Raw genomic sequence first — 72,089 nt, forward strand, 5'->3', positions numbered from 1 at the left:
AAAACAGAGTGTTTTTCTTGCATGGCACACTAGGGTTCAATTAAACTTCCTAAACGGAGTGGAATCACGTTGAGATTCAAGTTCTAGCAGCAAGTGTTCATTCAGGATAAGAACACCACAATTGAGCTATTCTAACCATATACAGTGCACATAGAATTCGCGTCTGTTCCCAGCCAGTACAGTGTATTGGACTGAAGAGAAGCTCCTGTTTTACTCAGTTTCCTATACTGAGTTGAACTAGATATGCCCCGTTTGTGTAGGAAGGACAGTTCTTTTGTGCTGAGCTAGCTCACTGTACGGGACCTATAGGAAACACAGTAGAGTGCAAGAATGCTGTTTTCTCTAAAACAGAGTGTTTTTCTTGCATGGCACACTAGGGTTCAATTAAACTTCCTAAACGGAATGGTATCACGTTGAGATTCAAGTTCTAGCAGCAAGTGTTCATTCAGGATAAGAACAGCACACTTGTGCTATTCTAACCATATACAGTGCAAATAGCATTCGCTTCTGTTCCCAGCCACTACAGTGTATTGGACTGAAGAGAAGCTCCTGTTTTACTCAGTTTCCAATACTGAGTTGAACTAGATATGTCCCGTTTGTGTAGGAAGCACAGTTCTTTTGTTCTGAGCTAGCTCACTGTACGGGCCCTATAGGAAACACAGTAGAGTGCAAGAATGCTGTTTTCTCTAAAACAGAGTGTTTTTCTTGCATGGCACATTAGGGTTCAATTAAACTTCCTAAACGGAGTGGAATGACGTTGAGATTCAAGTTCTAGCAGCAAGTGTTCATTCAGGCCAAGAACAGCACACTTATGCTATTCTGGCCATATAGAGTGCAAATAGCATTCACGTCTGTTCCCAGCCAGTACAGTGTATTGGACTAAAGAGAAGGTCCTGTTTTACTCAGTTTCCAATTCTGAGTTGAACTAGATATGCCCCGTTTGTGTAGGAAGCACAGTTCTTTTGTGCTGAGCTAGCTCACTGTACGGGCCCTATAGGAAACACAGTAGAGTGCAAGAATGCTGTTTTCTCTAAAACAGAGTGTTTTTCTTCCATGGCACACTAGGGTTCAATTAAACTTCCTTAAAGGAGTGGTATCACGTTGAGATTCAAGTTCTTGCAGCAAGTGTACATTCAGGCTAAGAGCAGCACACTTGTGCTATTCTAACCATATACAGTGCAAATAGAATTCGCGTCTGTTCCCAGCCAGTACAGTGTATTGGAATGAAGAGAAGCTCCTGTTTTACTCAGTTTCCAATACTGAGTTGAACTAGATATGCCCCGTTTGTGTAGGAAGCACAGTTCTTTTGTTCTTAGCTAGCTCACTGTACGGGCCCAATAGGAAACACAGTAGAGTGCAAGAATGCTGTTTTCTCTAAAACAGAGTGTTTTTCTTCCATGGCACACTAGGGTTCAATTATACTTCCTAAACGGAGTGGAATGACGTTGAGATTCAAGTTCTAGCAGCAAGTGTTCATTCAGGCTAAGAACAGCACACTTGTGCTATTCTGGCCATATACAGTGCAAATAACATTCGGGTCTGTTTCCAGCCAGTACAGTGTATTGGACTGAAGAGAAGCTCCTGTTTTACTCAGTTTCCAATACTGAATTTAACTAGATATGCCCTGTTTGTGTAGGAAGCACAGTTCTTTTGTTCTGAGCTAGCTCACTGTACGGGCCCAAAGGGAACACAGTAGAGTGCAAGAATGCTGTTTTCTCTAAAACAGAGTGTTTTTCTTGCATGGCACACAGGGTTCAAATAAACTTCCTAAACGGAATGGTATCACGTTGAGATTCAAGTTCTAGCAGCAAGTGTTCATTCAGGCTAAGAACAGCACCCTTGTGCTATTCTGGCCATATACAGTGCAAATAACATTCGCGTCTGTTCCCAGCCAGTACAGTGTATTGGACTGAAGAGAAGCTCCTGTTTTACTCAGTTTCCAATACTGAGTTGAACTAGATATGCCCCGTTTGTGTAGGAAGCACAGTTCTTTTGTTCTGAGCTAGCTCACTCTACGGGCCCTATAGGAAACACAGTAGAGTGCAAGAATGCTGTTTTCTCTAAAACAGAGTGTTTTTCTTGCATGGCACACTAGGGTTCCATTAAACTTCCTAAACGGAATGGTATCACTTTGAGATTCAAGTTCTAGCCTCAAGTGTTCATTCAGGCTAAGAACAGCACCTTTGTGCTATTCTGGCCATATAGAGTGCAAATAGCATTCCCGTCTCTTCCCAGCCAGTACAGTGTATTGTACTGAAGAGAAGCTCCTGTTTTACTCAGTTTCCTATACTGAGTTGAACTAGATATGCCCCGTTTGTGTAGGAACCACAGTTCTTTTGTTCTGAGCTATCTCACTGTACGGGCCCTATAGGAAACACAGTAGAGTGCAAGAATGCTGTTTTCTCTAAAACAGAGTGTTTTTCTTGCATGGCACACTAGGGTTCAATTAAACTTCCTTAAAGGAGTGGTATCACGTTGAGATTCAAGTTCTTGCAGCAAGTGTACATTCAGGCTAAGAGCAGCACACTTGTGCTTTTCTGGCCATATACAGTGCAAATAGCATTCGCGTCTGTTCCCAGCCAGTACAGTGTATTGGACTGAAGAGAAGCTCCTGTTTTACTCAGTTTCCAATACTGAGTTGAACTAGATATGCCCCGTTTGTGTAGGAAGCACAGTTCTTTTGTTCTGAGCTAGCTCACTCTACGGGCCCTATAGGAAACACAGTAGAGTGCAAGAATGCTGTTTTCTCTAAAACAGAGTGTTTTTCTTCCATGGCACACTAGGGTTCAATTAAACTTCCTAAACGGAGTGGAATCACATTGAGATTCAAGTTCTAGCAGCAAGTGTTCATTCAGGCTAAGAACAGCACACTTGTGCTATTCTGGCCATATACAGTGCAAATAGCATTCACGTCTGTTCCCAGCAAGTACAGTGTATTGGACTGAAGAGAAGCTCCTGTTTTACTCAGTTTCCAATACAGAATTTAACTAGATATGCCCTGTTTGTGTAGGAAGCACAGTTCTTTTGTTCTGAGCTAGCTCACTGTACGGGCTATAGGGAACACAGTAGAGTGCAAGAATGCTGTTTTCTCTAAAACAGAGTGTTTTTCTTGCATGGCACACTAGGGTTCAATTAACTTCTTAAACGGAGTGGAATCGCGTTGAGATTCAAGTTCTAGCAGCAAGTGTTCATTCAGGCTAAGAACAGCACACTTGTGCTATTCTGGCCATATACAGTGCAAATAACTTTCGGGTCTGTTTCCAGCCAGTACAGCGTACTGGACTGAAGAGAAGCTCCTGTTTTACTCAGTTTCCAATACTGAATTTAACTAGATATGCCCTGTTTGTGTAGGAAGCACAGTTCTTTTGTTCTGACTAGCTCACTGTACGGGCCCTATAGGAAACACAGTAGAGTGCAAGAATGCTGTTTTCTTTAAAACAGAGTGTTTTTCTTGCATGGCACACTAGGGTTCAAATAAACTTCCTAAACGGAATGGTATCACGTTGAGATTCAAGTTCTAGCAGCAAGTGTTCATTCAGGCTAAGAACAGCACCCTTGTGCTATTCTGGCCATATACAGTGCAAATAACATTCGCGTCTGTTCCCAGCCAGTACAGTGTATTGGACTGAAGAGAAGCTCCTGTTTTACTCAGTTTCCAATACTGAGTTGAACTAGATATGCCCCGTTTGTGTAGGAAGCACAGTTCTTTTGTTCTGAGCTAGCTCACTCTACGGGCCCTATAGGAAACAGAGTAGAGTGCAAGAATTCTGTTTTCTCTAAAACAGAGTGTTTTTCTTGCATGGCACACTAGGGTTCAATTAAACTTCCTAAACGGAATGGTATCACGTTGAGATTCAAGTTCTAGCAGCAAGTGTTCATTCAGGCTAAGAACAGCACCCTTGTGCTATTCTGGCCATAATGAGTGCATATAGCATTCGCGTTTGTTCCGAGCCAGTACAGTGTATTGTACTGAAGAGAAGCTCCTGTTTTACTCAGTTTCCAATACTGAGTTGAACTAGATATGCCCCGTTTGTGTAGGAAGCACAGTTCTTTTGTTCTGAGCTAGCTCACTGTACGGGCCCTATAGGAAACACAGTAGAGTGCAAGAATGCTGTTTTCTCTAAAACAGAGTGTTTTTCTTGCATGGCACAGTAGGGTTCAATTAAACTTCCTAAACGGAGTGGAATCACGTTGAGATTCAAGTTCTAGCAGCAAGTGTTCATTCAGGATAAGAACAGCACACTTGTGCTATTCTAACCATATACAGTGCAAATAGCATTCGCGTCTGTTCCCAGCCAGTACAGTGTATTGGACTGAAGAGAAGCTCCTGTTTTACTCAGTTTCCAATACTGAGTTGAACTAGATATGCCCCGTTTGTGTAGGAAGCACAGTTCTTTTGTTCTGAGCTAGCTCACTGTACGGGCCCTATAGGAAACACAGTAGAGTGCAAGAATGCTATTTTCTCTAAAACAGAGTGTTTTTCTTCCATGGCACACTAGGGTTCAATTAAACTTCCTAAACGGAGTGGAATCACGTTGAGATTCAAGTTCTTGCAGCAAGTGTTCATTCAGACTAAGAACAGCACACTTGTGCTATTCTCGCCATATACAGTGCAAATAACATTCGGGTCTGTTCCCAGCCAGTACAGTGTATTGGACTGAAGAGAAGCTCCTGTTTTACTCAGTTTCCAATACTGAATTTAACTAGATATGCCCTGTTTGTGTAGGAAGCACAGTTCTTTTGTTCTGACTAGCTCACTGTACGGGCCCTATAGGAAACACAGTAGAGTGCAAGAATGCTGTTTTCTCTAAAACAGAGTGTTTTTCTTGCATGGCACACTAGGGTTCAAATAAACTTCCTAAACGGAATGGTATCACGTTGAGATTCAAGTTCTAGCAGCAAGTGTTCATTCAGGCTAAGAACAGGACCCTTGTGCTATTCTGGCCATATACAGTGCAAATAACATTCGCCTCTGTTCCCAGCCAGTACAGTGTATTGGACTGAAGAGAAGCTCCTGTTTTACTCAGTTTCCAATACTGAGTTGAACTAGATATGCCCCGTTTGTGTAGGAAGCACAGTTCTTTTGTTCTGAGCTAGCTCACTGTACGGGCCCTATAGGAAACACAGTAGAGTGCAAGAATGCTATTTTCTCTAAAACAGAGTGTTTTTCTTCCATGGCACACTAGGGTTCAATTAAACTTCCTAAACGGAGTGGAATCACGTTGAGATTCAAGTTCTTGCAGCAAGTGTTCATTCAGACTAAGAACAGCACACTTGTGCTATTCTGGCCATATACAGTGCAAATAACATTCGGGTCTGTTCCCAGCCAGTACAGTGTATTGGACTGAAGAGAAGCTCCTGTTTTACTCAGTTTCCAATACTGAATTTAACTAGATATGCCCTGTTTGTGTAGGAAGCACAGTTGTTTTGTTCTGACTAGCTCACTGTACGGGCCCTATAGGAAACACAGTAGAGTGCAAGAATGCTGTTTTCTCTAAAACAGAGTGTTTTTCTTGCATGGCACACTAGGGTTCAAATAAACTTCCTAAACGGAATGGTATCACGTTGAGATTCAAGTTCTAGCAGCAAGTGTTCATTCAGGCTAAGAACAGGACCCTTGTGCTATTCTGGCCATATACAGTGCAAATAACATTCGCCTCTGTTCCCAGCCAGTACAGTGTATTGGACTGAAGAGAAGCTCCTGTTTTACTCAGTTTCCAATACTGAGTTGAACTAGATATGCCCCGTTTGTGTAGGAAGCACAGTTCTTTTGTTCTGAGCTAGCTCACTGTACGGGCCCTATAGGAAACACAGTAGAGTGCAAGAATGCTGTTTTCTCTAAAACAGAGTGTTTTTCTTGCATGGCACACTAGGGTTCAATTAAACTTCCTAAACGGAATGGTATCACGTTGAGATTCAAGTTCTAGCAGCAAGTGTTCATTCAGGCTAAGAACAGCACCCTTGTGCTATTCTGGACATATAGAGTGCATATAGCATTCGCGTTTGTTCCGAGCCAGTACAGTGTATTGGACTGAAGAGAAGCTCCTGTTTTATTCAGTTTCCAATACTGAGTTGAACTAGATATGCCCCGTTTGTGTAGGAAGCACAGTTCTTTTGTTCTGAGCTACCTCACTGTACGGGCCCTATAGGAAACACAGTAGAGTGCAAGAATGCTGTTTTCTCTAAAACAGAGTGTTTTTCTTGCATGGCACACTAGGGTTCAATTAAAATTCTTTAAAGGAGTGGTATCACGTTGAGATTCAAGTTCTTGCAGCAAGTGTACATTCAGGGTAAGAGCAGCACACATGTGCTATTCTAACCATATACAGTGCAAATAGAATTCGCGTCTGTTCCCAGCCAGTACAGTGTATTGGACTGAAGAGAAGCTCCTGTTTTACTCAGTTTCCAATACTGAGTTGAACTAGATATGCCCCGTTTGTGTAGGAAGCACAGTTCTTTTGTTCTGAGCTAGCACACTGTAGGGGCCCTATAGGAAACACAGTAGAGTGCAAGAATGCTGTTTTCTCTAAAACAGAGTGTGTTTCTTGCATGGCACACTAGGGTTCAATTAAACTTCCTAAACGGAGTGGTATCACGTTGAGATTCAAGTTCTAGCAGCAAGTGTTCATTCAGGATAAGAACAGCACACTTGTGCTATTCTAACCATATACAGTGCAAATAGCATTCGCGTCTGTTCCTAGCCAGTACAGTGTATTGGACTGAAGAGAAGCTCCTGTTTTACTCAGTGTCCAATACTGAGTTGAACTAGATATGCCCCGTTTGTGTAGGAAGCACAGTTCATTTGTTCTGAGGTAGCTCACTCTACGGGCCCTATAGGAAACACAGTAGAGTGCAAGAATGCTATTTTCTCTAAAACAGAATGTTTTTCTTCCATGGCACACTAGGGTTCAATTAAACTTCCTAGACGGAGTGGAATCACGTTGGGATTCAAGTTCTTGCAGCAAGTGTTCATTCAGACTAAGAACAGCACACTTGTGCTATTCTGGCCATATACAGTGCAAATAACATTCGGGTCTCTTCCCAGCCAGTACAGTGTATTGGAATGAAGAGAAGCTCCTGTTTTACTCAGTTTCCAATACTGAATTTAACTAGATATGCCCTGTTTGTATAGGAAGCACAGTTCATTTGTTCTGAGCTAGCTCACTGTACAGGCCCTATAGGAAAAACAGTAGAGGGCAAGAATGCTGTTTTCTCTAAAACAGTGTTTTTCTTGCATGGCACACAGGGTTCCATTATACTTCCTAAACGGAATGGTATCACTTTGAGATTCAAGTTCTAGCAGCAAGTGTTCATTCAGGCTAAGAACAGCACCCTTGTGCTATTCTGGCCATATAGAGTGCAAATAGCATTCGCGTCTGTTCCCAGCCAGTACAGTGTATTGGACTGAAGAGAAGCTCCTGTTTTACTCTGTTTCTAATACTGAGTTGAACTAGATATGCCCCGTTTGTGTAGGAAGCACAGTTCTTTTTTTCTGAGCTATCTCACTGTACGGGCCCTATAGGAAACACAGTAGAGTGCAAGAATGCTGTTTTCTCTAAAACAGAGTGTTTTTCTTGCATGGCACACTAGGGTTCAATTAAACTTCCTTAAAGGAGTGGTATCACGTTGAGATTCAAGTTCTTGCAGCAAGTGTACATTCAGGCTAAGAGCAGCACACTTGTGCTCTTCTAACCATATACAGTGCAAATAGAATTCGCGTCTGTTCCCAGCTAGTACAGTGTATTGGACTGAAGAGAAGCTCCTGTTTTACTCAGTTTCCAATACTGAGTTGAACTAGATATGCCCCGTTTGTGTAGGAAGCACAGTTCTTTTGTTCTGAGCTTGCTCACTGTACGGGCTCTATAGGAAACACAGTAGAGTGCAAGAATGCTGTTTTCTCTAAAACAGAGTGTTTTTCTTGCATGGTACACTAGGGTTCAATTAAACTTCCTAAACGGAGTGGTATCACGTAGAGATTCAAGTTCTAGCAGCAAGTGTTCATTCAGGATAAGAACAGCACACTTGTGCTATTCTAACCATATACAGTGCAAATATCATTCGCGTCTGTTCCCAGCCAGTACAGTGTATTGGACTGAAGAGAAGCTCCTGTTTTACTCAGTTTCCAATACTGAGTTGAACTAGATATGTCCCGTTTGTGTAGGAAGCACAGTTCTTTTGTTCTGAGCTAGCTCACTGTACGGGCCCTATAGGAAACACAGTAGAGTGCAAGAATGCTGTTTTCTCTAAAACAGAGTGTTTTTCTTGCATGGCACACTAGGGTTCAATTAAACTTCCTAAGCGGAGTGGAATCACGTTGAGATTTAAGTTCTAGCAGCAAGTGTTCATTCAGGCTAAGAACAGCACACTTGTGCTATTCTGGCCATATACAGTGCAAATAACATTCGGGTCTGTTCCCAGGCAGTACAGTGTATTGGACTGAAGAGAAGCTCCTGTTTTACTCAGTTTCCAATACTGAGTGGAACTAGATATGCCCCGTTCATGTAGGAAGCACAGTTCTTTTGTTCTGATGTAGCTCACTCTACGGGCCCTATAAGAAACATAGTAGAGTGCAAGAATGCTGTTTTCTCTAAAACAGAGTGTTTTTCTTGCATGAAACACTAGGGTTCAATTAAACTTCTAAACGGAGTGGAATGAAGTTGAGATTTAAGTTCTAGCAGCAAGTGTTCATTCAGGCTAAGAACAGCACACTTGTGCTATTCTGGCCATATGGAGTGCAAATAGCATTCGCCTCTGTTCCCAGCCAGTACAGTGTATAGGACTAAAGAGAAGCTCCTGTTTTACTCAGTTTCCCATACTGAGTTGAACTATATATGTCTCGTTTGTGTAGGAAGCACAGTTCTTTTGTTCTGAGCTATCTCACTGTACGGGCCCTATAGGAAACACAGTAGAGTGCAAGAATTCTGTTTTCTCTAAAACAGAGTGTTTATCTTGCATGGCACACTAGGGTTCAAATAAACTTCCTAAACGGAATGGTATCACGTTGAGATTCAAGTTCTAGCAGCAAGTGTTCATTCAGGCTAAGAACAGCACACTTGTGCTCTTGTAACCATATACAGTGCAAATAGCATTCGCGTCTGTTCCCAGCCAGTATAGTGTATTGGACTGAAGAGAAGCTCCTGTTTTACTCAGTTTCCAATACTGAGTTGAACTAGATATGCCCCGTTTGTGTAGGAAGCACAGTTCTTTTGTTCTGAGCTTGCTCACTGTACGGGACCTATAGGAAACACAGTAGAGTGCAAGAATGCTGTTTTCTCTAAAACAGAGTGTTTTTCTTGCATGGTACACTAGGGTTCAATTAAACTTCCTAAACGGAGTGGTATCACGTAGAGATTCATGTTCTAGCAGCAAGTGTTCATTCAGGAAAGAACAGCACACTTGTGCTATTCTAACCATATACATTGCAAATAGAATTCGCGTCTGTTCCCAGCCAGTACAGTGTATTGGACTGAAGAGAAGCTCCTGTTTTACTCAGTTTCCAATACTGAGTTGAACTAGATATGCCGCGTTTGTGTAGGAAGCACAGTTCTTTTGTTCTGAGCTTGCTCACTGTACGGGACCTATAGGAAACACAGTAGAGTGCAAGAATGCTGTTTTCTCTAAAACAGAGTGTTTTTCTTGCATGGTACACTAGGGTTCAATTAAACTTCCTAAACGGAGTGGTATCACGTAGAGATTCAAGTTCTAGCAGCAAGTGTTCATTCAGGATAAGAACAGCACACTTGTGCTATTCTAACCACATACAGTGCAGATATCATTCGCGTCTGTTCCCAGCCAGTACAGTGTATTGGACTGAAGAGAAACTCCTGTTTTACTCAGTTTCCAATACTGAGTTGAACTAGATATGTCCCGTTTGTGTAGGAAGCACAGTTCTTTTGTTCTGAGCTAGCTCACTGTACGGGCCCTATAGGAAACACAGTAGAGTGCAAGAATGCTGTTTTCTCTAAAACAGAGTGTTTTTCTTGCATGGCACACTAGGGTTCAATTAAACTTCCTAAACGGAGTGGAATCACGTTGAGATTCAAGTTCTAGCAGCAAGTGTTCATTCAGGCTAAGAACAGCACACTTGTGCTATTCAGGCCATATACAGTGCAAATAACATTCGGGTCTGTTCCCAGCCAGTACAGTGTATTGGACTGAAGAGAAGCTCCTGTTTTACTCAGTTTCCCATACTGAGTTGAACTACATATGTCCCGTTTGTGTAGGAAGCACAGTTCTTTTGTTCTGAGCTATCTCACTGTACGGGCCCTATAGGAAACACAGTAGAGTGCAAGAATTCTGTTTTCTCTAAAACAGAGTGTTTATCTTGCATGGCACACTAGGGTTCAAATAAACTTCCTAAACGGAATGGTATCACGTTGAGATTCAAGTTCTAGCAGCAAGTGTTCATTCAGGCTAAGAACAGCACACTTGTGCTCTTGTAACCATATACAGTGCAAATAGCATTCGCGTCTGTTCCCAGCCAGTACATTGTATTGGACTGAAGAGAAGCTCCTGTTTTACTCAGTTTCCAATACTGAGTTGAACTAGATATGCCCCGTTTGTGTAGGAAGCACAGTTCTTTTGTTCTGAGCTTGCTCACTGTACGGGACCTATAGGAAACACAGTAGAGTGCAAGAATTCTCTTTTCTCTAAAACAGAGTGTTTTTCTTGCATGGTACACTAGGGTTCAATTAAACTTCCTAAACGGAGTGGTATCACGTAGAGATTCATGTTCTAGCAGCAAGTGTTCATTCAGGATAAGAACAGCACACTTGTGCTATTCTAGCCATATACATTGCAAATAGAATTCGCGTCTGTTCCCAGCCAGTACAGTGTATTGGACTGAAGAGAAGCTCCTGTTTTACTCAGTTTCCAATACTGAGTTGAACTAGATATGCCGCGTTTGTGTAGGAAGCACAGTTCTTTTGTTCTGAGCTTGCTCACTGTACGGGACCTATAGGAAACACAGTAGAGTGCAAGAATGCTGTTTTCTCTAAAACAGAGTGTTTTTCTTGCATGGTACACTAGGGTTCAATTAAACTTCCTAAACGGAGTGGTATCACGTAGAGATTCAAGTTCTAGCAGCAAGTGTTCATTCAGGATAAGAACCGCACACTTGTGCTATTCTAACCACATACAGTGCAAATATCATTCGCGTCTGTTCCCAGCCAGTACAGTGTATTGGACTGAAGAGAAACTCCTGTTTTACTCAGTTTCCAATACTGAGTTGAACTAGATATGTCCCGTTTGTGTAGGAAGCACAGTTCTTTTGTTCTGAGCTAGCTCACTGTACGGGCCCTATAGGAAACACAGTAGAGTGCAAGAATTCTGTTTTCTCTAAAACAGAGTGTTTATCTTGCATGGCACACTAGGGTTCAAATAAACTTCCTAAACGGAATGGTATCACGTTGAGATTCAAGTTCTAGCAGCAAGTGTTCATTCAGGCTAAGAACAGCACACTTGTGCTCTTGTAACCATATACAGTGCAAATAGCATTCGCGTCTGTTCCCAGCCAGTACAGTGTATTGGACTGAAGAGAAGCTCCTGTTTTACTCAGTTTCCAATACTGAGTTGAACTAGATATGCCCCGTTTGTGTAGGAAGCAAAGTACTTTTGTTCTGAGCTTGCTCACTGTACGGGACCTATAGGAAACACAGTAGAGTGCAAGAATTCTCTTTTCTCTAAAACAGAGTGTTTTTCTTGCATGAAACACTAGGGTTCAATTAAACTTCCTAAACGGAGTGGAATCACGTTGAGATTCAAGTTCTAGCAGCAAGTGTTCATTCATGCTAAGAACAGCACCCTTGTGCTGTTCTGGCCATATACAGTGCAAATAGCATTCACATCTGTTCCCCGGCAGTACAGTGTATTGGACTAAAGAGAAGGTCCTCTTTTACCCAGTTCCAATACTGAGTTGAACTAGATATTCCCCGTATGTGTAGGAAGCACAGTTCTTTTGTTCTGAGCTAGCTCACTGTACGGGCCCTATAGGAAACACAGTAGAGTGCAAGAATGCTGTTTTCTCTAAAACAGAGTGTTTTTCTTGCATGGCACACTAGGGTTCAATTAAACTTCCTAAACGGAGTGGTATCACGTAGAGATTCAAGTTCTAGCAGCAAGTGTTCATTCAGGATAAGAACAGCACACTTGTGCTATTCTAACCACATACAGTGCAAATATCATTCGCGTCTGTTCCCAGCCAGTACAGTGTATTGGACTGAAGAGAAACTCCTGTTTTACTCAGTTTCCATTACTGAGTTGAACTAGATATGCCCCGTTTGTGTAGGAAGCACAGTTCTTTTGTTCTGAGCTTGTTCACTGTACGGGACCTATAGGAAACACAGTAGAGTGCAAGAATGCTGTTTTCTCTAAAACAGAGTGTTTTTCTTGCATGGTACACTAGGGTTCAATTAAACTTCCTAAACGGAGTGGTATCACATAGAGATTCATGTTCTAGCAGCAAGTGTTCATTCAGGATAAGAACAGCACACTTGTGCTATTCTAACCATATACATTGCAAATAGAATTCGCGTATGTTCCCAGCCAGTACAGTGTATTGGACTGAAGAGAAGCTCCTGTTTTACTCAGTTTCCAATACTGAGTTGAACTAGATATGCCGCGTTTGTGTAGGAAGCACAGTTCTTTTGTTCTGAGCTTGCTCACTGTACGGGACCTATAGGAAACACAGTAGAGTGCAAGAATGCTGTTTTCTCTAAAACAGAGTGTTTTTCTTGCATGGTACACTAGGGTTCAATTAAACTTCCTAAACGGAGTGGTATCACGTAGAGATTCAAGTTCTAGCAGCAAGTGTTCATTCAGGCTAAGAACAGCACACTTGTGCTATTCTAACCACATACAGTGCAAATATCATTCGCGTCTGTTCCCAGCCAGTACAGTGTATTGGACTGAAGAGAAACTCCTGTTTTACTCAGTTTCCAATACTGAGTTGAACTAGATATGTCCCGTTTGTGTAGGAAGCACAGTTCTTTTGTTCTGAGCTAGCTCACTGTACGGGCCCTATAGGAAACACAGTAGAGTGCAAGAATGCTGTTTTCTCTAAAACAGAGTGTTTTTCTTGCATGGCACACTAGGGTTCAATTAAACTTCCTAAACGGAGTGGAATCACGTTGAGATTCAAGTTCTAGCAGCAAGTGTTCATTCAGGCTAAGAACAGCACACTTGTGCTATTCAGGCCATATACAGTGCAAATAACATTCGGGTCTGTTCCCAGCCAGTACAGTGTATTGGACTGAAGAGAAGCTCCTGTTTTACTCAGTTTCCCATACTGAGTTGAACTACATATGTCCCGTTTGTGTAGGAAGCACAGTTCTTTTGTTCTGAGCTATCTCACTGTAAGGGCCCTATAGGAAACACAGTAGAGTGCAAGAATTCTGTTTTCTCTAAAACAGAGTGTTTATCTTGCATGGCACATTAGGGTTCAAATAAACTTCCTAAACGGAATGGTATCACGTTGAGATTCAAGTTCTAGCAGCAAGTGTTCATTCATGCTAAGAACAGCACACTTGTGCTCTTGTAACCATATACAGTGCAAATAGCATTCGCGTCTGTTCCCAGCCAGTACATTGTATTGGACTGAAGAAAGCTCCTGTTTTACTCAGTTTCCAATACGGAGTTGAACTAGATATGCCCCGTTTGTGTAGGAAGCACAGTTCTTTTGTTCTGAGCTTGCTCACTGTACGGGACCTATAGGAAACACAGTAGAGTGCAAGAATTCTCGTTTCTCTAAAACAGAGTGTTTTTCTTGCATGGTACACTAGGGTTCAATTAAACTTCCTAAACGGAGTGGTATCACGTAGAGATTCATGTTCTAGCAGCAAGTGTTCATTCAGGATAAGAACAGCACACTTGTGCTATTCTAACCATATACATTGCAAATAGAATTCGCGTCTGTTCCCAGCCAGTACAGTGTATTGGACTGAAGAGAAGCTCCTGTTTTACTCAGTTTCCAATACTGAGTTGAACTAGATATGCCGCGTTTGTGTAGGAAGCACAGTTCTTTTGTTCTGAGCTTGCTCACTGTACGGGACCTATAGGAAACACAGTAGAGTGCAAGAATGCTGTTTTCTCTAAAACAGAGTGTTTTTCTTGCATGGTACACTAGGGTTCAATTAAACTTCCTAAACGGAGTGGTATCACGTAGAGATTCAAGTTCTAGCAGCAAGTGTTCATTCAGGATAAGAACCGCACACTTGTGCTATTCTAACCACATACAGTGCAAATATCATTCGCGTCTGTTCCCAGCCAGTACAGTGTATTGGACTGAAGAGAAACTCCTGTTTTACTCAGTTTCCAATACTGAGTTGAACTAGATATGTCCCGTTTGTGTAGGAAGCACAGTTCTTTTGTTCTGAGCTAGCTCACTGTACGGGCCCTATAGGAAACACAGTAGAGTGCAAGAATGCTGTTTTCTCTAAAACAGAGTGTTTTTCTTGCATGGCACACTAGGGTTCAATTAAACTTCCTAAACGGAGTGGAATCACGTTGAGATTCAAGTTCTAGCAGCAAGTGTTCATTCAGGCTAAGAACAGCACACTTGTGCTATTCAGGCCATATACAGTGCAAATAACATTCGGGTCTGTTCCCAGCCAGTACAGTGTATTGGACTGAAGAGAAGCTCCTGTTTTACTCAGTTTCCCATACTGAGTTGAACTACATATGTCCCGTTTGTGTAGGAAGCACAGTTCTTTTGTTCTGAGCTATCTCACTGTACGGACCCTATAGGAAACACAGTAGAGTGCAAGAATTCTGTTTTCTCTAAAACAGAGTGTTTATCTTGCATGGCACACTAGGGTTCAAATAAACTTCCTAAACGGAATGGTATCACGTTGAGATTCAAGTTCTAGCAGCAAGTGTTCATTCAGGCTAAGAACAGCACACTTGTGCTCTTGTAACCATATACAGTGCAAATAGCATTCGCGTCTGTTCCCAGCCAGTACAGTGTATTGGACTGAAGAGAAGCTCCTGTTTTACTCAGTTTCCAATACTGAGTTGAACGAGATATGCCCCGTTTGTGTAGGAAGCAAAGTACTTTTGTTCTGAGCTTGCTCACTGTACGGGACCTATAGGAAACACAGTAGAGTGCAAGAATTCTCTTTTCTCTAAAACAGAGTGTTTTTCTTGCATGGTACACTAGGGTTCAATTAAACTTCCTAAACGGAGTGGTATCACGTAGAGATTCATGTTCTAGCAGCAAGTGTTCATTCAGGATAAGAACAGCACACTTGTGCTATTCTAACCATATACATTGCAAATAGAATTCGCGTCTGTTCCCAGCCAGTACAGTGTATTGGACTGAAGAGAAGCTCCTGTTTTACTCAGTTTCCAATACTGAGTTGAACTAGATATGCCGCGTTTGTGTAGGAAGCACAGTTCTTTTGTTCTGAGCTTGCTCACTGTACGGGACCTATAGGAAACACAGTAGAGTGCAAGAATGCTGTTTTCTCTAAAACAGAGTGTTTTTGTTGCATGGTACACTAGGGTTCAATTAAACTTCCTAAATGGAGTGGTAACACGTAGAGATTCAAGTTCTAGCAGCAAGTGTTCATTCAGGCTAAGAACAGCACACTTGTGCTATTCAGGCCATATACAGTGCAAATAACATTCGGGTCTGTTCCCAGCCAGTACAGTGTATTGGACTGAAGAGAAGCTCCTGTTTTACTCAGTTTCCCATACTGAGTTGAACTACATATGTCCCGTTTGTGTAGGAAGCACAGTTCTTTTGTTCTGAGCTATCTCACTGTACGGGCCCTATAGGAAACACAGTAGAGTGCAAGAATTCTGTTTTCTCTAAAACAGAGTGTTTATCTTGCATGGCACACTAGGGTTCAAATAAACTTCCTAAACGGAATGGTATCACGTTGAGATTCAAGTTCTAGCAGCAAGTGTTCATTCAGGCTAAGAACAGCACACTTGTGCTCTTGTAACCATATACAGTGCAAATAGCATTCGCGTCTGTTCCCAGCCAGTACATTGTATTGGACTGAAGAGAAGCTCCTGTTTTACTCAGTTTCCAATACTGAGTTGAACTAGATATGCCCCGTTTGTGTAGGAAGCACAGTTCTTTTGTTCTGAGCTTGCTCACTGTACGGGACCTATAGGAAACACAGTAGAGTGCAAGAATTCTCTTTTCTCTAAAACAGAGTGTTTTTCTTGCATGGTACACTAGGGTTCAATTAAACTTCCTAAACGGAGTGGTATCACGTAGAGATTCATGTTCTAGCAGCAAGTGTTCATTCAGGATAAGAACAGCACACTTGTGCTATTCTAACCATATACATTGCAAATAGAATTCGCGTCTGTTCCCAGCCAGTACAGTGTATTGGACTGAAGAGAAGCTCCTGTTTTACTCAGTTTCCAATACTGAGTTGAACTAGATATGCCGCGTTTGTGTAGGAAGCACAGTTCTTTTGTTCTGAGCTTGCTCACTGTACGGGACCTATAGGAAACACAGTAGAGTGCAAGAATGCTGTTTTCTCTAAAACAGAGTGTTTTTCTTGCATGGTACACTAGGGTTCAATTAAACTTCCTAAACGGAGTGGTATCACGTAGAGATTCAAGTTCTAGCAGCAAGTGTTCATTCAGGATAAGAACCGCACACTTGTGCTATTCTAACCACATACAGTGCAAATATCATTCGCGTCTGTTCCCAGCCAGTACAGTGTATTGGACTGAAGAGAAACTCCTGTTTTACTCAGTTTCCAATACTGAGTTGAACTAGATATGTCCCGTTTGTGTAAGAAGCACAGTTCTTTTGTTCTGAGCTAGCTCACTGTACGGGCCCTATAGGAAACACAGTAGAGTGCAAGAATGCTGTTTTCTCTAAAACAGAGTGTTTTTCTTGCATGGCACACTAGGGTTCAATTAAACTTCCTAAACGGAGTGGAATCACGTTGAGATTCAAGTTCTAGCAGCAAGTGTTCATTCAGGCTAAGAACAGCACACTTGTGCTATTCAGGCCATATACAGTGCAAATAACATTCGGGTCTGTTCCCAGCCAGTACAGTGTATTGGACTGAAGAGAAGCTCCTGTTTTACTCAGTATCCCATACTGAGTTGAACTACATATGTCCCGTTTGTGTAGGAAGCACAGTTCTTTTGTTCTGAGCTATCTCACTTTACGGGCCCTATAGGAAACACAGTAGAGTGCAAGAATGCTGTTTTCTCTAAAACAGAGTGTTTTTCTTGCATGGTACACTAGGGTTCAATTAAACTTCCTAAACGGAGTGGTATCACGTAGAGATTCAAGTTCTAGCAGCAAGTGTTCATTCAGGATAAGAACCGCACACTTGTGCTATTCTAACCACATACAGTGCAAATATCATTCGCGTCTGTTCCCAGCCAGTACAGTGTATTGGACTGAAGAGAAACTCCTGTTTTACTCAGTTTCCAATACTGAGTTGAACTAGATATGTCCCGTTTGTGTAGGAAGCACAGTTCTTTTGTTCTGAGCTAGCTCACTGTACGGGCCCTATAGGAAACACAGTAGAGTGCAAGAATGCTGTTTTCTCTAAAACAGAGTGTTTTTCTTGCATGGCACACTAGGGTTCAATTAAACTTCCTAAACGGAGTGGAATCACGTTGAGATTCAAGTTCTAGCAGCAAGTGTTCATTCAGGCTAAGAACAGCACACTTGTGCTATTCAGGCCATATACAGTGCAAATAACATTCGGGTCTGTTCCCAGCCAGTACAGTGTATTGGACTGAAGAGAAGCTCCTGTTTTACTCAGTTTCCCATACTGAGTTGAACTACATATGTCCCGTTTGTGTAGGAAGCACAGTTCTTTTGTTCTGAGCTATCTCACTGTACGGACCCTATAGGAAACACAGTAGAGTGCAAGAATTCTGTTTTCTCTAAAACAGAGTGTTTATCTTGCATGGCACACTAGGGTTCAAATAAACTTCCTAAACGGAATGGTATCACGTTGAGATTCAAGTTCTAGCAGCAAGTGTTCATTCAGGCTAAGAACAGCACACTTGTGCTCTTGTAACCATATACAGTGCAAATAGCATTCGCGTCTGTTCCCAGCCAGTACAGTGTATTGGACTGAAGAGAAGCTCCTGTTTTACTCAGTTTCCAATACTGAGTTGAACGAGATATGCCCCGTTTGTGTAGGAAGCAAAGTACTTTTGTTCTGAGCTTGCTCACTGTACGGGACCTATAGGAAACACAGTAGAGTGCAAGAATTCTCTTTTCTCTAAAACAGAGTGTTTTTCTTGCATGGTACACTAGGGTTCAATTAAACTTCCTAAACGGAGTGGTATCACGTAGAGATTCATGTTCTAGCAGCAAGTGTTCATTCAGGATAAGAACAGCACACTTGTGCTATTCTAACCATATACATTGCAAATAGAATTCGCGTCTGTTCCCAGCCAGTACAGTGTATTGGACTGAAGAGAAGCTCCTGTTTTACTCAGTTTCCAATACTGAGTTGAACTAGATATGCCGCGTTTGTGTAGGAAGCACAGTTCTTTTGTTCTGAGCTTGCTCACTGTACGGGACCTATAGGAAACACAGTAGAGTGCAAGAATGCTGTTTTCTCTAAAACAGAGTGTTTTTGTTGCATGGTACACTAGGGTTCAATTAAACTTCCTAAATGGAGTGGTAACACGTAGAGATTCAAGTTCTAGCAGCAAGTGTTCATTCAGGCTAAGAACAGCACACTTGTGCTATTCAGGCCATATACAGTGCAAATAACATTCGGGTCTGTTCCCAGCCAGTACAGTGTATTGGACTGAAGAGAAGCTCCTGTTTTACTCAGTTTCCCATACTGAGTTGAACTACATATGTCCCGTTTGTGTAGGAAGCACAGTTCTTTTGTTCTGAGCTATCTCACTGTACGGGCCCTATAGGAAACACAGTAGAGTGCAAGAATTCTGTTTTCTCTAAAACAGAGTGTTTATCTTGCATGGCACACTAGGGTTCAAATAAACTTCCTAAACGGAATGGTATCACGTTGAGATTCAAGTTCTAGCAGCAAGTGTTCATTCAGGCTAAGAACAGCACACTTGTGCTCTTGTAACCATATACAGTGCAAATAGCATTCGCGTCTGTTCCCAGCCAGTACATTGTATTGGACTGAAGAGAAGCTCCTGTTTTACTCAGTTTCCAATACTGAGTTGAACTAGATATGCCCCGTTTGTGTAGGAAGCACAGTTCTTTTGTTCTGAGCTTGCTCACTGTACGGGACCTATAGGAAACACAGTAGAGTGCAAGAATTCTCTTTTCTCTAAAACAGAGTGTTTTTCTTGCATGGTACACTAGGGTTCAATTAAACTTCCTAAACGGAGTGGTATCACGTAGAGATTCATGTTCTAGCAGCAAGTGTTCATTCAGGATAAGAACAGCACACTTGTGCTATTCTAACCATATACATTGCAAATAGAATTCGCGTCTGTTCCCAGCCAGTACAGTGTATTGGACTGAAGAGAAGCTCCTGTTTTACTCAGTTTCCAATACTGAGTTGAACTAGATATGCCGCGTTTGTGTAGGAAGCACAGTTCTTTTGTTCTGAGCTTGCTCACTGTACGGGACCTATAGGAAACACAGTAGAGTGCAAGAATGCTGTTTTCTCTAAAACAGAGTGTTTTTCTTGCATGGTACACTAGGGTTCAATTAAACTTCCTAAACGGAGTGGTATCACGTAGAGATTCAAGTTCTAGCAGCAAGTGTTCATTCAGGATAAGAACCGCACACTTGTGCTATTCTAACCACATACAGTGCAAATATCATTCGCGTCTGTTCCCAGCCAGTACAGTGTATTGGACTGAAGAGAAACTCCTGTTTTACTCAGTTTCCAATACTGAGTTGAACTAGATATGTCCCGTTTGTGTAAGAAGCACAGTTCTTTTGTTCTGAGCTAGCTCACTGTACGGGCCCTATAGGAAACACAGTAGAGTGCAAGAATGCTGTTTTCTCTAAAACAGAGTGTTTTTCTTGCATGGCACACTAGGGTTCAATTAAACTTCCTAAACGGAGTGGAATCACGTTGAGATTCAAGTTCTAGCAGCAAGTGTTCATTCAGGCTAAGAACAGCACACTTGTGCTATTCAGGCCATATACAGTGCAAATAACATTCGGGTCTGTTCCCAGCCAGTACAGTGTATTGGACTGAAGAGAAGCTCCTGTTTTACTCAGTATCCCATACTGAGTTGAACTACATATGTCCCGTTTGTGTAGGAAGCACAGTTCTTTTGTTCTGAGCTATCTCACTTTACGGGCCCTATAGGAAACACAGTAGAGTGCAATTATTCTGTTTTCTCTAAAACAGAGTGTTTATCTTGCATGGCACACTAGGGTTCAAATAAACTTCCTAAACGGAATGGTATCACGTTGAGATTCAAGTTCTAGCAGCAAGTGTTCATTCAGGCTAAGAACAGCACACTTGTGCTCTTGTAACCATATACAGTGCAAATAGCATTCGCGTCTGTTCCCAGCCAGTACAGTGTATTGGACTGAAGAGAAGCTCCTGTTTTACTCAGTTTCAAATACTGAGTTGAACTAGATATGCCCCGTTTGTGTAGGAAGCAAAGTACTTTTGTTCTGAGCTTGCTCACTGTACGGGACCTATAGGAAACACAGTAGAGTGCAAGAATTCTCTTTTCTCTAAAACAGAGTGTTTTTCTTGCATGAAACACTAGGGTTCAATTAAACTTCCTAAACGGAGTGGAATCACGTTGAGATTCAAGTTCTAGCAGCAAGTGTTCATTCATGCTAAGAACAGCACACTTGTGCTGTTCTGGCCATATACAGTGCAAATAGCATTCACATCTGTTCCCCGGCAGTACAGTGTATTGGACTAAAGAGAAGCTCCTCTTTTACCCAGTTCCAATACTGAGTTGAACTAGATATTCCCCGTATGTGTAGGAAGCACAGTTCTTTTGTTCTGAGCTAGCTCACTGTACGGGCCCTATAGGAAACACAGTAGAGTGCAAGAATGCTGTTTTCTCTAAAACAGAGTGTTTTTCTTGCATGGTACACTAGGGTTCAATTAAACTTCCTAAACGGAGTGGTATCACATAGAGATTCAAGTTCTAGCAGCAAGTGTTCATTCAGGATAAGAACAGCACACTTGTGCTATTCTAACCACATACAGTGCAAATATCATTCGCGTCTGTTCCCAGCCAGTACAGTGTATTGGACTGAAGAGAAACTCCTGTTTTACTCAGTTTCCAATACTGAGTTGAACTAGATATGTCCCGTTTGTGTAGGAAGCACAGTTCTTTTGTTCTGAGCTAGCTCACTGTACGGGCCCTATAGGAAACACAGTAAAGTGCAAGAATGCTGTTTTCTCTAAAACAGAGTGTTTTTCTTGCATGGCACACTAGGGTTCAATTAAACTTCCTAAACGGAGTGGTATCACGTAGAGATTCATGTTCTAGCAGCAAGTGTTCATTCAGGATAAGAACAGCACACTTGTGCTATTCTAACCATATACATTGCAAATAGAATTCGCGTCTGTTCCCAGCCAGTACAGTGTATTGGACTGAAGAGAAGCTCCTGTTTTACTCAGATTCCAATACTGAGTTGAACTAGATATGCCGCGTTTGTGTAGGAAGCACAGTTCTTTTGTTCTGAGCTTGCTCACTGTACGGGACCTATAGGAAACACAGTAGAGTGCAAGAATGCTGTTTTCTCTAAAACAGAGTGTTTTTCTTGCATGGTACACTAGGGTTCAATTAAACTTCCTAAATGGAGTGGTATCACGTAGAGATTCAAGTTCTAGCAGCAAGTGTTCATTCAGGATAAGAACAGCACACTTGTGCTATTCTAACCACATACAGTGCAAATATCATTCGCGTCTGTTCCCAGCCAGTACAGTGTATTGGACTGAAGAGAAACTCCTGTTTTACTCAGTTTCCAATACTGAGTTGAACTAGATATGTCCCGTTTGTGTAGGAAGCACAGTTCTTTTGTTCTGAGCTAGCTCACTGTACGGGCCCTATAGGAAACACAGTAGAGTGCAAGAATGCTGTTTTCTCTAAAACAGAGTGTTTTTGTTGCATGGCACACTAGGGTTCAATTAAACTTCCTAAACGGAGTGGAATCACGTTGAGATTCAAGTTCTAGCAGCAAGTGTTCATTCAGGCTAAGAACAGCACACTTGTGCTATTCTGGCCATATACAGTGCAAATAACATTCGGGTCTGTTCCCAGGCAGTACAGTGTATTGGACTGAAGAGAAGCTCCTGTTTTACTCAGTTTCCAATACTGAGTTGAACTAGATATGCCCCGTTTGTGTAGGAAGCACAGTTCTTTTGTTCTGAGCTAGTTCACTGTACGGGCCCTATAGGAAACCAAGTAGAGTGCAAGAATGCTGTTTTCTCTAAAACAGAGTGTTTTTCTTGCATGGCACACTTGGGTTCAATTAAACTTCCTAAACGGAGTGGAATCACGTTGAGATTTAAGTTCTAGCAGCAAGTGTTCATTCAGGCTAAGAACAGCACACTTGTGCTATTCAGGCCATATACAGTGCAAATAACATTCGGGTCTGTTCCCAGCCAGTACAGTGTATTGGACTGAAGAGAAGCTCCTGTTTTACTCAGTTTCCAATACTGAGTTGAACTAGATATGCCCCGTTTGTGTAGGAAGCACAGTTCTTTTGTTCTGAGCCAGCTCACTGTACGGGCCCTATAGGAAACACAGTAGAGTGCAAGAATGCTGTTTTCTCTAAAACAGAGTGTTTTTCTTGCATGGCACACTAGGGTTCAATTAAACTTCCTAAACGGAGTGGAATCACGTTGAGATTTAAGTTCCAGCAGCAAGTGTTCATTCAGGCTAAGAACAGCACACTTGTGCTATTCTGGCCATATGGAGTGCAAATAGCATTCGCGTCTGTTCCCAGCCAGTACAGTGTATTGGACTAAAGAGAAGCTCCTGTTTTACTCAGTTTCCCATTCTGAGTTGAACTACATATGTCCCGTTTGTGTAGGCAGCACAGTTCTTTTGTTCTGAGCTATCTCACTGTACGGGCCCTATAGGAAACACAGTAGAGTGCAAGAATTCTGTTTTCTCTAAAACAGAGTGTTTATCTTGCATGGCACACTAGGGTTCAAATAAACTTCCTAAACGGAATGGTATCACGTTGAGATTCAAGTTCTAGCAGCAAGTGTTCATTCAGGCTAAGAACAGCACACTTGTGCTATTCTAACCATATACAGTGCAAATAGCATTCGCGTCTGTTCCCAGCCAGTACAGTGTATTGGACTGAAGAGAAGCTCCTGTTTTACTCAGTTTCCAATACTGAGTGGAACTAGATATGCCCCGTTCGTGTAGGAAGCACAGTTCTTTTGTTCTGATGTAGCTCACTCTACGGGCCCTATCGGAAACACAGTAGAGTGCAAGAATGCTGTTTTCTCTAAAACAGAGTGTTTTTCTTACATGAAACACTAGGGTTCAATTAAACTTCCTAAACGGAGTGGAATCACGTTGAGATTCAAGTTCTAGCAGCAAGTGTTCATTCATGCTAAGAACAGCACACTTGTGCTGTTCTGGCCATATACAGTGCAAATAGCATTCACATCTGTTCCCCGGCAGTACAGTGTATTGGACTAAAGAGAAGCTCCTCTTTTACCCAGTTCCAATACTGAGTTGAACTAGATATTCCCCGTATGTGTAGGAAGCACAGTTCTTTTGTTCTGAGCTAGCTCACTGTACGGGCCCTATAGGAAACACAGTAGAGTGCAAGAATGCTGTTTTCTCTAAAACAGAGTGTTTTTCTTGCATGGTACACTAGGGTTCAATTAAACTTCCTAAACGGAGTGGTATCACGTTGAGATTCAAGTTCTAGCAGCAAGTGTTCATTCAGGATAAGAACAGCACACTTGTGCTATTCTAACCATATACAGTGCAAATAGCATTCGCGTCTGTTCCCAGCTAGTACAGGGTATTGGACTGAAGAGAATCTCCTGTTTTACTCAGTTTCCAATACTGAGTTGAACTAGAAATGCCCCGTTTGTGTAGGAAGCACAGTTCTTTTGTTCTGAGCTAGCTCACTGTACGGGTGTCATAGGAAACACAGTAGATTGCAAGAATGCTGATTTCTCTAAAACAGAGTGTTTTTCTTGCATGACACACAAGGGTTCAATTAAACTTCCTAAACGGAGTGGTAACACGTTGAGATTCAAGTTCTAGCAGCAAGTGTTCATTCAGGCTAAGCACAGCACACTTGTGCTATTTTGGCCATATACAATACAAATAGCATTCCCGTCTGTTCCCAGCCAGTACAGTGTATTGGACTGAAGAGAAGCTCCTGTTTTACTCAGTTTCTAATACTGAGTTGAACTAGATATGCCCCGTTTGTGTAGGAAGCACAGTTCTTTTGTTCTGAGCTACCACACTGTACTGGCTCTGTAGGAAACACAGTAGAGTGCAAGAATGCTGTTTTCTCTAAAACAGAGTGTTTTTTTGCATGGCACACTAGGGTTCAATTAAACTTCCTAAACGGAGTTGAAACACGTTGAGATTCACGTTCTAGCAGCAAGTGTTCATTCAGGCTAAGAACAGCACACTTGTGCTTTTCTGGCCATATACAGTGCAAATAGCATTCGTGTCTATTCCCAGCCAGTACAGTGTATTGGACTGAAGAGGGGCTCCTGTTTTACTCAGTTTCCAATACTGAGTTGAACTAGATATGCCCCGGTGTGTAGGAAGCACAGTTCTTTTGTTCAGAGCTATCTCACTGTACGGGCCCTATAGGAAACACAGTAGAGTGTAAGAATGTTGTTTTCTCTAAAACAGAGTGTTTTTCTTGCATGGAACACTAGGGTTCAATTAAACTTCCTAAACAGAGTGGTATCACGTTGAGATTCAAGTTCTAGTAGCAAGTGTTCATTCAGTCTAAGAACAGCACACATGTGCTATTATGGCTATATACAGTAAAAATAGCTTTCGCGTCTGTTCCCAGCCAGTACAGTGTATTGGACTGAAGAGAAGCTCCTGTTTTACTCAGTTTCCAATACTGAGTTGAACTAGATATGCCCCGTTTGTGTAGGAAGCACAGTTCCTTTGTTCTGAGCTAGCTCACTGTACCGGCCCTATAGGAAACACAGTAGAGTGCAAGAATGCTGTTTTATCTAAAACAGAGTGTTTTTCTTGCATGGCACACTAGCGTTCAATTAAACTTCCTAAACGGAGCGGAATCACGTTGAGATTCAAGTTCTAGCAGCAAGTGTTCATTCAGGCTAAGAACAGCACACTTGTGCTATTCTGGCCATATACAGTTCAAATACCATTCGCGTCTGTTCCCTGCAATTACAGTGTATTGGACTCAAGAGAAGCTCCTGTTTCACTCAGTTTCCAATACTGAGTTGAACTAGATATGCCCCGTTGTGTAGGAAGCACAGTTCTCCTGACCTGAGCTACCTCACTGTACGGGCTCTATAGGAAACACAGTAGAGTGCAAGAATGCTCTTTTCTCTAAAACAGAGTGTTTTTGTTGCATGGCACACTAGGGTTCAATTAAACTTCCTAAAAGGAGTTGAATCACGTTGAGATTCAAGTTCTAGCAGCAAGTGTTCATTCAGGCTAAGAACAGCACACTTGTGCTATTCTGGCCATATACAGTGCAAATAGCATTCGCGTCTGTTCCCAGCCAGTACAGTGTATTGTAGTGAAGAGAAGCTCCTGTTTTACTCAGTTTCCAATACTGAGTTGAACTAGATATGCCTGGTTTGTGTAGGAAGCACAGTTCTTTTGTTCTGAGCTACCTAACTGTACGGGCTCTATAGGAAACACAGTACAGTGCAAGAATGCTGTTTTCTCTAAAACAGAGCGTTTTTTTGCATGGCACACTAGGGTTCAATTAAACTTCCTAAACGGAGTTGAATCACGTTGAGATTCAAGTTCTAGCAGCAAGTGTTCATTGAGGCTAAGAACAGCACACTTGTGCTATTCTGGCCTAATACAGTGCAAATAGCATTCACGTCTGTTCCCAGCCAGTACAGTGTATTGGACTGAAGAGAAGCTCCTGTTTTACTCAGTTTCCAATACTGAGTTGAACTAGATATGCCCCGTTTGTGTAGGAAGCACAGTTCTTTTGTTCTGAGCTAGCTCACTGTACGGGCCCTATAGGAAACAAAGTAGAGTGCATGAATGCTGTTTTCTCTAAAACAGAGTGTTTTTGTTGCATGGCACACTAGGGTTCAATTAAACTTCCTAAACGGAGTGGAATCACGTTGAGATTCAAGTTCTAGCAGCAAGTGTTCATTCAGGCTAAGAATAGCAACTTGTGCTATTCTGGACATATAGAGTACAAATAGGATTCCCGTCCGTTCCCAGCTAGTATAGTGTATTGGACTGAAGAGAAGCTCCTGTTTTACTCAGTATCCAATACTGAGTTGAACTAGATATGCCCTGTTTGTGTAGGAAGCACAGTTGTTTTGTTCTGAGCTACCTCACTGTACGAGCTCTATAGGAAACACAGTAGAGTGCATGAATGCTGTTTTCTCTAAAACTGAGTGTTTTTCTTGCATGGCACACTAGGGTTCAATTAAACTTCCTAAACGGAGTGGAATCACGTTGAGATTCAAGTTCTAGCAGCAAGTGTTCATTCAGGCTAAGAACAGCACACTTGTGCTATTCTGGCCATATATAGTGCAAATAGTATTCGCGTCTGTTCCCAGCCAGTACAGTGTATTGGACAAAGAGAAGCTCCTGTTTGACTCAGTTTCCAACACTGAATTTAACTAGATATGCCCCGTTTGTTTAGGAAGCACAGTTCTTTTGTTCTGAGCTAGCTCACTGTACGGGCCCTATAGGAAACACAGTAGAGTGGAAGAATGCTGTTTTCTCTAAAACAGATGTTTTTCTTGCATGGCACACTAGGGTTCAATTAAACTTCCTAAACGGATTGGAATCGCGTTGAGATTCAAGTTCTAGCAGCAAGTGTTCATTCACGCTAAGAACAGCACACTTGTGCTATTCTGGCCTAATACAGTTCAAATAGCATTCACGTCTGTTCCCAGCCAGTACAGTGTATTGGACTGTAGAGAAGCTCCTGTTTTACTCAGTTTCCAATACTGAATTGAACTAGATATGCCCTGTTTGTGTAGGAAGCACAGTTCTTTTGTTCTGAGCTAGCTCACTGTACGGGCCCTATAGGAAACACAGTATAGTGCAAGAATGCTGTTTTCTCTAAAACAGAGTGTTTTTCTTGCATGGCACACTAGGGTTCAATTAAACTTCCTAAACGGAGTGGAATCACGTTGAGATTCAAGTTCTAGCAGCAAGTGTTCATTCAGGCTAAGAACAGCACACTTGTGCTATTCTGGCCATATACAGTTCAAATACCATTCGCGTCTGTTCCCTGCAATTACAGTGTATTGGACTCAAGAGAAGCTCCTGTTTTACTCAGTTTCAAATACTGAGTTGAACTAGATATGCCCCGTTGTGTAGGAAGCACAGTTCTTTTGTTCTGAGCTAGCTCACTGTACGGGCTCTATAGGAAACACAGTAGAGTGCAAGAATGCTGTTTTCTCTAAAACAGAGTGTTTTTCTTGCATGGAACACTAGGGTTCAATTAAACTTCCTAAACGGAGTGGAATCACGTTGAGATTCAAGTTCTAGCAGCAAGTGTTCATTCAGGCTAAGAACAGCACACTTGTGCTATTCTGGCCATATACAGTGCAAATAGCATTCCCGTCTCTTCCCAGCCAGTACAGTGTATTGGACTGAAGAGAAGCTCCTGTTTTACTCAGTTTCCAATACTGAGTTGAACTAGATATGCCCGGTTTGTGTAGGAAGCACAGTTCTTTTGTTCTGAGCTACCTCACTGTACGGGCTCTTAGGAAACACAGTACAGTGCAAGAATGCTGTTTTCTCTAAAACAGAGCGTTTTTTTGCATGGCACACTAGCGTTCAATTAAACTTCCTAAACGTAGTTGAATCACGTTGAGATTCAAGTTCTAGCAGCAAGTGTTCATTCAGGCTAAGAACAGCACACTTGTGCTATTCTGGCCTAATACAGTGCAAATAGCATTCACGTCTGTTCCCAGCCAGTACAGTGTATTGGACTGAAGAGAAGCTCCTGTTTTACTCAGTTTCCAATACTGAGTTGAACTAGATATGCCCCGTTTGTGTAGGAAGCACAGTTCTTTTGTTCTGAGCTAGCTCACTGTAAGGGCCCTATAGGAAACACAGTAGAGTGCAAGAATGCTGTTTTCTCTAAAACAGAGTGTTTTTGTTGCATGGCACACTAGGGTTCAATTAAACTTCCTAAACGGAGTGGAATCACGTTGAGATTCAAGTTCTAGCAGCAAGTGTTCATTCAGGCTAAGAACAGCACACTTGTGCTATTCTGGCCATATACAGTTCAAATAACATTCGCGTCTGTTCCCTGCAATTACAGTGTATTGGACTCAAGAGAAGCTCCTGTTTTACTCAGTTTCCAATACTGAGTTGAACTAGATATGCCCCGTTGTGTAGGAAGCACAGTTCTTCTGACCTGAGCTACCTCACTGTACGGGCTCTATAGGAAACACAGTACAGTGCAAGAATGCTGTTTTCTCTAAAACAGAGTGTTTTTGTTGCATGGCACACTAGGGTTCAATTAAACTTCCTAAAAGGAGTTGAATCACGTTGAGATTCAACTTCTAGCAGCAAGTGTTCATTCAGGCTAAGAACAGCACACTTGTGCTATTCTGGCCATATACAGTGCAAATAGCATTCGCGTCTGTTCCCAGCCAGTACAGTGTATTGTAGTGAAGAGAAGCTCCTGTTTTACTCAGTTTCCAATACTGAGTTGAACTAGATATGCCCGGTTTGTGTAGGAAGCACAGTTCTTTTGTTCTGAGCTACCTCACTGTACGGGCTCTATAGGAAACACAGTACAGTGCAAGAATGCTGTTTTCTCTAAAACAGAGCGTTTTTTTGCATGGCACACTAGGGTTCAATTAAACTTCCTAAACGGAGTTGAATCACGTTGAGATTCAAGTTCTAGCAGCAAGTGTTCATTGAGGCTAAGAACAGCACACTTGTGCTATTCTGGCCTAATACAGTGCAAATAGCATTCGCGTCTGTTCCCAGCCAGTACAGTGTATTGGACTGAAGAGAAGCTCCTGTTTTACTCAGTTTCCAATACTGAGTTGAACTAGATATGCCCCGTTTGTGTAGGAAGCACAGTTCTTTTGTTCTGAGCTAGCTCACTGTACGGGCCCTATAGGAAACACAGTAGAGTGCAAGAATGCTGTTTTCTCTAAAACAGAGTGTTTTTGTTGCATGGCACACTAGGGTTCAATTAAACTTCCTAAACGGAGTGGAATTACGTTGAGATTCAAGTTCTAGCAGCAAGTGTTCATTCAGGCTAAGAATAGCAACTTGTGCTATTCTGGACATATAGAGTACAAATAGCATTCCCGTCCGTTCCCAGCTAGTATAGTGTATTGGACTGAAGAGAAGCTCCTGTTTTACTCAGTATCCAATACTGAGTTGAACTAGATATGCCCTGTTTGTGTAGGAAGCACAGTTGTTTTGTTCTGAGCTACTTCACTGTACGAGCTCTATAGGAAACACAGTAGACTGCATGAATGCTGTTTTCTCTAAAACTGAGTGTTTTTCTTGCATGGAACACTAGGGTTCAATTAAACTTCCTAAACGGATTGGAATCGCGTTGAGATTCAAGTTCTAGCAGCAAGTGTTCATTCACGCTAAGAACAGCACACTTGTGCTATTCTGGCCTAATACAGTTCAAATAGCATTCACGTCTGTTCCCAGCCAGTACAGTGTATTGGACTGTAGAGAAGCTCCTGTTTTACTCAGTTTCCAATACTGAATTGAACTAGATATGCCCTGTTTGTGTAGGAAGCACAGTTCTTTTGTTCTGAGCTAGCTCACTGTACGGGCCCTATAGGAAACATAGTATAGTGCAAGAATGCTGTTTTCTCTAAAACAGAGTGTTTTTCTTGCATGGCACACTAGGGTTCAATTAAACTTCCTAAACGGAGTGGAATCACGTTGAGATTCAAGTTCTAGCAGCAAGTGTTCATTCAGGCTAAGAACAGCACACTTGTGCTATTCTGGCCATATACAGTTCAAATACCATTCGCGTCTGTTCCCTGCAATTACAGTGTATTGGACTCAAGAGAAGCTCCTGTTTTACTCAGTTTCAAATACTGAGTTGAACTAGATATGCCCCGTTGTGTAGGAAGCACAGTTCTTTTGACCTGAGCTACCTCACTGTACGGGCTCTATAGGAAACACAGTAGAGTGCAAGAATGCTGTTTTCTCTAAAACAGAGTGTTTTTCTTGCATGGAACACTAGGGTTCAATTAAACTTCCTAAAAGGAGTTGAATCACGTTGAGATTCAAGTTCTAGCAGCAAGTGTTCATTCAGGCTAAGAACAGCACACTTGTGCTATTCTGGCCATATACAGTGCAAATAGCATTCCCGTCTCTTCCCAGCCAGTACAGTGTATTGGACTGAAGAGAAGCTCCTGTTTTACTCAGTTTCCAATACTGAGTTGAACTAGATATGCCCGGTTTGTGTAGGAAGCACAGTTCTTTTGTTCTGAGCTACCTCACTGTACGGGCTCTTAGGAAACACAGTACAGTGCAAGAATGCTGTTTTCTCTAAAACAGAGCGTTTTTTTGCATGGCACACTAGCGTTCAATTAAACTTCCTAAACGTAGTTGAATCACGTTGAGATTCAAGTTCTAGCAGCAAGTGTTCATTCAGGCTAAGAACAGCACACTTGTGCTATTCTGGCCTAATACAGTGCAAATAGCATTCACGTCTGTTCCCAGCCAGTACAGTGTATTGGACTGAAGAGAAGCTCCTGTTTTACTCAGTTTCCAATACTGAGTTGAACTAGATATGCCCCGTTTGTGTAGGAAGCACAGTTCTTTTGTTCTGAGCTAGCTCACTGTAAGGGCCCTATAGGAAACACAGTAGAGTGCAAGAATGCTGTTTTCTCTAAAACAGAGTGTTTTTGTTGCATGGCACACTAGGGTTCAATTAAACTTCCTAAACGGAGTGGAATCACGTTGAGATTCAAGTTCTAGCAGCAAGTGTTCATTCAGGCTAAGAACAGCACACTTGTGCTATTCTGGCCATATACAGTTCAAATAACATTCGCGTCTGTTCCCTGCAATTACAGTGTATTGGACTCAAGAGAAGCTCCTGTTTTACTCAGTTTCCAATACTGAGTTGAACTAGATATGCCCCGTTGTGTAGGAAGCACAGTTCTTCTGACCTGAGCTACCTCACTGTACGGGCTCTATAGGAAACACAGTAGAGTGCAAGAATGCTGTTTTCTCTAAAACAGAGTGTTTTTGTTGCATGGCACACTAGGGTTCAATTAAACTTCCTAAAAGGAGTTGAATCACGTTGAGATTCAACTTCTAGCAGCAAGTGTTCATTCAGGCTAAGAACAGCACACTTGTGCTATTCTGGCCATATACAGTGCAAATAGCATTCGCGTCTGTTCCCAGCCAGTACAGTGTATTGTAGTGAAGAGAAGCTCCTGTTTTACTCAGTTTCCAATACTGAGTTGAACTAGATATGCCCGGTTTGTGTAGGAAGCACAGTTCTTTTGTTCTGAGCTACCTCACTGTACGGGCTCTATAGGAAACACAGTACAGTGCAAGAATGCTGTTTTCTCTAAAACAGAGCGTTTTTTTGCATGGCACACTAGGGTTCAATTAAACTTCCTAAACGGAGTTGAATCACGTTGAGATTCAAGTTCTAGCAGCAAGTGTTCATTGAGGCTAAGAACAGCACACTTGTGCTATTCTGGCCTAATATAGTGCAAATAGCATTCACGTCTGTTCCCAGCCAGTACAGTGTATTGGACTGAAGAGAAGCTCCTGTTTTACTCAGTTTCCAATACTGAGTTGAACTAGATATGCCCCGTTTGTGTAGGAAGCACAGTTCTTTTGTTCTGAGCTAGCTCACTGTACGGGCCCTATAGGAAACACAGTAGAGTGCAAGAATGCTGTTTTCTCTAAAACAGAGTGTTTTTCTTGCATGGCACACTAGGGTTCAATTAAACTTCCTAAACGGAGTGGAATCACGTTGAGATTCAAGTTCTAGCAGCAAGTGTTCATTCAGGCTAAGAATAGCAACTTGTGCTATTCTGGACATATAGAGTACAAATAGCATTCCCGTCCGTTCCCAGCTAGTATAGTGTATTGGACTGAAGAGAAGCTCCTGTTTTACTCAGTATCCAATACTGAGTTGAACTAGATATGCCCTGTTTGTGTAGGAAGCACAGTTGTTTTGTTCTGAGCTACCTCACTGTACGAGCTCTATAGGAAACACAGTAGAGTGCATGAATGCTGTTTTCTCTAAAACTGAGTGTTTTTCTTGCATGGCACACTAGGGTTCAATTAAACTTCCTAAACGGAGTGGAATCACGTTGAGATTCAAGTTCTAGCAGCAAGTGTTCATTCAGGCTAAGAATAGCAACTTGTGCTATTCTGGACATATAGAGTACAAATAGGATTCCCGTCCGTTCCCAGCTAGTATAGTGTATTGGACTGAAGAGAAGCTCCTGTTTTACTCAGTATCCAATACTGAGTTGAACTAGATATGCCCTGTTTGTGTAGGAAGCACAGTTGTTTTGTTCTGAGCTACCTCACTGTACGAGCTCTATAGGAAACACAGTAGAGTGCATGAATGCTGTTTTCTCTAAAACTGAGTGTTTTTCTTGCATGGCACACTAGGGTTCAATTAAACTTCCTAAACGGAGTGGAATCACGTTGAGATTCAAGTTCTAGCAGCAAGTGTTCATTCAGGCTAAGAACAGCACACTTGTGCTATTCTGGCCATATATAGTGCAAATAGTATTCGCGTCTGTTCCCAGCCAGTACAGTGTATTGGACAAAGAGAAGCTCCTGTTTGACTCAGTTTCCAACACTGAATTTAACTAGATATGCCCCGTTTGTTTAGGAAGCACAGTTCTTTTGTTCTGAGCTAGCTCACTGTACGGGCCCTATAGGAAACACAGTAGAGTGGAAGAATGCTGTTTTCTCTAAAACAGATGTTTTTCTTGCATGGCACACTAGGGTTCAATTAAACTTCCTAAACGGATTGGAATCGCGTTGAGATTCAAGTTCTAGCAGCAAGTGTTCATTCACGCTAAGAACAGCACACTTGTGCTATTCTGGCCTAATACAGTTCAAATAGCATTCACGTCTGTTCCCAGCCAGTACAGTGTATTGGACTGTAGAGAAGCTCCTGTTTTACTCAGTTTCCAATACTGAATTGAACTAGATATGCCCTGTTTGTGTAGGAAGCACAGTTCTTTTGTTCTGAGCTAGCTCACTGTACGGGCCCTATAGGAAACACAGTATAGTGCAAGAATGCTGTTTTCTCTAAAACAGAGTGTTTTTCTTGCATGGCACACTAGGGTTCAATTAAACTTCCTAAACGGAGTGGAATCACGTTGAGATTCAAGTTCTAGCAGCAAGTGTTCATTCAGGCTAAGAACAGCACACTTGTGCTATTCTGGCCATATAGAGTTCAAATACCATTCGCGTCTGTTCCCTGCAATTACAGTGTATTGGACTCAAGAGAAGCTCCTGTTTTACTCAGTTTCAAATACTGAGTTGAACTAGATATGCCCCGTTGTGTAGGAAGCACAGTTCTTTTGACCTGAGCTACCTCACTGTACGGGCTCTATAGGAAACACAGTAGAGTGCAAGAATGCTGTTTTCTCTAAAACAGAGTGTTTTTCTTGCATGGAACACTAGGGTACAATTAAACTTCCTAAAAGGAGTTGAATCACGTTGAGATTCAAGTTCTAGCAGCAAGTGTTCATTCAGGCTAAGAACAGCACACTTGTGCTATTCTGGCCATATACAGTGCAAATAGCATTCCCGTCTCTTCCCAGCCAGTACAGTGTATTGGACTGAAGAGAAGCTCCTGTTTTACTCAGTTTCCAATACTGAGTTGAACTAGATATGCCCGGTTTGTGTAGGAAGCACAGTTCTTTTGTTCTGAGCTACCTCACTGTACGGGCTCTTAGGAAACACAGTACAGTGCAAGAATGCTGTTTTCTCTAAAACAGAGCGTTTTTTTGCATGGCACACTAGGGTTCAATTAAACTTCCTAAACGTAGTTGAATCACGTTGAGATTCAAGTTCTAGCAGCAAGTGTTCATTCAGGCTAAGAACAGCACACTTGTGCTATTCTGGCCTAATACAGTGCAAATAGCATTCACGTCTGTTCCCAGCCAGTACAGTGTATTGGACTGAAGAGAAGCTCCTGTTTTACTCAGTTTCCAATACTGAGTTGAACTAGATATGCCCCGTTTGTGTAGGAAGCACAGTTCTTTTGTTCTGAGCTAGCTCACTGTAAGGGCCCTATAGGAAACACAGTAGAGTGCAAGAATGCTGTTTTCTCTAAAACAGAGTGTTTTTGTTGCATGGCACACTAGGGTTCAATTAAACTTCCTAAACGGAGTGGAATCACGTTGAGATTCAAGTTCTAGCAGCAAGTGTTCATTCAGGCTAAGAACAGCAACTTGTGCATTCTGGACATATACAGTACAAATAGCATTCCCGTCCGTCCCAGCTAGTATAGTGTATTGGACTGAAGAGAAGCTCCTGTTTTACTCAGTATCCAATACTGAGTTGAACTAGATATGCCCCGTTTGTGTAGGAAGCACAGTTCTTTTGTTCTGAGCTACCTCACTGTACGAGCTCTATAGGAAACACAGTAGAGTGCAAGAATGCTGTTTTCTCTAAACTGAGTGTTTTTCTTGCATGGCACACTAGGGTTCAATTAAACTTCCTAAACGGAGTGGAATCACGTTGAGATTCAAGTTCTAGCAGCAAGTGTTCATTCAGGCTAAGAACAGCACACTTGTGCTATTCTGGCCATATATAGTGCAAATAGTATTCGCGTCTGTTCCCAGCCAGTACAGTGTATTGGACAAAGAGAAGCTCCTGTTTGACTCAGTTTCCAACACTGAATTTAACTAGATATGCCCCGTTTGTGTAGGAAGCACAGTTCTTTTGTTATGAGCTAGCTCACTGTACGGGCCCTATAGGAAACACAGTAGAGTGGAAGAATGCTGTTTTCTCTAAAACAGATGTTTTTCTTGCACGGCACACTAGGGTTCAATTAAACTTCCTAAACGGATTGGAATCGCGTTGAGATTCAAGTTCTAGCAGCAAGTGTTCATTCACGCTAAGAACAGCACACTTGTGCTATTCTGGCCTAATACAGTTCAAATAGCATTCACGTCTGTTCCCAGCCAGTACAGTGTATTGGACTGAAGAGAAGCTCCTGTTTTACTCAGTTTCCAATACTGAGTTGAATTAGATATGCCCCGTTTGTGTAGGAAGCACAGTTCTTTTGTTCTGAGCTATCTCACTCTACGGGCCCTATAGGAAACACAGTAGAGTACAAGAATGCTGTTTTCTCTAAAACAGAGTGTTTTTCTTGCATGGCACACTAGGGTTCAGTTAACCTTCCTAAACGGAGTGGAATCACGTTGATATTCAAGTTCTAGCAGAAAGTGTTCATTCAGGCGAAGAACAGCAAACTTGTGCTATTCTGGCCATATACAGTGCAAATAGCATTCCCGTCTGTTCCCATCCAGTACAGTGTATTGGACTGAAGAGAAGCTCCTGTATCACTCAGTTTCCAATACTGAGTTGAACTAGATATGCCCCGTTTGTGTAGGAAGTACAGTTCTTTTGTTCTGAGCTAGCTCACTGTACGGGCACTATAGGAAACACAGTAGAGTGCAAGAATGCTGTTTTCTCTAAAAAAGAGTGTTTTTGTTGCATGGCACACGAGGGTTCAATTAAACTTCCTAAACGGAGTGGAATCACATTGAGATTCAAGTTCTAGCAGCAAGTGTTCATTCAGGCTAAGAACAGCAACTTGTGCTATTCTGGACATATACAGTACAAATAGCATTCCCGTCCGTCCCAGCTAGTATAGTGTATTGGACTGAAGAGAAGCTCCTGTTTTACTCAGTATCCAATACTGTGTTGAACTAGATATGCCCCGTTTGTGTAGGAAGCACAGTTCTTTTGTTCTGAGCTACCTCACTGTACGAGCTCTATAGGAAACACCGTAGAGTGCAAGAATGCTGTTTTCTCTAAACTGAGTGTTTTTCTTGCATGGCACACTAGGGTTCAATTAAACTTCCTAAACGGAGTGGAATCACGTTGAGCTTCAAGTTCTAGCAGCAAGTGTTCATTCAGGCTAAGAACAGCACACTTGTGCTATTCTGGCCATATATAGTGCAAATAGTATTCGCGTCTGTTCCCAGCCAGTACAGTGTATTGGACAAAGAGAAGCTCCTGTTTGACTCAGTTTCCAACACTGAATTTAACTAGATATGCCCCGTTTGTGTAGGAAGCACAGTTCTTTTGTTCTGAGCTAGCTCACTGTACGGGCCCTATAGGAAACACAGTACAGTGGAAGAAAGCTGTTTTCTCTAAAACAGATGTTTTTCTTGCATGGCACACTAGGGTTCAATTAAACTTCCTAAACGGATTGGAATCGCGTTGAGATTCAAGTTCTAGCAGCAAGTGTTCATTCACGCTAAGAACAGCACACTTGTGCTATTCTGGCCTAAGACAGTTCAAATAGCATTCACGTCTGTTCCCAGCCAGTACAGTGTATTGGACTGAAGTGAAGCTCCTGTTTTACTCAGTTTCCAATACTGAATTGAACTAGATATGCCCTGTTTGTGTAGGAAGCACAGTTCTTTTGTTCTGAGCTAGCTCACTGTACGGGCCCTATAGGAAACACAGTAGAGTGCAAGAATGCTGTTTTCTCTAAAACAGAGTGTTTTTCTTGCATGGCACACTAGGGTTCAATTAAACTTCCTAAACGGAATGGTATCACGTTGAGATTCAAGTTCTAGCAGCAAGTGTTCATTCAGGCTAAGAACAGCACACTTGTGCTAATCTGGCCATATACAGTGCAAATAGCATTCGCGTCTGTTCCCAGACAGTACAGTGTATTGGAATGAAGAGAAGCTCCTGTTTTACTCAGTTTCCAATACTGAGTTGAACTAGATATGCCCCGTTTGTGTAGGAAGCACAGTTCTTTTGTTCTGAGCTAGCTCACTGTACGGGCCCTATAGGAAACACAGTAGAGTGCAAGAATGTTGTTTTCTCTAAAACAGAGTGTTTTTCTTGCATGGCACAGTAGGGTTCAATTAAACATCATAAACGGAGTGGAATCACGTTGAGATTCAAAATCTAGTAGCAAGTGTTCATTCAGGCTCAGAACAGCATACTATTGCTATTCAGGCCATATACAGTGCAAATAGCATTCGCGTCTGTTCCCAGCCAGTACAGTGTATTGGACTGAAGAGAAGCTCCTGTTTTACTCAGTTTCCAATACTGAGTTGAACTAGATATGCCCGGTTTGTGTAGGAAGCACAGTTCTTTTGTTCTGAGCTAGCTCACTGTACGGGCTCTTAGGAAACACAGTACAGTGCAAGAATGCTGTTTTCTCTAAAACAGAGCGTTTTTTTGCATGGCACACTAGCGTTCAATTAAACTTCCTAAACGTAGTTGAATCACGTTGAGATTCAAGTTCTAGCAGCAAGTGTTCATTCAGGCTAAGAACAGCACACTTGTGCTATTCTGGCCTAATACACTGCAAATAGCATTCACGTCTGTTCCCAGCCAGTACAGTGTATTGGACTGAAGAGAAGCTCCTGTTTTACTCAGTTTCCAATACTGAGTTGAACTAGATATGCCCCGTTGGTGTAGGAAGCACAGTTCTTTTGTTCTGAGCTAGCTCACTGTAGGGGCCCTATAGGAAACACAGTAGAGTGCAAGAATGCTGTTTTCTCTAAAACAGAGTGTTTTTGTTGCATGGCACACTAGGGTTCAATTAAACTTCTTAAACGGAGTGGAATCACGTTGAGATTCAAGTTCTAGCAGCAAGTGTTCATTCAGGCTAAGAACAGCAACTTGTGCATTCTGGACATATACAGTACAAATAGCATTCCCGTCCGTCCCAGCTAGTATAGTGTATTGGACTGAAGAGAAGCTCCTGTTTTACTCAGTATCCAATACTGAGTTGAACTAGATATGCCCCGTTTGTGTAGGAAGCACAGTTCTTTTGTTCTGAGCTACCTCACTGTACGAGCTCTATAGGAAACACAGTAGAGTGCAAGAATGCTGTTTTCTCTAAACTGAGTGTTTTTCTTGCATGGCACACTAGGGTTCAATTAAACTTCCTAAACGGAGTGGAATCACGTTGAGATTCAAGTTCTAGCAGCAAGTGTTCATTCAGGCTAAGAACAGCACACTTGTGCTATTCTGGCCATATATAGTGCAAATACGTATTCGCGTCTGTTCCCAGCCAGTACAGTGTATTGGACAAAGAGAAGCTCCTGTTTGACTCAGTTTCCAACACTGAATTTAACTAGATATGCCCCGTTTGTGTAGGAAGCACAGTTCTTTTGTTCTGAGCTAGCTCACTGTACGGGCCCTATAGGAAACACAGTAGAGTGGAAGAATGCTGTTTTCTCTAAAACAGATGTTTTTCTTGCACGGCACACTAGGGTTCAATTAAACTTCCTAAACGGATTGGAATCGCGTTGAGATTCAAGTTCTAGCAGCAAGTGTTCATTCACGCTAAGAACAGCACACTTGTGCTATTCTGGCCTAATACAGTTCAAATAGCATTCACGTCTGTTCCCAGCCAGTACAGTGTATTGGACTGAAGAGAAGCTCCTGTTTTACTCAGTTTCCAATACTGAGTTGAATTAGATATGCCCCGTTTGTGTAGGAAGCACAGTTCTTTTGTTCTGAGCTATCTCACTGTACGGGCCCTATAGGAAACACAGTAGAGTGCAAGAATGCTGTTTTCTCTAAAACAGAGTGTTTTTCTTGCATGGCACACTAGGGTTCAATTAACCTTCCTAAACGGAGTGGAATCACGTTGATATTCAAGTTCTAGCAGCAAGTGTTCATTCAGGCGAAGAACAGCACACTTGTGCTATTCTGGCCATATACAGTGCAAATAGCATTCCCGTCTGTTCCCATCCAGTACAGTGTATTGGACTGAAGAGAAGCTCCTGTTTCACTCAGTTTCCAATACTGAGTTGAACTAGATATGCCCCGTTTGTGTAGGAAGCACAGTTCTTTTGTTCTGAGCTAGCTCACTCTACGGGCACTATAGGAAACACAGTAGAGTGCAAGAATGCTGTTTTCTCTAAAAAAGAGTGTTTTTGTTGCATGGCACACTAGGGTTCAATTAAACTTCCTAAACGGAGTGGAATCACATTGAGATTCAAGTTCTAGCAGCAAGTGTTCATTCAGGCTAAGAACAGCAACTTGTGCTATTCTGGACATATACAGTACAAATAGCATTCCCGTCCGTCCCAGCTAGTATAGTGTATTGGACTGAAGAGAAGCTCCTGTTTTACTCAGTATCCAATACTGTGTTGAACTAGATATGCCCCGTTTGTGTAGGAAGCACAGTTCTTTTGTTCTGAGCTACCTCACTGTACGAGCTCTATAGGAAACACCGTAGAGTGCAAGAATGCTGTTTTCTCTAAACTGAGTGTTTTTCTTGCATGGCACACTAGGGTTCAATTAAACTTCCTAAACGGAGTGGAATCACCTTGAGATTCAAGTTCTAGCAGCAAGTGTTCATTCAGGCTAAGAACAGCACACTTGTGCTATTCTGGCCATATATAGTGCAAATAGTATTCGCGTCTGTTCCCAGCCAGTACAGTGTATTGGACAAAGAGAAGCTCCTGTTTGACTCAGTTTCCAACACTGAATTTAACTAGATATGCCCCGTTTGTGTAGGAAGCACAGTTCTTTTGTTCTGAGCTAGCTCACTGTACGGGCCCTATAGGAAACACAGTACAGTGGAAGAAAGCTGTTTTCTCTAAAACAGATGTTTTTCTTGCATGGCACACTAGGGTTCAATTAAACTTCCTAAACGGATTGGAATCGGGTTGAGATTCAAGTTCTAGCAGCAAGTGTTCATTCACGCTAAGAACAGCACACTTGTGCTATTCTGGCCTAATACAGTTCAAATAGCATTCACGTCTGTTCCCAGCCAGTACAGTGTATTGGACTGAAGTGAAGCTCCTGTTTTACTCAGTTTCCAATACTGAATTGAACTAGATATGCCCTGTTTGTGTAGGAAGCACAGTTCTTTTGTTCTGAGCTAGCTCACTGTACGGGCCCTATAGGAAACACAGTAGAGTGCAAGAATGCTGTTTTCTCTAAAACAGAGTGTTTTTCTTGCATGGCACACTAGGGTTCAATTAAACTTCCTAAACGGAATGGTATCAGGTTGAGATTCAAGTTCTAGCAGCAAGTGTTCATTCAGGCTAAGAACAGCACACTTGTGCTAATCTGGCCATATACAGTGCAAATAGCATTCGCGTCTGTTCCCAGACAGTACAGTGTATTGGAATGAAGAGAAGCTCCTGTTTTACTCAGTTTCCAATACTGAGTTGAACTAGATATGCCCCGTTTGTGTAGGAAACACAGTTCTTTTGTTCTGAGCTAGCTCACTGTACGGGCCCCATAGGAAACACAGTAGAGTGCAAGAATGCTGTTTTCTCTAAAACAGAGTGTTTTTCTTGCATGGCACACTAGGGTTCAATTAAACTTCATAAACGGAGTGGAATCACGTTGAGATTCAAAATCTAGCAGCAAGTGTTCATTCAGGCTCAGAACAGCATACTATTGCTATTCTGGCCATATTCAGTGCAAATAGCATTCGGGTCTGTTCCCAGCCAGTACAGTGTATTGGACTGAAGAGAAGGTCCTGTTTTACTCAGTTTCCAATACTGAGTTGAATTAGATATGCCCCGTTTGTGTAGGAAGCACAGTTCTTTGGTCTGAGCTATCTCACTGTACGCGCCCTATAGGAAACACAGTAGAGTGCAAGAATGCTGTTTTCTCAAAAACAGAGTGTTTTTCTTGCATGGCACACTAGGGTTCAATTAACCTTCCTAAACGGAGTGGAATCACGTTGATATTCAAGTTCTAGCAGCAAGTGTTCACTCAGGCGAAGAACAGCACACTTGTGCTATTTTGGCCTAATACAGTGCAAATAGCATTCACGTCTGTTCCCAGCCAGTACAGTGTATTGGACTGAAGAGAAGCTCCTGTTTTACTCTTTTTCCAATACTGAGTTGAACTAGATATGCCCCGTTTGTGTAGGAAGCAGAGTTCTTTTGTTCTGAGCTAGCTCACTGTACGGGCCCTATAGGAAACACAGTAGAGTGCAAGAATGCTGTTTTCTCTAAAACAGAGTGTTTTTGTTGCATGGCACACTAGGGTTCAATTAAACTTCCTAAACCGAGTGGAATCACGTTGAGATTCAAGTTCTAGCAGCAAGTGTTCATTCAGGCTAAGAACAGCAACTTGTGCTATTCTGGACATATACAGTAAAAATAGCATTCCCGTCCGTCCCAGCTAGTATAGTGTATTGGAGTGAAGAGAAGCTCCTGTTTTACTCAGTATCCAATACTGAGTTGAACTAGATATGCCCCGTTTGTGTAGGAAGCATAGTTCTTTTGTTCTGAGCTACCTCACTGTACGAGCTCTATAGGAAACACAGTAGAGTGCAAGAATGCTGTTTTCTCTAAACTGAGTGTTTTTCTTGCATGGCACACTAGGGTTCAATTAAACTTCCTAAACGGAGTGGAATCACGTTGAGATTCAAGTTCTAGCAGCAAGTGTTCATTCAGGCTAAGAGGAGCACACTTGTGCTATTCTGGCCATATATAGTGCAAATAGTATTCGCGTCTGTTCCGAGCCAGTACAGTGTATTGGACAAAGAGAAGCTCCTGTTTGACTCAGTTTCCAACACTGAATTTAACTAGATATGCCCCGTTTGTGTAGGAAGCACAGTTCTTTTGTTCTGAGCTAGCTCACTGTACGGGCCCTATAGGAAACACAGTAGGGTGGAAGAATGCTGTTTTCTCTAAAACAGATGTTTTTCTTGCATGGCACACTAGGGTTCAATTAAACTTCCTAAACGGATTGGAATCGCGTTGAGATTCAAGTTCTAGCAGCAAGTGTTCAATCACGCTAAGAACAGCACACTTGTGCTATTCTGGCATAATACAGTTCAAATAGCATTCACGTCTGTTCCCAGCCAGTACAGTGTATTGGACTGAAGAGAAGCTCCTGTTTTACTCAGTTTCCAATACTGAATTGAACTAGATATGCCCTGTTTGTGTAGGAAGCACAGTTCTTTTGTTCTGAGCTAGCTCACTGTACGGGCCCTATAGGAAACACAGTAGAGTGCAAGAATGCTGTTTTCTCTAAAACAGCGTGTTTTTCTTGCATGGCACACTAGGGTTCAATTAAACTTCCTAAACGGAATGGCATCACGTTGATTCAAGTTCTAGCAGCAAGTGTTCATTCAGGCTAAGAACAGCACACTTGTGCTAATCTGGCCATATACAGTGCAAATAGCATTCGCGTCTGTTCCCAGACAGTACAGTGTATTGGAATGAAGAGAAGCTCCTGTTTTACTCAGTTTCCAATACTGAGTTGAACTAGATATGCCCGGTTAGTGTAGGAAGCACAGTTCTTTTGTTCTGAGCTAGCTCACTGTACGGGCCCTATAGGAAACACAGTAGAGTTCAAGAATGTTGTTTTCTCTAAAACAGAGTGTTTTTCTTGCATGGCACAGTAGGGTTCAATTAAACTTCATAAACGGAGTGGAATCACGTTGAGATTCAAAATCTAGCAGCAAGTGTTCATTCAGGCTCAGAACAGCATACTATTGCTATTCTGGCCATATACAGTGCAAATAGCATTCGCGTCTGTTCCCAGCCAGTACAGTGTATTGGACTGAAGAGAAGCTCCTGTTTTACTCAGTTTCCAATACTGAGTTGAATTAGATATGCCCCGTTTGTGTAGGAAGCACAGTTCTTTTGTTCTGAGCTAGCTCACTGTACGGGCCCTGTAGGAAACACAGTAGAGTGCAAGAATGCTGTTTTCTCTAAAACAGAGTGTTTTTCTTGCATGGCACACTAGGGTTCAATTAACCTTCCTAAATGGAGTGGAATCACGTTGAGATTCAAGTTCTAGCAGCAAGTGTTCATTCAGGCTAAGAACAGCACACTTGTGCTATTCTGGCCATATACAGTGCAAATAGCATTCCCGTCTCTTCCCATCCAGTACAGTGTATTGGACTGAAGAGAAGCTCCTGTTTCACTCAGTTTCCAATACTGAGTTGAACTAGATATGCCCCGTTTGTGTAGGAAGCACAGTTATTTTGTTCTGAGCTAGCTCTCTGTACGGGCCCTATAGGAAACACAGTAGAGTGCAAGAATGCTGTTTTCTCTAAAACAGAGTGTTTTTCTTGCATGGCACACTAGGGTTCAATTAAACTTCCTAAACGGAGTGGTATCACGTTGAGATTCAAGATCTAGCAGCAAGTGTTCATTCATGCTAAGAACAGCACACTTGTGCTTTTCTGCCCATATACAGTGCAAATAGCATTCACGTCTGTTCCCATCCAGTACAGTGTATTGGACTGAAGAGAAGCTCCTGTTTTACTCAGTTTCCAATACTGAGTTGAACTAGATATGCCCCGTTTGTGTAGGAAGCACAGTTCTTTTGTTCTGAGCTACCTCACTGTACGGGCTCTGTAGGAAACACTGTACAGTGCAAGAATGCTGTTTTCTCTAAAGCAGAGTGTTTTTTTGCATGGCACACTAGGGTTCAATTAAACTTCCTAAACGGAGTTGAATCACGTTGAGATTCAAGTTCAAGCAGCAAGTGTTCATTCAGGCTAAGGACAGCTCTCGTGCTATTCTGGCCATATTCAGTGCAAATAGCTTACGCGTTTGTTCCCAGAAAGTACAGTGTATTGGACTGAAGAGAGGCTCCTGTTTTACTCAGTTTCCAATACTGAGTTGAACTAGATATGCCCCGTTTGTGTAGGAAGCACAGTTCTTTTGTTCTGAGCTACCTCACTGTACGGGCTCTATAGGAAACACAGTACAGTGCAAGAATGCTGTTTTCTCTAAAACAGAGCGTTTTTTTGCATGGCACACTAGGGTTCAATTAAACTTCCTAAACGGACTGGAATCACGTTGAGATTCAAGTTCTAGCAGCAAGTGTTCATTCAGGCTAAGAACAGCACACTTGTGCTATTCTGGCCTAATACAGTGCAAATAGCATTCACGTCTGTTCCCAGCCAGTACAGTGTATTGGACTGAAGAGAAGCTCCTGTTTTACTCAGTTTTCAATACTGAGATGAACTAGGTATGCCCCGTTTGTGTAGGAAGCACAGTACTTTTGTTCTTAGCTAGCTCACTGTACAGGCCCTATAGGTAACACAGTAGAGTGCAAGAATGCTGTTTTCTATAAAACAGAGTGTTTTTCTTGCATGGCACACTAGAGTTTAATTAAACTTCCTAAATGGAGTTGAATCACGTTGAGATTCAAGTTCTAGCAGCAAGTGTTCATTCAGGCTAGGAACAGCAATTTGTGCTATTCTGGACATATACAGTACAAATAGCATTCCCGTCTGTTCCCAGCTAGTATAGTGTATTGGACTGAAGAGAAGCTCCTGTTTTACTCAGTTTCCAATACTGAGTTGAACTAGATATGCCCCGTTTGTGTAGGAAGCACAGTTCTTTTGTTCTGAACTACCTCACTGTACGAGCTCTATAGGAAACACAGTAGAGTGGAAGAATGCTGTTTTCTCTAAAACTGAGAGTTTTTCTTGCATGGCACACAAGGGTTCAATTAAAATTCCTAAACGGAGTGGAATCACGTTGAGATTCAAATTCTAGCAGCAAGTGTTCATTCAGGCTAAGAACAGCACACTTGTGCTATTCTGGCCATATACAGTGTAAATAGCATTCGCATCTGTTCCCAGCTAGTACAGTGTACTGGGCAAAGAGAAGCTCCTGTTTTACTCAGTTTCCAACACTGAATTCAACTAGATATGCCCCGTTTGTGTAGGTAGCACAGTTCTTTTGTTCTGAGCTAGCTCACTGTACGGGCCCTATAGAAACATAGTAGAGTGGAAGAATGCTGTTTTCTCTAAAACAGAGTGTTTTTCTTGCATGGCACACTAGGGTTCAATTAAACTTCCTAAACGGATTGGAATCACGTTGAGATTCAAGTTCTAGCAGCAAGTGTTCATTCAGGCTAAAAACAGCAACTTGTGCTATTCTGGACACATACAGTACAAATAGTATTTCTGTCTGTTCCCAGCTAGTATAGTGTATTGGACTGAAGAGAAGCTCCTGTTTTACTCAGTTTCCAATACTGAGTTGAACTAGATATGCCCCGTTTGTGTAGGAAGCACAGTTCTTTTGTTCTGAGCTACCTCACTGTACGGGCCCTATAGGAAACACAGTAGAGTGCAAGAATGCTGTTTTCTCTAAAACAGAGTGTTTTTCTTGCATGGCACACTAGGGTTCAATAAACTTCCTAAACTAGGTGGAATCACGTTGAGATTCAAGTTCTAGCAGCAAGTGTTCATTCAGGCTAAGAACAGCACACTTGTGCTTTTCTGGCCATATACAGTGCAAATAGCATTCGCGTCTGTTCCCAGCCAGTACAGTGCATTGGACTGAAGAGAAGCTCCTGTTTTACTCAGTTTCCAATACTGAGTTGAACTAGATATGCCCCGTTTATGTAGGAAGCACAGTTCTTTTGTTCTGAGCTAGCTCACTGTAGGAGCCCTATAGGAAAGACAGTAGAGTGCAAGAATGCTGTTTTCTCTAAAACAGAGTGTTTTTGTTGCATGGCACACTAGGGTTCAATTAAACTTCCTAAACGGAGTGGTATCACGTTGAGATTCAAGTTCTAGCAGCAAGCGTTCATTCAGGTGAAGAACAGCACACTTGTGCTATTCTAACCATATACAGTGCAAATAGCATTCGCGACTGTTCCCAGACAGTACAGTGTATTGGACTGAAGAGAAGCTCCTGTTTAACTCAGTTTCCAATACTGAATTGAACTAGATATGCCCCGTTTGTGTAGGAAGCACAGTTCTTTTGTTCTGAGCTACCTCACTGTACGGGCTCTGTAGGAAACACAGTACAGTGCAAGAATGCTATTTTCTCTAAAACAGAGTGTTTTTCTTGCATGGCACACTAGGGTTCAATTAAACTTCCTAAACGGAGTTGAATCACGTTGAGATTTAAGTTCTAGCAGCAAGTGTTCATTCAGGCTAAGAACAGCAACTTGTGCTATTCTGGACATATATAGTACAAATAGCATTCCCGTCCGTTGCCAGCTAGTATAGTGTATTGGACTGAAGAAAAGCTCCTGTTTACTCAGTTTCCAATACTGAGTTGAACTAGATATGCCCCGTTTGTGTAGGAAGCACAGTTCTTTTGTTCTGAACTACCTCACTGTACGAGCTCTATAGGAAACACAGTAGAGTGCAAGAATGCTGTTTTCTCTAAAACTGAGTGTTTTTCTTGCATGGCACACTAGGGTTCAATAAACTTCCTAAACTAGGTGGAATCACGTTGAGATTCAAGTTCTAGCAGCAAGTGTTCATTCAGGCTAAGAACAGCACCCTTGTGCTATTCTGGCCATATATAGTGCAAATAGCATTCGCGTCTGTTTCCAGCCAGTACAGTGTATTGGACAAAGAGAAGCTCCTGTTTGACTCAGTTTCCAACACTGAATTTAACTAGATATGCCCCGTTTGTGTAGGATGCACAGTTCTTTTGTTCTGAGCTAGCTCACTGTACGGGCCCTATAGGAAACATAGTAGAGTGGAAGAATGCTGTTTTCTCTAAAACAGAGTGTTTTTCTTGCATGGCACACTAGGGTTCAATTAAACTTCCTAAACGGATTGGAATCACGTTGAGATTCAAGTTCTAGCAGCAAGTGTTCATTCACGCTAAGAACAGCACACTTGTGCTATTCTGGCCAAATACAGTGCAAATAGCATTCACGTCTGTTCCCAGCCAGTACAGTGTATTGGACTGAAGAGAAGCTCATGTTTTACTCAGTTTCCAATACTGAATTGAACTAGATATGCCCTGTTTGTGTAGGAAGCACAGTTCTTTTGTTCTGAGCTAGCTCACTGTCCGGGCCCTATAGGAAACACAGTAGAGTGCAAGAATGCTGTTTTCTCTAAAACAGAGTGTTTTTCTTGCATGGCACACTAGGGTTCAATTAAACTTCCTAAACGGTATGGTATCACGTTGAGATTCAAGTTCTAGCAGCAAGTCCTCATTCAGGCTAAGAACAGCACACTTGTGCTATTCTCGCCATATACAGTGCAAAAAGAATTCGCGTCTGTTCCCAGCCAGTACAGTGTATTGGACTGAAGAGAAGCTCCTGTTTTACTCAGTTTCCAATACTGAGTTGAACTAGATATGCCCCGTTTGTGTAGGAAGCACAGTTCTTTTGTTCTGTGCTAGCTCACTGTACGGGCCCTATAGGAAACACAGTAGAGTGCAAGAATGCTGTTTTCTCTAAAACAGAGTGTTTTTCTTGCATGGCACACTAGGATTCAATTAAACTCCTAAACGGAGTGGAATCACGTTGATATTCAAGTTCTAGTAGCAAGTGTTCATTCAGGCTAAGAACAGCACACTTGTGGTATTCTGGCCATATATAGTGCAAATAGCATTCGCGTCTGTTCCCAGCCAGTACAGTGTATTGGACAAAGAGAAGCTCCTGTTTTACTCAGTTTCCAATACTGAGTTGAACTACATATGCCCCGTTTGTGTAGGAAGCACAGTTCTTTTGTTCTGAGCTAGCACACTGTACGGGCCCTATAGGACACAGTAGAGTGAAAGAATGCTGTTTTCTCTAAAACAGAGTGTTTTTCTTGCATGGCACACTAGGGTTCAATTAAACTTCCTAAACGGAGTGGAATCCCGTTGAGATTCAAGTTCTAGCAGCAAGTGTTCATTCAGGCTAAGAACAGCACACTTGTGCTTTTCTTGCCATATACGGTGCAAATAGCATTCGCGTCTGTTCCCAGCCAGTACAGTGTATTGGACTCAAGAGAAGCTCCTGTTTTACTCAGTTTCCAATACTGAGTTGAAGTAGATATGCCCCGTTTGTGTAGGAAGCGCAGTTCTTTTGTTCTGAGCTAGCTCACTGTAGGGGACCTATAGTAAACACAGTAGAGTACAAGAATGCTGTTTTCTCTAAAACAGAGTGTTTTTCTTGCATGGCACACTAGGGTTCAATTAAACTTCCTAAACGGAGTGGTATCACGTTGAGATTCAAGTTCTAGCAGCAAGTGTTCATTCAGGCGAAGAACAGCATACTTGTGCTATTCTGGCCATATTCAGTGCAAATAGCATTCCCGTCTGTTACCAGGTAGTACACTGTATTGGACTGAAGAGAAGCTCCTGTTTTACTCAGTTTCAAATACTGAGTTGAACTAGATATGCCCCGTTTGTGTAGGAAGCACAGTTCTTTTGTTCTGAGCTAGCACACTGTACGGGCCCTATTGGAAACACAGTAGAGTGCAAGAATGCTGTTTTCTCTAAAACAGAGTGTTTTTCTTGCATGGCACACTAGGGTTCAATTAACCTTCCTAAACGGAGTGGAATCACGTTGAGATTCAAGTTCTAGCAGCAAGTGTTCATTCAGGCTAAGAACAGAACACTTGTGCTTTTCTGGCCATATACAGTGCAAATAGCATTCGCGTCTGTTCCCAGCCAGTACAGTGTATTGGACTGAAGAGAAGCTCCTGTTTTACTCAGTTTCCAATACTGAGTTGAACTAGATATGCCACGTGTGTGTAGGAAGCACAGTTCTTTTGTTCTGAGCTAGCACACTGTATGGGCCCTATAGGAAACACAGTAGAGTGCAAGAATTCTGTTTTCCCTAAAACAGAGTGTTTTTCTTGCATGGCCCACTAGGGTTCAATTAAACTTCCTAAAAGGAGTGGTATCACGTTGAGATTCAAGTTCTAGCAGCAAGTGTTCATTCTTGCTAAGAACAGCACACTTGTGCTATTCTAACCATATACAGTGCAAATAGATTTCACGTCTGTTCCCAGCCAGTACAGTGTATTGGACTGAAGAGAAGCTCCTGTTTTACTCAGTTTCTAATACTGAGTTGAACTAGATATGCCCCGTTTGTGTAGGAAGCACAGTTCTTTTGTTCTGAGCTACCTCACTGTACGGGCTCTGTAGGAAACACTGTACAGTGCAAGAATGCTGTTTTCTCTAAAGCAGAGTGTTTTTTTTGCATGGCACACTAGGGTTCAATTAAACTTCCTAAACGGAGTTGAATCACGTTGAGATTCAAGTTCAAGCAGCAAGTGTTCATTCAGGCTAAGGACAGCACTCATGTGCTATTCTGGCCATATACAGTGCAAATAGCTTACGCGTCTGTTCCCAGAAAGTACAGTGTATTGGACTGAAGAGAGGCTCCTGTTTTACTCAGTTTCCAATACTGAGTTGAACTAGATATGCCCCGTTTGTGTAGGAAGCACAGTTCTTTTGTTCTGAGCTACCTCACTGTACGGGCTCTATAGGAAACACAGTACAGTGCAAGAATGCTGTTTTCTCTAAAACAGAGCGTTTTTTTGCATGGCACACTAGGGTTCAATTAAACTTCCTAAACGGACTGGAATCACGTTGAGATTCAAGTTCTAGCAGCAAGTGTTCATTCAGGCTAAGAACAGCACACTTGTGCTATTCTGGCCTAATACAGTGCAAATAGCATTCACGTCTGTTCCCAGCCAGTACAGTGTATTGGACTGAAGAGAAGCTCCTGTTTTACTCAGTTTTCAATACTGAGATGAACTAGGTATGCCCCGTTTGTGTAGGAAGCACAGTACTTTTGTTCTTAGCTAGCTCACTGTACAGGCCCTATAGGTAACACAGTAGAGTGCAAGAATGCTGTTTTCTATAAAACAGAGTGTTTTTCTTGCATGGCACACTAGAGTTTAATTAAACTTCCTAAATGGAGTTGAATCACGTTGAGATTCAAGTTCTAGCAGCAAGTGTTCATTCAGGCTAGGAACAGCAATTTGTGCTATTCTGGACATATACAGTACAAATAGCATTCCCGTCTGTTCCCAGCTAGTATAGTGTATTGGACTGAAGAGAAGCTCCTGTTTTACTCAGTTTCCAATACTGAGTTAAACTAGATATGCCCCGTTTGTGTAGGAAGCACAGTTCTTTTGTTCTGAACTACCTCACTGTACGAGCTCTATAGGAAACACAGTAGAGTGCAAGAATGCTGTTTTCTCTAAAACTGAGAGTTTTTCTTGCATGGCACACAAGGGTTCAATTAAAATTCCTAAACGGAGTGGAATCACGTTGAGATTCAAGTTCTAGCAGCAAGTGTTCATTCAGGCTAAGAACAGCACCCTTGTGCTATTCTGGCCATATATAGTGCAAATAGCATTCGCGTCTGTTTCCCGCCAGTACAGTGTATTGGACAAAGAGAAGCTCCTGTTTGACTCAGTTTCCAACACTGAATTTAACTAGATATGCCCCGTTTGTGTAGGAAGCACAGTTCTTTTGTTCTGAGCTAGCTCACTGTACGGGCCCTATAGGAAACATAGTAGAGTGGAAGAATGCTGTTTTCTCTAAAACAGAGTGTTTTTCTTGCATGGCACACTAGGGTTCAATTAAACTTCCTAAACGGATTGGAATCACGTTGAGATTCAAGTTCTAGCAGCAAGTGTTCATTCACGCTAAGAACAGCACACTTGTGCTATTCTGGCCAAATACAGTGCAAATAGCATTCACGTCTGTTCCCAGCCAGTACAGTGTATTGGACTGAAGAGAAGCTCATGTTTTACTCAGTTTCCAATACTGAATTGAACTAGATATGCCCTGTTTGTGTAGGAAGCACAGTTCTTTTGTTCTGAGCTAGCTCACTGTCCGGGCCCTATAGGAAACACAGTAGAGTGCAAGAATGCTGTTTTCTCTAAAACAGAGTGTTTTTCTTGCATGGCACACAAGGGTTCAATTAAACTTCCTAAACGGTATGGTATCACGTTGAGATTCAAGTTCTAGCAGCAAGTCCTCATTCAGGCTAAGAACAGCACACTTGTGCTATTCTCGCCATATACAGTGCAAAAAGAATTCGCGTCTGTTCCCAGCCAGTACAGTGTATTGGACTGAAGAGAAGCTCCTGTTTTACTCAGTTTCCAATACTGAGTTGAACTAGATATGCCCCGTTTGTGTAGGAAGCACAGTTCTTTTGTTCTGTGCTAGCTCACTGTACGGGCCCTATAGGAAACACAGTAGAGTGCAAGAATGCTGTTTTCTCTAAAACAGAGTGTTTTTCTTGCATGGCACACTAGGATTCAATTAAACTCCTAAACGGAGTGGAATCACGTTGATATTCAAGTTCTAGTAGCAAGTGTTCATTCAGGCTAAGAACAGCACACTTGTGGTATTCTGGCCATATATAGTGCAAATAGCATTCGCGTCTGTTCCCAGCCAGTACAGTGTATTGGACAAAGAGAAGCTCCTGTTTTACTCAGTTTCCAATACTGAGTTGAACTAGATATGCCCCGTTTGTGTAGGAAGCACAGTTCTTTTGTTCTGAGCTAGCACACTGTACGGGCCCTATAGGACACAGTAGAGTGAAAGAATGCTGTTTTCTCTAAAACAGAGTGTTTTTCTTGCATGGCACACTAGGGTTCAATTAAACTTCCTAAACGGAGTGGAATCCCGTTGAGATTCAAGTTCTAGCAGCAAGTGTTCATTCAGGCTAAGAACAGAACACTTGTGCTTTTCTGGCCATATACAGTGCAAATAGCATTCGCGTCTGTTCCCAGCCAGTACAGTGTATTGGACTGAAGAGAAGCTCCTGTTTTACTCAGTTTCCAATACTGAGTTGAACTAGATATGCCACGTGTGTGTAGGAAGCACAGTTCTTTTGTTCTGAGCTAGCACACTGTATGGGCCCTATAGGAAACACAGTAGAGTGCAAGAATTCTGTTTTCCCTAAAACAGAGTGTTTTTCTTGCATGGCCCACTAGGGTTCAATTAAACTTCCTAAAAGGAGTGGTATCACGTTGAGATTCAAGTTCTAGCAGCAAGTGTTCATTCTTGCTAAGAACAGCACACTTGTGCTATTCTAACCATATACAGTGCAAATAGATTTCACGTCTGTTCCCAGCCAGTACAGTGTATTGGAGTGAAGAGAAGCTCCTGTTTTACTCAGTTTCCAATACTGAGTTGAACTAGATATGCCCCGTTTGTGTAGGAAGCACAGTTCTTTTGTTCTGAGCTAGCTCACTGTAGGGGACCTATAGTAAACACAGTAGAGTGCAAGAATGCTGTTTTCTCTAAAACAGAGTGTTTTTCTTGCATGGCACACTAGGGTTCAATTAAACTTCCTAATCGGAGTGGTATCACGTTGAGATTCAAGTTCAAGCAGCAAGTGTTCATTCAGGACAAGAACAGCATACTTGTGCTATTCTGGCCATATACAGTGCAAATACCATTCCCGTCTGTTACCAGGTAGTACACTGTATTGGACTGAAGAGAAGCTCCTGTTTTACTCAGTTTCAAATACTGAGTTGAACTAGATATGCCCCGTTTGTGTAGGAAGCACAGTTCTTTTGTCTGAGCTAGCTCTCTGTACGGGCCCTATAGGAAACACAGTAGAGTGCAAGAATGCTGTTTTCTCTAATACAGAGTGTTTTTCTTGCATGGCACACTAGGGTTCAATTAAACTTCCTAAACAGAGTGGTATCACGTTGAGATTGAAGTTCTAGCAGCAAGTGTTCATTCAGGCTAAGAACAGCACACTGGTGCTATTCTGGCCATATACAGTGCAAATAGAATTCGCGTCTGTTCCCAGCCAGTACAGTGTAATGGAGTGAAGAGAAGCCCCTGTTTTACTCAGTTTCCAATAATGAGTTGAACTAGATATGTCCCGTTTGTGTAGGAAGCACAGTTCTTTTGTTCTGAGCTAGTTCACTGTTCGGGCCCTATAGGAAACCAAGTAGAGTGCAAGAATGCTGTTTTCTCTAAAACAGAGTGTTTTTCTTGCATGGCACACTAGGGTTCAATTAAACTTCCCAAACGGAGTGGAATCACGTTGAGATTTAAGTTCTAGCAGCAAGTGTTCATTCAGGCTAAGAACAGCACACTTGTGCTATTCAGGCCATATACAGTGCAAATAACATTCGGGTCTGTTCCCAGGCAGTACAGTGTATTGGACTGAAGAGAAGCTCCTGTTTTACTCAGTTTCCAATACTGAGTTGAACTAGATATGCCCCGTTTGTGTAGGAAGCACAGTTCTTTTGTTCTGAGCCAGCTCACTGTCCGGGCCCTATAGGAAACACAGTAGAGTGAAAGAATGCTGTTTTCTCTAAAACAGAGTGTTTTTCTTGCATGGCACACTAGGGTTCAATTAAACTTCCTAAACGGAGTGGAATCACGTTGAGATTTAAGTTCTAGCAGCAAGTGTTCATTCAGGCTAAGAACAGCACACTTGTGCTATTCTGGCCATATGGAGTGCAAATAGCATTCGCGTCTGTTCCCAGCCAGTACAGTGTATTGGACTAAAGAGAAGCTCCTGTTTTACTCAGTTTCCCTTTCTGAGTTGAACTACATATGTACCGTTTGTGTAGGAAGCACAGTTCTTTTGTTCTGAGCTTGCTCACTGTACGGGCCCTATAGGAAACACAGTAGAGTGCAAGAATTCTATTTTCTCTAAAACAGAGTGTTTATCTTGCATGGCACACTAGGGTTCAAATAAACTTCCTAAACGGAATGGTATCACGTTGAGATTCAAGTTCTAGCAGCAAGTGTTCATTCAGGCTAAGAACAGCACACTTGTGCTATTCTAACCATATACAGTGCAAATAGCATTCGCGTCTGTTCCCAGCCAGTACAGTGTATTGGACTGAAGAGAAGCTCCTGTTTTACTCAGTTTCCAATACTGAGTGGAACTAGATATGCCCCGTTCGTGTAGGAAGCACAGTTCTTTTGTTCTGATGTAGCTCACTCTACGGGCCCTATCGGAAACACAGTAGAGTGAAAGAATGCTGTTTTCTCTAAAACAGAGTGTTTTTCTTGCATGAAACACTAGGGTTCAATTAAACTTCCTAAACGGAGTGGAATCACGTTGAGATTCAAGTTCTAGCAGCAAGTGTTCATTCATGCTAAGAACAGCACACTTGTGCTGTTCTGGCCATATACAGTGCAAATAGCATTCACATCTGTTCCCCGGCAGTACAGTGTATTGGACTAAAGAGAAGCTCCTCTTTTACCCAGTTCCAATACTGAGTTGAACTAGATATTCTCCGTATGTGTAGGAAGCACAGTTCTTTTGTTCTGAGCTAGCTCACTGTACTGGCCCTATAGGAAACACAGTAGGTGCAAGAATGCTGATTTCTCTAAAACAGAGTGTTTTTCTTGCATGGCACACTAGGGTTCAATTAAACTTCCTAAAAGAATGGTATCACGTTGAGATTCAAGTTCTAGCAGAAAGTGTTCATTCATGCTAAGAGCAGCACACTTGTGCTATTCTAACCATATACAGTGCAAATAGAATTCGCGTCTGTTCCCAGCCAGTACAGTGTATTGGACTGAAGAGAAGCTCCTGTTTTACTCAGTTTCCAATACTGAGTTGAACTAGATATGCCCCGTTTGTGTAGGAAGCACAGTTCTTTTTTTCTGAGCTTGCTCACTGTACGGGACCTATAGGAAACACAGTAGAGTGCAAGAATGCTGTTTTCTCTAAAACAGAGTGTTTTTCTTGCATGGTACACTAGGGTTCAATTAAAGTTCCGAAACGGATTGGTATCACGTAGAGATTCAGGTTCTAGCAGCAAGTGTTCATTCAGGATAAGAACAGCACACTTGTGCTGTTCTGGCCATATACAGTGCAAATATCATTCGCGTCTGTTCCCAGCCTGTACAGTGTATTGGACTGAAGAGAAGCTCCTGTTTTACTCAGTTTCCAATACTGAGTGGAACTAGATATGCCCCGTTTGTGTAGGAAGCACAGTTCTTTTGTTCTGATGTAGCTCACTCTACGGGCCCTATCGGAAACACAGTAGAGTGCAAGAATGCTGTTTTCTCTAAAACAGAGTGTTTTTCTTGCATGAAACACTAGGGTTCAATTAAACTTCCTAAACGGAGTGGAATCACGTTGAGATTCAAGTTCTAGCAGCAAGTGTTCATTCAGACTAAGAACAGCACACTTGTGCTGTTCTGGCCATATACAGTGCAAATAGCATTCGCGTCTGTTCCCAGCCGGTACAGTGTAATGGAGTGAAGAGAAGCCCCTGTTTTACTCAGTTTCCAATAATGAGTTGAACTAGATATGTCCCGTTTGTGTAGGAAGCACAGTTCTTTTGTTCTGAGCTAGTTCACTGTTCGGGCCCTATAGGAAACCAAGTAGAGTGCAAGAATGCTGTTTTCTCTAAAACAGAGTGTTTTTCTTGCATGGCACACTAGGGTTCAATTAAACTTCCCAAACGGAGTGGAATCACGTTGAGATTTAAGTTCTAGCAGCAAGTGTTCATTCAGGCTAAGAACAGCACACTTGTGCTATTCAGGCCATATACAGTGCAAATAACATTCGGGTCTGTTCCCAGGCAGTACAGTGTATTGGACTGAAGAGAAGCTCCTGTTTTACTCAGTTTCCAATACTGAGTTGAACTAGATATGCCCCGTTTGTGTAGGAAGCACAGTTCTTTTGTTCTGAGCCAGCTCACTGTCCGGGCCCTATAGGAAACACAGTAGAGTGAAAGAATGCTGTTTTCTCTAAAACAGAGTGTTTTTCTTGCATGGCACACTAGGGTTCAATTAAACTTCCTAAACGGAGTGGAATCACGTTGAGATTTAAGTTCTAGCAGCAAGTGTTCATTCAGGCTAAGAACAGCACACTTGTGCTATTCTGGCCATATGGAGTGCAAATAGCATTCGCGTCTGTTCCCAGCCAGTACAGTGTATTGGACTAAAGAGAAGCTCCTGTTTTACTCAGTTTCCCTTTCTGAGTTGAACTACATATGTACCGTTTGTGTAGGAAGCACAGTTCTTTTGTTCTGAGCTTGCTCACTGTACGGGCCCTATAGGAAACACAGTAGAGTGCAAGAATTCTATTTTCTCTAAAACAGAGTGTTTATCTTGCATGGCACACTAGGGTTCAAATAAACTTCCTAAACGGAATGGTATCACGTTGAGATTCAAGTTCTAGCAGCAAGTGTTCATTCAGGCTAAGAACAGCACACTTGTGCTATTCTAACCATATACAGTGCAAATAGCATTCGCGTCTGTTCCCAGCCAGTACAGTGTATTGGACTGAAGAGAAGCTCCTGTTTTACTCAGTTTCCAATACTGAGTGGAACTAGATATGCCCCGTTCGTGTAGGAAGCACAGTTCTTTTGTTCTGATGTAGCTCACTCTACGGGCCCTATCGGAAACACAGTAGAGTGAAAGAATGCTGTTTTCTCTAAAACAGAGTGTTTTTCTTGCATGAAACACTAGGGTTCAATTAAACTTCCTAAACGGAGTGGAATCACGTTGAGATTCAAGTTCTAGCAGCAAGTGTTCATTCATGCTAAGAACAGCACACTTGTGCTGTTCTGGCCATATACAGTGCAAATAGCATTCACATCTGTTCCCCGGCAGTACAGTGTATTGGACTAAAGAGAAGCTCCTCTTTTACCCAGTTCCAATACTGAGTTGAACTAGATATTCTCCGTATGTGTAGGAAGCACAGTTCTTTTGTTCTGAGCTAGCTCACTGTACTGGCCCTATAGGAAACACAGTAGGTGCAAGAATGCTGATTTCTCTAAAACAGAGTGTTTTTCTTGCATGGCACACTAGGGTTCAATTAAACTTCCTAAAAGAATGGTATCACGTTGAGATTCAAGTTTAGCAGAAAGTGTTCATTCATGCTAAGAGCAGCACACTTGTGCTATTCTAACCATATACAGTGCAAATAGAATTCGCGTCTGTTCCCAGCCAGTACAGTGTATTGGACTGAAGAGAAGCTCCTGTTTTACTCAGTTTCCAATACTGAGTTGAACTAGATATGCCCCGTTTGTGTAGGAAGCACAGTTCTTTTTTTCTGAGCTTGCTCACTCTACGGGACCTATAGGAAACACAGTAGAGTGCAAGAATGCTGTTTTCTCTAAAACAGAGTGTTTTTCTTGCATGGTACACTAGGGTTCAATTAAAGTTCCGAAACGGATTGGTATCACGTAGAGATTCAGGTTCTAGCAGCAAGTGTTCATTCAGGATAAGAACAGCACACTTGTGCTGTTCTGGCCATATACAGTGCAAATATCATTCGCGTCTGTTCCCAGCCTGTACAGTGTATTGGACTGAAGAGAAGCTCCTGTTTTACTCAGTTTCCAATACTGAGTGGAACTAGATATGCCCCGTTTGTGTAGGAAGCACAGTTCTTTTGTTCTGATGTAGCTCACTCTACGGGCCCTATCGGAAACACAGTAGAGTGCAAGAATGCTGTTTTCTCTAAAACAGAGTGTTTTTCTTGCATGAAACACTAGGGTTCAATTAAACTTCCTAAACGGAGTGGAATCACGTTGAGATTCAAGTTCTAGCAGCAAGTGTTCATTCAGACTAAGAAGAGCACACTTGTGCTGTTCTGGCCATATACAGTGCAAATAGCATTCGCGTCTGTTCCCAGCCAGTATAGTGTATTGGACTGAAGAGAAGCTCCTGTTTTACTCAGTTTCCAATACTGAGTTGAACTAGATATGCCCCGTTTGTGTAGGAAGCACAGTTCTTTTGTTCTGAGCTTGCTCACTGTACGGGACCTATAGGAAACACAGTAGAGTGCAAGAATGCTGTTTTTTTGTCTAAAACAGAGTGTTTTTCTTGCATGGTACACTAGGGTTCAATTAAACTTCCTAAACGGAGTGGTATCACGTAGAGATTCAAGTTCTAGCAGCAAGTGTTCATTCAGGATAAGAACAGCACACTTGTGCTATTCTAACCATATACAGTGCAAATATCATTCGCGTCTGTTCCCAGCCAGTACAGTGTATTGGACTGAAGAGAAGCTCCTGTTTTACTCAGTTTCCAATACTGAGTTGAACTAGATATGTCCCGTTTGTGTAGGAAGCACAGTTATTTTTTTTCTGAGCTAGCTCACTGTACGGGCCCTATAGGAAACACAGTAGAGTGCAAGAATGCTGATTTCTCTAAAACAGAGTGTTTTTCTTGCATGGCACACTAGGGTTCAATTAAACTTCCTAAAAGAATGGTATCACGTTGAGATTCAAGTTCTAGCAGCAAGTGTTCATTCAGGATAAGAACAGCACACTTGTGCTATTCTTGCCATATACAGTGCAAATAACATTCGCGTCTGTTCCCAGCCAGTACAGTGTATTGGACTGAAGAGAAGCTCCTTTTCTCCTCAGTTTCCAATACTGAGTTGAACTAGATATGCCCCATTTGTGTAGCAAGCACAGTTCTTTTGTTCTGAGCTACCTCACTGTACGGGCTCTATAGGAAACACAGTAGATTGCAAAATGCTGTTTTCTCTAAAACAGAGTGTTTTTCTTGCATGGCACACTAGGGTTCAATTACTTCCTAAGCGGAGTGGAATCACGTTGAGATTCAAGTACTAGCAGCAAGTGTTCATTCAGGCTAAGAACAGCACACTTTTGCTATTCTGGCCATATACAGTGCAAATAGCATTCGCGTCTGTTCCCAGCCATTACAGTGTATTGGACTAAAGAGAAGCTCGTGTTTTACTCAGTTTCCAATACTGAGTTGAACTAGATATGTCCCGTTTGTGTAGGAAGCACAGTTCTTTTGTTCTGAGCTCGCTCACTGTACGGGCTCTATACGAAATACAGTAGAGTGCAAGAATGCTGATTTCTCTAAAACAGAGTGTTTTTCTTGCATGGCACACTAGGGTTCAATTAAACTTCCTAAACGGAGTGGAATCACGTTGAGATTCAAGTTCTAGCAGAAAGTGTTCATTCAGGCTAAGAACAGCACACTTGTGCTATTTTGGCCATATACAATACAAATAGCATTCCCGTCTGTTCCCATCCAGTACAGTGTATTGGACTGAAGAGAAGGTCCTGTTTTACTCAGTTTCTAATACTGAGTTGAACTAGATATGCCCCATTTGTGTAGGAAGCACAGTTCCTTTGTTCTGAGCTAGCTCATTGTACCGGCCCTATAGGAAACACAGTAGAGTGCAAGAATGCTGTTTTCTCTAAAACAGAGTGTTTTTCTTGCATGGCACACTAGGGTTCAATTAAACTTCCTAAGCGGAGTGGAATCACGTTGAGATTCAAGTACTAGCAGCAAGTGTTCATTCAGGCTAAGAACAGCACACTTGTGCTATTCTGGACATATACAGTGCAAATAGCATTCCCGTCTGTTCCCAGCCAGTACAGTGTATTGGACTGAAGAGAAGCTCCTGTTTTACTCAGTTTCCAATACTGAGTTGAACTAGATATGCCCCGTTTGTGTAGGAAGCACAGTTCTTTTGTTCTGAGCTAGCTCACTGTACGGGCCCTATAGGAAACACAGTAGAGGGAAAGAATGCTGTTTTCTCTAAAACAGAGTGTTTTTCTTGCAAGCACACTAGGGTTCAATTAAACTTCCTAAATAGAGTTGAATCACGTTGATTTAAGTTCTAGCAGAAAGTGTTCATTCACGGTAAGAACAGCACACTTGTGCTATTTTGGCCATATACAATACAAATAGCATTCCCGTCTGTTCCCAGCCAGTGCAGTGTATTGGACTGAAGAGAAGCTCCTGTTTTACTCAGTTTTTAATACTGAGTTGAACTAGATATGCCGCGTTGGTGTAGGAAGCACAGTTCTTTTGTTCTGAGCTACCTCACTGTACGGGCTCTGTAGGAAACACAGTAGAGTGCAAGAATGCTGTTTTCTCTAAAACAGAGTGTTTTTTTGCATGGCACACTAGGGTTCAATTAAACTTCCTAAACGGAGTTGAATCACGTTGAGAATCAAGTTCTAGCAGCACGTGTTCATTCAGGCTAAGGACAGCACACTTGTGCTGTTTTGGCCATATACAGTGCAAATAGCATTCGTGTCTGTTCCCAGCCAGTACAGTGTATTGGACTGAAGAGGGGCTCCTGTTTTACTCAGTTTCCAATACTGAGTTGAACTAGATATACCCCGTTTGTGTAGGAAGCACAGTTCTTTTGTTCAGAGCTATCTCAGTTTACGGGCCCTATAGGAAACACAGTAGAGTGTAAGAATGTTGTTTTCTCTAAAACAGAGTGTTTTTCTTGCATGGAACACTAGGGTTCAATTAAACTTCCTAAACAGAGTGGTATCACGTTGAGATTCAAGTTCTAGCAGCAAGTGTTCATTCAGGCTAAGAACAGAATACTAGTGCTATTCTGCGAATATACAGTGCAAATAGCATTCCCGTCTGTTCCCAGCTAGTACAGGGTATTGGACTGAAGAGAATCTCCTGTTTTACTCAGTTTCCAATACTGAGTTGAACTAGATATGCCCCGTTTGTGTAGGAAGCACAGTTCTTTTGTTCAGAGCTATCTCACTGTTCGGGCCCTATAGGAAAAACAGTATATTGCAAGAATGCTGTTTTCTCTAAAACAGAGTGTTTTTCTTGCATGGCACACTAGGGTTCAATTAAACTTCCTAAACGGAGTGGAATCACGTTGAGATTCAAGTTCTAGCAGCAAGTGTTCATTCAGGCTAAGAACAGAACACATGTGCTATTATGGCTATATACAGTGCAAATAGCTTTCGCGTCTGTTCCCAGCCAGTAGAGTGTATTGGACTGAAGAGAAGCTCCTCTTTTACTCAGCTGCCAATACCGATATGAACTAGATATGCCCCGTTTGTGTGGGAAGCACAGTTCCTTTGTTCTGAGCTAGCTCACTGTACCGGCCCCATAGGAAACACAGTAGAGTGCAAGAATGCTGTTTTATCTAAAACAGAGTGTTTTTCTTGCATGGCACACTAGGTTTCAATTAAACTTCCTAAACGGAGCGGAATCACGTTGAGATTCAAGTTCTAGCAGCAAGTGTTCATTCAGGCTAAGAACAGCACACTTGTGCTATTCTGGCAATATACAGTTCAAATACCATTCGCGTCTGTTCCCTGCAATTAAAGTGTATTGGACTCAAGAGAAGCTCCTGTTTTACTCAGTTTCCAATACTGAGTTGAACTAGATATGCCCCGTTGTGTAGGAACCACAGTTCTTTTGACCTGAGCTATCTCACTGTACGGGCTCTATAGGAAACACAGTAGAGTGCAAGAATGCGGTTTTCTCTAAAACAGAGTGTTTTTCTTGCATGGCACACTAGGGTTCAATTAAACTTCCTAAAAGGAGCTGAATCACGTTGATATTCAAGTACTAGCAGCAAGTTTTCATTCAGGCTAAGAACAGCACACTTGTGCTATTCTGGCCATATACAGTGCAAATAGCATTCCCGTCTGTTCCAAGCCAGTACAGTGTATTGGACTGAAGAGAAGCTCCTGTTTTACTCAGTTTCCAATACTGAGTTGAACTAGATATGCCCCGTTTGTGTAGGAAGCACAGTTCTTTTGTTCTGAGCTAGCTCACTGTACGGGCCCTATATGAAACACAGTAGAGTGCAAGAATGTTGTTTTCTCTAAAACAGAGTGTTTTTCTTGCATGGAACACTAGGGTTCAATTAAACTTCCTAAACAGAGTGGTATCACGTTGAGATTCAAGTTCTAGCAGCAAGTGTTCATTCAGGCTAAGAACAGAACACTAGTGCTATTCTGGCCATATACAGTGCAAATAGCATTCCCGTCTGTTCCCAGCTAGTACAGTGTATTGTACTGAAGAGAAGCTCCTGTTTTACTCAGTTTCCAATACTGAGTTGAACTAGATATGCCCCGTTTGTGTAGGAAGCACATTTCTTTTGTTCTGAGTTAGCTCACTTACCGGCCCTATAGGAAACACAGTAGAGTGCAAGAATCCTGTTTTCTCTAAAACAGAGTGTTTTTCTTGCATGGCACACTAGGGTTCAATTAAACTTCCTAAACGGAGTGGAATTACGTTGAGATTCAAGTTTTAGCAGCAAGTGTTCATTCAAGCTAAGAACAGCACACTTGTGCTATTCTGGTCATATACAGTGCAAATAACATTCCTGTCTGTTCCCAGCCAGTACAGTGTATTGGACTGAAGAGAAGCTCCTGTTTTACTCAATTTCCAATACTGAGTTGAAATATATATGCCCCGTTTGTGTAGGAAGCACAGTTCTTTTGTTCTGAGCTAGCTCACTGTACGGGCTTTATAGGAAACACAGTAGAGTGCAACAATGCTGTTTTCTCTAAAACAAAGTGTTTTTCTTGCATAGCAGACTAGGGTTCAATTAAACTTCCTAAACGGAGTTGAATCACGTTGAGATTCAAGTTCTAGCAGCAAGTGTTCATTCAGGCTAAGAACAGCACACTTGTGCTATTCTGGCCATATACAGTGCAAATAGCATTCACGTCTGTTCCCAGCCAGTACAGTGTATTGGAATGAAGAGAAGCTCCTGTTTTACTCAGTTTCCAATACTGAGTTGAACTAGATATGCCCCGTTTGTGTAGGAAGCACAGTTCTTTTGTTCTGAGCTAGCTCACTGTACGGGCCCTATAGGAAACACAGTAGAGGGAAAGAATGCTGTTTCCTCTAAAACAGAGTGTTTTTCTTGCAAGCACACTAGGGTTCAATTAAACTTCCTAAATGGAGTTGAATCACGTTGATTTAAGTTCTAGCAGAAAGTGTTCATTCACGGTAAGAACAGCACACTTGTGCTATTTTGGCCATATACAATACAAATAGCATTCCCGTCTGTTCCCAGCCAGTGCAGTGTATTGGACTGAAGAGAAGCTCCTGTTTTACTCAGTTTTTAATACTGAGTTGAACTAGATATGCCGCGTTGGTGTAGGAAGCACAGTTCTTTTGATCTGAGCTACCTCACTGTACGGGCTCTGTAGGAAACACAGTAGAGTGCAAGAATGCTGTTTTCTCTAAAACAGAGTGTTTTTTTGCATGGCACACTAGGGTTCAATTAAACTTCCTAAACGGAGTTGAATCACGTTGAGAATCAAGTTCTAGCAGCACGTGTTCATTCAGGCTAAGGACAGCACACTTGTGCTGTTTTGGCCATATACAGTGCAAATAGCATTCGTGTCTGTTCCCAGCCAGTACAGTGTATTGGACTGAAGAGGGGCTCCTGTTTTACTCAGTTTCCAATACTGAGTTGAACTAGATATGCCCCGTTTGTGTAGGAAGCACAGTTCTTTTGTTCTGAGCTTGCTCACTGTACGGGCCCTATAGGAAACACAGTAGAGTGTAAGAATGTTGTTTTCTCTAAAACAGAGTGTTTTTCTTGCATGGAACACTAGGGTTCAATTAAACTTCCTAAACAGAGTGGTATCACGTTGAGATTCAAGTTCTAGCAGCAAGTGTTCATTCAGGCTAAGAACAGAATACTAGTGCTATTCTGCGAATATACAGTGCAAATAGCATTCCCGTCTGTTCCCAGGTAGTACAGGGTATTGGACTGAAGAGAATCTCCTGTTTTACTCAGTTTCCAATACTGAGTTGAACTAGATAAGCCCCGTTTGTGTAGGAAGCACAGTTCTTTTGTTCAGAGCTATCTCACTGTACGGGCCCTATAGGAAAAACAGTATATTGCAAGAATGCTGTTTTCTCTAAAACAGAGTGTTTTTCTTGCATGGCACACTAGGGTTCAATTAAACTTCCTAAACGGAGTGGAATCACGTTGAGATTCAAGTTCTAGCAGCAAGTGTTCATTCAGGCTAAGAACAGAACACATGTGCTATTATGGCTATATACAGTGCAAATAGCTTTCGCGTCTGTTCCCAGCCAGTACAGTGTATTGGACTGAAGAGAAGCTCCTCTTTTACTCAGCTGCCAATACCGATATGAACTAGATATGCCCCGTTTGTGTGGGAAGCACAGTTCCTTTGTTCTGAGCTAGCTCACTGTACCGGCCCCATAGGAAACACAGTAGAGTGCAAGAATGCTGTTTTATCTAAAACAGAGTGTTTTTGTTGCATGGCACACTAGGGTTCAATTAAACTTCCTAAACGGAGCGGAATCACGTTGAGATTCAAGTTCTAGCAGCAAGTGTTCATTCAGGCTAAGAACAGCACACTTGTGCTATTCTGGCCATATACAGTTCAAATACCATTCGCGTCTGTTCCCTGCAATTACAGTGTATTGGACTCAAGAGAAGCTCCTGTTTTACTCAGTTTCCAATACTGAGTTGAACTAGATATGCCCCGTTGTGTAGGAACCACAGTTCTTTTGACGTGAGCTACCTCACTGTACGGGCTCTATAGGAAACACAGTAGAGTGCAAGAATGCTGTTTTCTCTAAAACAGAGTGTTTTTCTTGCATGGCACACTAGGGTTCAATTAAACTTCCTAAAAGGAGCTGAATCACGTTGATATTCAAGTACTAGCAGCAAGTTTTCATTCAGGCTAAGAACAGTACACTTGTGCTATTCTGGCCATATACAGTGCAAATACCATTCCCGTCTGTTCCAAGCCAGTACAGTGTATTGGACTGAAGAGAAGCTCCTGTTTCACTCAGTTTCCAATACTGAGTTGAACTAGATATGCCCCGTTTGTGTAGGAAGCACAGTTATTTTGTTCTGAGCTAGCTCACTTACCGGCCCTGTAGGAAACACAGTAGAGTGCAAGAATCCTGTTTTGTCTAAAACAGAGTGTTTTTCTTGCATGGCACACTAGGGTTCAATTAAACTTCCTAAACGGAGTGGAATCACGTTGAGATTCAAGTTCTAGCAGCAAGTGTTCATTCAGGCTAAGAACAGCACACTTTTGCTATTCTGGCCACATACAGTGCAAATAACATTCCTGTCTGTTCCCAGCCAGTACAGTGTATTTGACTGAAGAGAAGCTCCTGTTTTACTCAGTTTCCAATACTGAGTTGAACTAGATATGCCCCGTTTGTGTAGGAAGCACAGTTCTTTTGTTCTGAGCTAGCTCACTGTACGGGCCCTATAGGAAACACAGTAGAGTGCAAGAATGTTGTTTTCTCTAAAACAGAGTGTTTTTCTTGCATGGAACGCTAGGGTTCAATTAAACTTCCTAAACAGAGTGGTATCACTTTGAGATTCAAGTTCTAGCAGCAAGTGTTCATTCATGGTAAGAACAGAGCACTAGTGCTATTCTGGCCATATACAGTGCAAATAGCATTCCCGTCTGTTCCCAGCTAGTACAGTGTATTGGACTGAAGAGAAGCTCCTGTTTTACTCAGTTTCCAATACTGAGTTGAACTAGATATGCCCCGTTTGTGTAGGAAGCACAGTTCTTTTGTTCTGAGCTTGCTCACTGTACGGGACCTATAGGAAACACAGTAGAGTGCAAGAATGCTGTTTTTTTGTCTAAAACAGAGTGTTTTTCTTGCATGGTACACTAGGGTTCAATTAAACTTCCTAAACGGAGTGGTATCACGTAGAGATTCAAGTTCTAGCAGCAAGTGTTCATTCAGGCTAAGAACAGCACACTTGTGCTATTTTGGCCATATACAATACAAATAGCATTCCCGTCTGTTCCCAGCCAGTGCAGTGTATTGGACTGAAGAGAAGCTCCTGTTTTACTCAGTTTTTAATACTGAGTTGAACTAGATATGCCGCGTTGGTGTAGGAAGCACAGTTCTTTTGTTCTGAGCTACCTCACTGTACAGGCTCTGTAGGAAACACAGTAGAGTGCAAGAATGCTGTTTTCTCTAAAACAGAGTGTTTTTCTTGCATGGCACACTAGGGTTCAATTAAACTTCCTAAACGGAGTGGAATTACGTTGAGATTCAAGTTCTAGCAGCAAGTGTTCATTCAGGCTAAGAACAGCACACTTGTGCTATTCTGGCCATATACAGTGCAAATAATATTCCTGTCTGTTCCCAGACAGTACAGTGTATTGGACTGAAGAGAAGCTCCTGTTTTACTCAGTTTCCAATACTGAGTTGAACTATATATGCCCCGTTTGTGTAGGAAGCACAGTTCTTTTGTTCTGAGCTAGCTCACTGTACGGGCTTTATAGGAAACACAGTAGAGTGCAACAATGCTGTTTTCTCTAAAACAAAGTGTTTTTCTTGCATGGCAGACTAGGGTTCAAAAAACTTCCTAAACGGAGTTGAATCACGTTGAGATTCAAGTTCTAGCAGCAAGTGTTCATTCAGGCTAAGAACAGCACACTTGTGCTATTCTGGCCATATACAGTGCAAATAGCATTCCCGTCTGTTCCCAGCTAGTACAGTGTATTGGACTGAAGAGAAGCTCCTGGTTTACTCAGTTTCCAATACTGAGTTGAACTAGATATGCCCCGTTTGTGTAGGAAGCACAGTTCTTTTGTTCGGAGCTAGCTCACTGTACGGGTCCTATAGGAAACCCAGTAGATTGCAAGAAAGCTGTTTTCTCTAAAACAGAGTGTTTTTCTTGCATGGAACACTAGGGTTCAATTAAATTTCCTAAACAGATTGGTATCACTTTGAGATTCAAGTTCTAGCAGCAAGTGTTCATTCAGGCTAAGAACAGCACACTTGTGCTATTCTGGACATATACAGTGCAAATAGCATTCCCGTCTGTTCCCAGCTAGTACAGTGTATTGGACAGAAGAGAAGCTCCTGTTTTACTCAGTTTCCAATACTGAGTTGAACTAGATATGCCCCGTTTGTGTAGGAAGCACAGTTCTTTTGTTCTGAGCTACCTCACTGTACGGGTCTCATAGGAAACACAGTAGATTGCAAGAATGCTTTTTTCTCTAAAACAGAGTGTTTTTCTTGCATAAAACACTAGGGTTCAATTAAACGTCCTAAACGGAGTGGTAACACATTGAGATTCAAGTTCTAGCAGCAAGTGGTCATTCAGCCTAAGAACAGCACACTTGTGCTATTCTGGCCATATACAGTTCAAATAGCATTCCCGTCTGTTCCCAGCCAGTACAGTGTATTGGACTGAAGAGAAGCTCCTGTTTTACTCAGTTTCCAATACTGAGTTGAACTAGATATGCCGCGTTTGTGTAGGAAGCACAGTTCTTTTGTTCTGAGCTACCTCACTGGACGGGCTCTGTAGGAAACACAGTAGAGTGCAAGAATGCTGTTTTCTCTAAAACAGAGTGTTTTTTTGCATGGCACACTAGGGTTCAATTAAACTTCCTAAACGGAGTTGAATCACGTTGAGATTCAAGTTCTAGCAGCACGTGTTCATTCAGGCTAAGGACAGAACACTTGTGCTGTTTTGGCCATATACAGTGCAAATAGCATTCCCGTCTGTTCCCAGCTAGTACAGTGTATTGGACTGAAGAGGGGCTCCTGTTTTACTCAGTTTCCAATACTGCTTTGAACTAGATATGCCCCGTTTGTGTAGGAAGCACAGTTCTTTTGTTCAGAGCTATCTCACTGTACGGGCACTATAGGAAACACAGTAGAGTGTAAGAATGTTGTTTTCTCTAAAACAGAGTGTGTTTCTTGCATGGAACACTAGGGTTCAATTGAACTTCCTAAACAGAGTGGTATCACGTTGAGATTCAAGTTCTAGCAGCAAGTGTTCATTCAGGCTAAGAACAGAATACTAGTGCTATTCTGCGAATATACAGTGCAAATAGCATTCCCGTCTGTTCCCAGCTAGTACAGGGTATTGGACTGAAGAGAATCTCCTGTTTTACTCAGTTTCCAATACTGAGTTGAACTAGATATGCCCCGTTTGTGTAGGAAGCACAGTTCTTTTGTTCTGAGCTAGCTCACTCTACGGACCCTATAGGAAAAACAGTATATTGCAAGAATGCTGTTTTCTCTAAAACAGAGTGTTTTTCTTGCATGGCACACTAGGGTTCAATTAAACGTCCTAAACGGAGTGGAATCATGTTGAGATTCAAGTTCTAGCAGCAAGTGTTCATTCAGGCTAAGAACAGAACACATGTGCTATTATGGCTATATACAGTGCAAATAGCTTTCACGTCTGTTCCCAGCCAGTACAGTGTATTGGACTGAAGAGAAGCTCCTCTTTTACTCAGCTGCCAATACCGATATGAACTAGATATGCCCCGTTTGTGTAGGAAGCACAGTTCCTTTGTTCTGAGCTAGCTCACTGTACCGGCCCTATAGGAAACACAGTAGAGTGCAAGAATGCTGTTTTCTCTAAAACAGAGTGTTTTTCTTGCATGGCACACTAGGGTTCAATTAAACTTCCTAACGGAGCGGAATCACGTTGAGATTCAAGTTCTAGCAGCAAGTGTTCATTCAGGCTAAGAACAGCACACTTGTGCTATTCTGGCAATATACAGTTCAAATACCATTCGCGTCTGTTCCCTGCAATTACAGTGTATTGGACTGAAGAGAAGCTCCTGTTTTACTCAGTTTCTAATACTGAGTTGAACTAGATATGCCCCGTTTGTGTAGGAAGCACAGTTCTTTTGTTCTGAGCTACCACACTGTACGGGCTCTGTAAGAAACACAGTAGAGTGCAAGAATGCTGTTTTCTCTAAAACAGAGTGTTTTTTTGCATGGCACACTAGGGTTCAATTAAACTTCCTAAACGTAGTTGAAACACGTTGAGATTCACGTTCTAGCAGCAAGTGTTCATTCAGGCTAAGAACAGCACACTTGTGCTTTTCTGGCCATATACAGTGCAAATAGCATTCGTGTCTGTTCCCAGCCAGTACAGTGTATTGGACTGAAGAGGGGCTCCTGTTGTACTCAGTTTCCAATACTGAGTTGAACTAGATATGCCCTGGTGTGTAGGAAGCACAGTTCTTTTGTTCAGAGCTATCTCACTGTACGGGCCCTATAGGAAACACAGTAGAGTGTAAGAATGTTGTTTTCTCTAAAACAGAGTGTTTTTCTTGCATGGAACACTAGGTTTCAATTAAACTTCCTAAACAGAGTGGTATCACGTTGAGATTCATGTTCTAGTTGCAAGTGTTCATTCAGGCTAAGAACAGCACACATGTGCTATTATGGCTATATACAGTGAAAATAGCTTTCGCGTCTGTTCCCAGCCAGTACAGTGTATTGGACTGAAGAGAAGCTCCTGTTTTACTCAGTTTCCAATACTGAGTTGAACTAGATATGTCCCGTTTGTGTAGGAAGCACAGTTCCTTTGTTCTGAGCTAGCTCACTGTACCGGCCCTATAGGAAACACAGTAGAGTGCAAGAATGCTGTTTTATCTAAAACAGAGCGTTTTTCTTGCATGGCACACTAGGGTTCAATTAAACTTCCTAAACGGAGCGGAATCACGTTGAGATTCAAGTTCTAGCAGCAAGTGTTCATTCAGGCTAAGAACAGCACACTTGAGCTATTCTGGCAATATACAGTTCAAATACCATTCGCGTCTGTTCCCTGCAATTACAGTGTATTGGACTCAAGAGAAGCTCCTGTTTTACTCAGTTTCCAATACTGAGTTGAACTAGATATGCCCCGTTGTGTAGGAAGCACAGTTCTTTTGACCTGAGCTACCTCACTGTACGGGCTCTATAGGAAACACAGTAGAGTGCAAGAATGCTGTTTTCTCTAAAACAGAGCGTTTTTTTGCATGGCACACTAGGGTTCAATTAAACTTCCTAAACGGAGTTGAATCACGTTGAGATTCAAGTTCTAGCAGCAAGTGTTCATTCAGGCTAAGAACAGCACACTTGTGCTATTCTGGCCTAATACAGTGCAAATAGCATTCACGTCTGTTCCCAGCCAGTACAGTGTATTGGACTGAAGAGAAGCTCCTGTTTTACTCAGTTTCCAATACTGAGTTGAACTAGATATGCCCCGTTTGTGTAGGAAGCACAGTTCTTTTGTTCTGAGCTAGCTCACTGTACGGGCCCTATAGGAAACACAGTAGAGTGCAAGAATGCTGTTTTCTCTAAAACAGAGTGTTTTTGTTGCATGGCACACTAGGGTTCAATTAAACTTCCTAAAAGGAGTTGAATCACGTTGAGATTCAAGTTCTAGCAGCAAGTGTTCACTCAGGCTAAGAACAGCACACTTGTGCTATTCTGGCCATATACAGTGCAAATAGCATTCGCGTCTGTTCCCAGCCAGTACAGTGTATTGGACTGAAGAGAAGCTCCTGTTTTACTCAGTTTCCAATACTGAGTTGAACTAGATATGCCCGGTTTGTGTAGGAAGCACAGTTCTTTTGTTCTGAGCTACCTCACTGTACGGGCTCTATAGGAAACACAGTACAGTGCAAGAATGCTGTTTTCTCTAAAACAGAGCGTTTTTTTGCATGGCACAGTAGCGTTCAATTAAACTTCCTAAACGTAGTTGAATCACGTTGAGATTCAAGTTCTAGCAGCAAGTGTTCATTCAGGCTAAGAACAGCACACTTGTGCTATTCTGGCCTAATACAGTGCAAATAGCATTCACGTCTGTTCCCAGCCAGTACAGTGTATTGGACTGAAGAGAAGCTCCTGTTTTACTCAGTTTCCAATACTGAGTTGAACTAGATATGCCCCGTTTGTGTAGGAAGCACAGTTCTTTTGTTCTGAGCTAGCTCACTGTACGGGCCCTATAGGAAACACAGTAGAGTGCAAGAATGCTGTTTTCTCTAAAACAGAGTGTTTTTGTTGCATGGCACACTAGGGTTCAATTAAACTTCCTAAACGGAGTGGAATCACGTTGAGATTCAAGTTCTAGCAGTAAGTGTTCATTCAGGCTAAGAACAGCAACTTGTGCTATTCTGGACATATACAGTACAAATAGCATTCCCGTCCGTTCCCAGCTAGTATAGTGTATTGGACTGAAGAGAAGCTCCTGTTTTACTCAGTATCCAATACTGAGTTGAACTAGATATGCCCCGTTTGTGTAGGAAGCACAGTTCTTTTGTTCTGAGCTGCCTCACTGTACGAGCTCTATAGGAAACACAGTAGAGTGCAAGAATGCTGTTTTCTCTAAGACTGAGTGTTTTTCTTGCATGGCACACTAGGGTTCAATTAAACTTCCTAAACGGAGTGGAATCACGTTGAGATTCAAGTTCTAGCAGCAAGTGTTCATTCAGGCTAAGAACAGCACACTTGTGCTATTCTGGCCATATATAGTGCAAATAGTATTCGCGTCTGTTCCCAGCCAGTACAGTGTATTGGACAAAGAGAAGCTCCTGTTTGACTCAGTTTCCAACACTGATTTTAACTAGATATACCCCGTTTGTGTAGGAAGCACAGTTCTTTTGTTCTGAGCTAGCTCACTGTACGGGCCCTACTGGAAACACAGTAGAGTGGAAGAATGCTGTTTTCTCTAAAACAGATGTTTTTCTTGCATGGCACACTAGGGTTCAATTAAACTTCCTAAACGGATTGGAATCGCGTTGAGATTCAAGTTCTAGCAGCAAGTGTTCATTCACGCTAAGAACAGCACACTTGTGCTATTCTGGCCTAAAACAGTTCAAATAGCATTCACGTCTGTTCCCAGCCAGTACAGTGTATTGGACTGAAGAGAAGCTCCTGTTTTCCTCAGTTTCCAATACTGAGTTGAATTAGATATGCCCCGTTTGTGTAGGAAGCACAGTTCTTTTGTTCTGAGCTATCTCACTGTACGGGCCCTATAGGAAACACAGTAGAGTGCAAGAATGCTGTTTTCTCTAAAACAGAGTGTTTTTCTTGCATGGCACACTAAGGTTCAATTAAAATTCCTAAACGGAATGGTATCACGTTGAGATTCAAGTTCTAGCAGCAAGTGTTCATTCAGGCTAAGAACAGCACACTTGTGCTATTCTGGCCATATACAGTGCAAATAGCATTCCCGTCCGTTCCCATCCAGTACAGTGTATTGGACTGAAGAGAAGCTCCTGTTTCACTCAGTTTCCAATACTGAGTTGAACTAGATATGCCCCGTTTGTGTAGGAAGCACAGTTCTTTTGTTCTGAGCTAGCTCACTGTACGGGCCCTATAGGAAACACAGTAGAGTGCAAGAATGCTGTTTTCTCTAAAACAGAGTGTTTTTGTTGCATGGCACACTAGGGTTCAATTAAACTTCCTAAACGGAGTGGAATCACGTTGAGATTCAAGTTTTAGCAACAAGTGTTCATTCAGGCTAAGAACAGCAACTTGTGCTATTCTGGACATATACAGTACAAATAGCATTCCCGTCCGTCCCAGCTAGTATAGTGTATTGGACTGAAGAGAAGCTCCTGTTTTACTCAGTATCCAATACTGAGTTGAACTAGATATGCCCCGTTTGTGTAGGAAGCACAGTTCTTTTGTTCTGAGCTACCTCACTGTACGAGCTCTATAGGAAACACAGTA

Source organism: Peromyscus maniculatus, chromosome 11, assembly GCF_049852395.1.
Source record: "Peromyscus maniculatus bairdii isolate BWxNUB_F1_BW_parent chromosome 11, HU_Pman_BW_mat_3.1, whole genome shotgun sequence".
NCBI classification, from domain to species: domain Eukaryota; kingdom Metazoa; phylum Chordata; class Mammalia; order Rodentia; family Cricetidae; genus Peromyscus; species Peromyscus maniculatus.